This window comes from Triticum aestivum, chromosome 2A, assembly GCF_018294505.1.
Source record: "Triticum aestivum cultivar Chinese Spring chromosome 2A, IWGSC CS RefSeq v2.1, whole genome shotgun sequence".
Lineage (NCBI taxonomy): Eukaryota > Viridiplantae > Streptophyta > Magnoliopsida > Poales > Poaceae > Triticum > Triticum aestivum.
This window is the reverse complement of record NC_057797.1, coordinates 658,473,444-658,536,143: the sequence shown is the minus strand read 5'-3', so window position 1 is coordinate 658,536,143 and position 62,700 is coordinate 658,473,444. Positions and strand designations below refer to the sequence as shown.

The 62,700-nt window shown below is 46.1% G+C and overlaps 2 protein-coding genes across 2 annotated transcripts; one reads left to right on the top strand and one right to left on the bottom strand.

Annotated features, from left to right (window-relative positions):
- The first annotated feature begins 30,787 nt into the window (after nt 1-30,787).
- On the top strand, nt 30,788-32,614 carry LOC123190034 (RHOMBOID-like protein 2). The gene is made up of 5 exons (XM_044602579.1): nt 30,788-31,268; nt 31,376-31,539; nt 31,670-31,833; nt 31,930-32,171; nt 32,273-32,614. Exons 1-5 carry the CDS (start codon nt 30,925-30,927, stop codon nt 32,382-32,384), a joined length of 1,026 nt encoding a protein of 341 aa, XP_044458514.1. The 5' UTR covers nt 30,788-30,924; the 3' UTR covers nt 32,385-32,614.
- Nucleotides 32,615-32,838: 224 nt separating this feature from the next.
- LOC123190033 (probable pectin methyltransferase QUA3) lies at nt 32,839-37,092 on the bottom strand. The gene is made up of 7 exons (XM_044602578.1): nt 36,559-37,092; nt 35,700-35,903; nt 35,407-35,617; nt 35,073-35,334; nt 34,582-34,953; nt 33,780-33,875; nt 32,839-33,340 (listed from the first exon to the last, which is right to left on the bottom strand). The coding sequence occupies exons 1-7, from the start codon at nt 36,919-36,921 to the stop codon at nt 33,118-33,120; spliced, it is 1,731 nt and encodes a 576-aa protein (XP_044458513.1). The 5' UTR covers nt 36,922-37,092; the 3' UTR covers nt 32,839-33,117.
- Nucleotides 37,093-62,700: the final 25,608 nt, after the last annotated feature.

Sequence of the window (62,700 nt, the reverse complement as noted above, 5' to 3'; positions counted from 1 at the left end):
CGCCCGCCGATCTGCTGCTGGGCTGGCTCCTCCTTTTCCCGCACGGAGAGGCGTGGACCCTGCCGGCTGCCGCGGTGAGGTCAAAAGGCGAGCTCTGCCGGTGCCGTGTCGGTGCCTGCCTGCCTGCCACCGTAACCGCCTGTCCGTGGCGTCACAGCGACCGCGAGAGTATGCATGATCCGGCGGACGCATGCCAGTCGTTTCGGAGAACGGGAAGGCGTGACGATGTGCGTGGCCCCTGCCACGGCGGCGACGCTTCCCCGCACGATGCTACTGCCCGTAGGTGGTGCGCGTACCCAAGCGCAACGAAAGCCCGGATCTCGTGGATGCCGGGGTGGGCAGGAACCGAGGCGCTGCAGGCCTGCGGGGTGAGGACAGCCTTGCGACTTGCGAGACGGGCGACGACGGGGCTGACCCGTCGGATCAGCCGGCGAGGCGCGCGCGACGTGCTCCTGTCTGTCACGCCTGATGGCTTGATGGGATGGGGTGCTGCTGGCCTGCCCATCCACATGCGCCCCACCACAAGAGAGCTCGAGTTTTCCTTTTCTTCCAAACTGTTTCGAAGGTAGATCCATCCACACAAATCAGTACGAGTAGTATGCTACTCCAGCACATTCTACTGATTTTGATTATTTCGGTTGCCATCTTGTAGCGAAAACCATAATTGCCATTCTAACCATTGGCGTGCCTCGTATCCCTATCTTTCGCGCGACATTTTGGTGATCCGCGTTGGAATTGCCCTCTACTTGTGTGAACGTGTTCACAAACATTTGATGACGTCCGTTTTGGCGATCCACGTTGGAGTCGTCTTCACACCGATGTAATCAAACAATCGCTGTCGCTCTCTCCTGCTAGTCCTGATTTGATGACTTCCTGCTGATGTTGAAGGTGTTTTGAAATGTCACTGTTATAATTTTCGGTATCAATTTAAGGAAATTCTTGTGAGGAATCCTCCAAAGTCATGCTATTGCCTCCTTAACAAAAAGATGGTGCCGAAGAGGGGGAGGGCTCCTATCTTTTTTCTTTTGACAATCATGTGTAGCTTTTATTAAACAGTCACACTGTTTACAAGGACGAAAATAAGATCACTGGGGTGGCCTAACCAAATATGGCGACCTATCCCCAGTCCCAAAGCATGCTTCGCTAGATTGTGAGTTTCGAAATTCAAGCTCCTAAACTCGTGAACAAAAGTACATAAATCAAAGCTACTAGAGTACTCTATGATCTCATGTATGATAGCCCCATAGCTCGGGCTACTCTTCTACTTAATATCGTTCACCACGTCCATGCAATCAGTCGCCACGTGAATCGCTTGCAAATGAAGATCTTCTGCTAGTGCCGTCGATTCCCTGGGTGCCATGGCTTCTAGTGTCGTAGGGTCGGAGATACCCTTGACCACGACGGTGGATGCACCAAGAAAGAGCCATTCCCTGCTCTTGCACATCGCCGCTACCGCACCAACGTTTGAACTTCCCATGCAAGCTGTATCAACATTTTTTTTGGATGTACCCAATGGCAGCTACAACCACTGAGTTGGTCACGCCATTCTGGCCTGCACCACTTTGTCGCTCGGGTTCTTGATCACATGAAGATCATCAGGAATGAATTAATGAAAGAGTGTGTTGTGGAAGGACTCTAGAATATATCCTCATATATAGTTTTCCTCCTGGCTGCCCAACTGCCCACAAGGTAATCGTCATACGTACAAAACGTTCATGCGAGAGGGCATCCTTCAAAGCAAAAATTCATTCCCTCGCATTTTCACCATCATGCTGACTCATATGCTCGACAAGAGCATCGTCAGATAGAGCCCACACACTGCTTGCCATCGGACACTCAGGCAAAGCATGCCTCCATGAATCCCTGGCACCACAAAACACACATGTAGATGTAGTCGACATGTTTCTATGGTGGAGTAGTTCCGCTGTTGGAATGGAGCAGCGTGCAAACCGCCATAGGAACAACCTCACCTTCGATGGCACGCCCGTCCTCCATAACTTAGTCCATTCATTACCCGTGTTGCCAGATGCTGATGTGTTATCTTCACTTCCCTGCTCTCTCGCCAACCTTGCTTGCACAATCAGTCTATAGGCCGATTTTACAGAAAAATTACCCTTCTTTTCTCCACTCCATGCCCAGAAATCTTCCATGTCGCGAGTACATAGAGGGATAGACAATATTGCTTCTGCATAGATAGGTAAAAAGACAGACCGGACAAGTTGCTCATTCCAAGTGGCCTCATAGACAATGATAAACTCCGATACCAAGCGCGGCGGATTTTGTGTTAACGGTGACACCGGTCTCATCATTCCCGGTCTCGGAATCCATTTTTGTGTCCAAACTTCAGTCGTTTGCCCGTTGCTAATTCGCCGGACTATACCCAACTTTAGCATATCCCTTCCGTCCAGAATTGCTCGCCAGATTTGCGAGGGTCTGCCCCCAAGCTCCGCCTCCAGAATGGAAGTCTGGGGGAAATACGAGGCCTTCAAAATTCGCGCACTCAGCGATGTTGCTTCTGTCAAAACTCTCCAGGCCTGTCTTGCGAGTAAGGCTAGGTTTAAAATCTCCATATCCCTGAAACCGAGCCCCCCTAGGTGCTTCGGCCGTGTCATAGTATCCCATGCCACCCATGCTGGTTTTCGTTTGCCGGCCTTACTCCCCCACCAAAACTGGCGAATGATGGAGGTTATGTTCTCACAGAGTCCCCTCGGAATCCTGAAACATGCCATGGAATAAACTAGCAGTGCTTGAGCCACTGCCTTGATAAGCACCTCCTTTCCCCTGCCAACAAAAGCTTCTCCATCCATCCTTTCACCTTCTCCCACACCCGATCTCTCAGGTATCTGAATGTGTCCATCTTTGACTGGCCAACATCAGTGGGCATGCCCAAGTAACGCTCATTTAGAGATTCGTTCTGAACATTCAGAGTTGCCTTGATGCTATCTCTCAGTTGTTGTGGACATCTCTTACTAAAAAATATTGATGATTCATCATGGCTGATTTTCTGCCCCGATGCCTTACAATAAACATCCAATAGGTTTGAAACCGCTACTGCCCCCTCAATACTCGGCTTGAACAACAACAGGCTATTCCGCAAATAGGAGGTGATTTAGAACCGGAGTTGTAGTTGCCACCTTGATCCCACCCAACACAGATGACCGAGAACTGGTTTTAAGTAGGCACGTAAGGCCCTCTACTGCGATCAAGAAGAGGTAGGGGGATATCGGATCTCCCTGTCGAATACCTCGTGATGGTGTAAAAGACTCAAGTTTCTCTCCATTAAATGACACTGAGAAAGAGACTGAATTAATCATACTCATGATGATGTCTACCCACTGATGTGCAAAGCCAAACTTGATCATCATTGCCTTGAGATACGACCATTCCACTTTGTCATATGTTTTCATCATGTCCAACTTCAGTGCGCAATGGCTGTTTGACCTGGACCTGCTCCTCTTCATAAAATGTAAGCACTCGTAAGCACAAATAATATTATCAGTTATAAGCTGGCCTGGAATAAAAGCGGACTGCTCCTTTGATAAGATGTCGGGCAAGATAGTTTTTAACCTGTTTGCAACAACCTTGGAAGCAATCTTGTATATGACATTGCATAAACTGATGGGCCGGAATTGGGTAAGGAGAGTGGGGTTCATCACCTTGGGGATAAGCACCAATAATGTATCATTAACACACGTCGCACTCTCCTCCCCACTACTTATACGAAAACTGCTTCCGTCACTTCATCACCACATATATCCCAGTGCCTCTGGTAAAAGTGAACTGGGAAGCCATCCGGCCCCGGTGACTTTGTAGGGCCCATCTGGAAAAGCGCCTTCTTCACCTCCTCTGTTGTATATGGAGCCGTTAGCATCTCATTCATCTGAGGCGTTACTTTCTTGGGGACATGTTGAAGCATATGGTCCATATCTGACACCCCCTCTGTCGTATACAAATCTCTATAAAAAGCAGTAACCATCTGAAAGATCGTGGATGTCGCCTAAAGGGGGGGGGTGAATAGGCGCTTTTAAAATAAGTACGGTTTAGGCTTGAACAAATGCGGAATAAACCTAGAGGTTAATTTGTCAAACACAAAACCTACAACAACTAGGCTCACCTATGAGCACCAACAACTTATGCTAAGCAAGATAAACTACTAGGTGATAGCAAGATATATGACAAGAACCAATATGGCTATCACAAGGTAAAGTGCATAAGTAAAGAGCTCGGGTAAGAGATAACCGAGGCACGCGCAGACGACGATGTATCCCGAAGTTCACACCCTTGCGGATGCTAATCTCCGTTTGGAGCGGTGTGGAGGCACAATGCTCCCCAAGAAGCCACTAGGGCCACCGTAATCTCCTCACGCCCTCGCACAATGCAAGATGCCGTGATTCCACTAAGGGACCCTTGAGGGCGGTCACCGAACCCGTACAAATGGCAACCCTTGGGGGCGGTCACCGAACCCGCACACTTTGGTAACCCTTGGGGGCGGTCACCGATACCCATCAAATTGCTCGGGGCGATCTCCATAACCTAATTGGAGACCCTGACGCTGGCCCGGAGCTTTACACCACAATGATTGAGCTCCGAACACCACCAACCGTCTAGGGCGCCAAGGCACCCAAGAGGAACAAGCTCTAGGGTGACCAAACACTCAAGAGTAATAAGCTTCTCAAACTTCACTTCCACGTATCACCGTGGAGAACTCAAACCGATGCACCAAATGCAATGGAAAGGGCACACGGAGTGCCCAAGTCCTTCTCTCCCAAATCCCACCAAAGCAACTAATGCTAGGGGGGAAATGAGAGGAAAAACGAAAGAAGAACACGAAGAACTCCAAGATCTAGATCCAAGGGGTTCCCCTCACTTAGAGGAGAAAGTGATTGGTGGAAACGTGGATCTAGATCTCCTCTCTCTTTTCCCTCAAGAACTAGCAAGAATCATTGGAGGGATTGAGAGTTAGCAAGCTCGAAGAAGGTCAACAATGGGGGAAGAACACGAGCTAAAAAGGATAAGGTTCATTGGGGAAGAAGACCCCCTTTTATAGGTGGGGAAAAATCCAACCGTTATGCTCACAGCCCGCACAGAGCGGTACTACCGCTCCAAGGAGCGGCACTACCGCTAGGGCGGAAGTACCCCTTTGAAAAACAACAGCGAGGAGGCAAAAGGCCAGTAGAACCGCCGGAGCGGTACTACCGCTTTTCCTCACGGTACTACCGCTCGACCTCATGGTAGTACCGCAAATGGTAGCGGTACTACTGCTTGCGAGCGGTACAAAAAAATACTTCCGTGCCTACTTCCGCTGAGCAAAACACGAGATTTTGGTCCGGAGCGGTACTACTGCTTAGGAGCCGCGGTAGTACTGCTCTGGAGCGGTACTACCGCTAGGAGCCGCGGTAGTACTGCTCTGGAGCGGTAGTAAAAAATTACATCCGCTCTAGCCACGGCAGTACCGCTGCAGCCTTTACAAAAACATCCATAACTTCTGTAAATGGACTCCGAATTCAACGAAACCAAGTTTGTTGGAAAGCTAGCGACAAGGTCTAACACGATCTTGATAGAAATGCCAATAAGAAGCAAATGAGAAAATGCCCAAAAGAAAATGGTGAGAACCCTTCCTCGGATAAGACCGGTAAAACCTCCAACACCGAAAACATCATAGAAGACGCATGCAAACTCCATTTTCGATGAACTCAAGCTTGTCATCAAGATGACCATAAGCTGTAAGACTCACAAAGAGAACCAAACAAGAACCAAGAAACATGATGCAAGGATGCAATGGTTTGAGTTCTCGACGAACGATACGATCAAGCTACTCACTTGAGAGCCCCCCTTGATAGTACGGCTATCGATCCTATAACCCGGTCTCCCAACTACCAGCATGAGACCGGTAAAATAGAAAACCTATCAAGGGCAAACCTTTGCCTTGCACATGATCCACTTGAGCTAGATGATGACGATCTTGTCCTCCTCAAGATGGACCACCTTTCTTGATTGCGTTGGGTCAATGGAGACTAGATGATTGCTCCCCCATACTCCACTATGGGTGAGCCACTCTTCGGCACATCTTCACAAGTCCATTGACACCACAATGGACGGCAAGCTTCAAGCACTTGATCTCTTCGTGATTATCCACTTGAACTTGCACACGGCAATCTTGATGACGATCACCACTTGATGTCATCCTTCCCATGGGTTGTATGATATCATCCTCTTGACGCAAGCCCATGGACACGTACCTAACCCCACATAGACTCTCACATAGACCATGGGTTAGTACACAAAGTGCAATGGACAATGCTTACCATACCATGGGATCACTTGATCCCTCTCGGTACATCTTCTACTCTTTGTGAGTTGATCAACTTGATTCACTCTTGACTTAGTCTTGATCAACCTTGAATCTTTCCAACTCTCTTCGTTTGGATGATGTCTTGAAGGTAAACATGAATGATCACACAATCTTCTTCTTCAAGACATGCTTGCAATAAGCTCAACACTCACATGACCAATCTTTGGATAATTCCTTAATAGCACCTTGGTCAACCCATAAACTCCTTGAAACCAACACATGGACTTCAAGAAATGCTTATGGAAAAATCCTTCAAATATAACTCAATGCAACCATTAGTCCATAGAGAATGTCATCAATTACCAAAACCACACATGGGGGCACCGCATGTCCTTTCAATCTCCCCCATTTTGGTAATTGATGACAATCACTTTCAAGAGAGTTTATATAAGGAATTATGCATCACCATGCAATGCAACAACCAATAATGCATGCGTAGGAGATGTGTATGCTTAGGAACAAAGCAAAGCCAGAAGAGACAACTCTCTAAACTTCTCCACAAAACTCTCTGAAACTTCTCCCCCATTGGCATCGATTGCCAAAATGGGCTAAAAGCTTAGAAGGCCTGTGTTCCTCCATAAATTGTGTATTTCTCAACAAGAGAGCGGAATGCAATACACACATCCAACGGTAAATACTTGGAGGAAGACAAACTATATTGAGGCCCAAAGATTGCAAAAGGAAGATATGCCACAAAGACATAACAAAGAGAGAAACAAGCAATCAAGCAATCAAAAGATATCTATTGAAGCAAGCTATCAAAAGATACCAATTGAACCAACTAGGACAATGATCCTACGAGCTACATGAATAAAAGATATTATGATATGAGCAAAGGAGTGTTCTAAAGAAACTAGAGAGGCTCCCCATGATTTGTGCACACATAAGAATATTTGAATTTGGAAAAAAAGTGCACAAAATAGGATATCAGCTCCCCCAAAATCAATAGAAACTTACAACAAGTGCAAGTGAGCATATAGGAAACTAAGCCTAGTACATGTAACAAACACATGGTTGAGCAATAAGTGAAAGAGGCAACTTAAGAATGGGCTCAACCAAGATAATGTGTGTGAGTCAAGGCAATGCACTTGAGAAGACTAATGTACGGATGAGCATTAAGCATCAATAAAGTCTTGAAAGAATGAGGCAACACAGTGCAAGGCCTATCATTCCCACACACAACAAGCAAATGGGTTCACAATCTTACTAATAAGCATATAGAGAACCTATGCTTGTGACAACCCGCGGTGAAGATAGAAGATGAAAGGCGCATCAAGATGAGGGATGCCAATTAAGATGGCAAAAACCTCGTAAAGATAAGCATGAGGAAAATAATGTTCACCACACAAGAGCGCATCAAGATGCAACGATAGAAGACACGCACTCAAGGCAAAAGCTTTCACGGAGCCACCAAAGAAATAACATAAGAAAGACAAGGTGGACGTGAAAGAAAGGATATCATCTAGATATGCAACTTCTCTCAAGTGTATAAGATTCTAGGTAGACGAAATCATGATATATATATATATATATATATATATGTGTGTATGTATATACAAAGAAGGATGTACACCCGAAATAGTTACAACATGAAGGAACAAGATATCCAAAAGGAAGTCATACATATACCAATAAGATATTTGCTTGAGAGCATAGCACATGTCTAGATATGGTCTTATTGTATATAAATGAATTCCAACCACACGAACATCAAAGACATCACAACTAGCAACAAGACATCATTGTTGGGATGCTTTGAGAAAGGAAACAAGTATCACAAGAAAGAATGGATAACATGCCATGATACAACCTACACAAGGTTGATGCAAGAAATGTGTGCATGAAGTATATGAAGATACTTGTTACCGAGATAATATTGGAAGGATGTAGTAGATACCAATTGAAGGTACAAAGTAGTTCATTGATCATCCTAGCTTGACTCCAATAAGCACATGGTGACAACACCTTCCTTGTGAGTGAGCCGAGCATCCAATGCATCTCCACTTGTTCCTAGAACAAAAACACAAACAAAATGGTACCCAAACTCATTGGGACCAAAGAGTTAGAGAACCAACAACACATAGGACAAACTCCACATAAATATGTGCATATAGATATGAAAATGAATTTCATGCACATCTCATCCAATTTGAGACTTGGTGGAGTTCCCCCTATATATTGGGTCAAAGAAAGAAAACATGCCAAAGAAACTACAAGAAGTAAATATGCATGCTCAAGAATTTCAAGAACCGAGACCAAAAGACAAAGAAATACCAAGCGAAGAAAATATACCAAATGAATAAATCATCACTTGGAGGATATCCATAAAAGATACATCAAGGAATGAGATATCCATTGATACACTCAAAAAGAAAGATGTCAAACTCCCAAAAGAGAGAATGGTTCCAAACAGACCAAGCCCTCTACAAAGTTTCTTGATGGCACAAAGCACCAAAAAGAAACGGCTTGCCTTCCACAAACACACACTTGATAAGGATCACAAGATGAGTGTTTTATAGAGAATAGGATAGCTCCCCCAAGACTAGTGCATTATAGAGAATCTGCATTTGAATACAAAATGCACGAGGTGGGATCACCACTTTCACTATATCTAGAAAACACTGGACAAGGTCAAGAAATTAACAAGATCCACAAGTGGTATGGAATACAATGGGAGTTGACACAATCCTAGGCAAGAGATAAAGCAAATAAAAGTAAAGGCCAATGTAAAGATGATCAATAATTTCTACCACACATAAGTGAGTACCAATTGTCAAAAAACAAAAAGTAATTGGAAATAATTCCCGATGGTAGATAACAAGGATATCCGACATCATCTTCACACCAAACAAAAAGCAAATTGCAACTTGTAGAGCTAACATGCCACCTAGGAACAAGATAATTTACAATATCAATTCTAGGTGACAATATCTCAAATGTACACATTTTCTAGGCTAGTAATATACACATAGCATATTACTCCCCCATAATGTGATACCAATTAAAGATAAACAAGAGGCAAAATAACGATCCAACACGAGATAATTAATGGACAATATAGAATTTGAATTTCTCATGAGAAGACATACCACATAGCGACTAGATAATCTTGAAATATCAATACTAGATGGTATTACTCATGTACACATATATATAGGATTGTGAGGTGCACAAAGCACATCACTCCCCCATAATGGGATATTCCATTAATCTCTCACAAGAGCCAACTAAGAAAAGAACAAGATGCAAAAGGCTCAATGCATGACACACACGTACATGATGTGCAAACCAACACACACATACTTGATTGCACAAGATAATCAAGTTGGAAGCACAACATATACAAACACATGCAAGGAACAAAACCGAACATGCAAAGGGGTAAGTAACTATCAATGTAAACACTTTAAGCACGAGTTACCGCATGGAGAAACATCGGATATAAGATAGAAACTTGATAATTCAAATAACTTGGATTGAGACAATTAGAATGATGAAGTTGTTGGGGAACGTAGTAATTTCAAAAAAAATCCTACGCACACGCAAGATCATGGTGATGCATAGAAACGAGAGGGGAGAGTGTTGTCTACGTACCCTCATAGACCGTTCGCGGAAGCGTTATATCAACGCGGTTGATGTAGTCGTACATCTTCACGTCCGACCGATCCAAGTACCGAAAGCACAGCACCTCCGAATTCTGCACACGTTCGGCTCGGTGACGTCCTCGCCTTCTCGATCCAGCAAGAGGGGCGAAGTAGTAGATGAGTTCCGACAGCACGACGGCGTGGTGACGGTGTTGGTGAAGAACAATCTCCGCAGGGCTTCGCCTAAGCACTACGAAAACTATGACGGAGGATAAACTAGAGGGGACGGGGTTGCCGGCACATGGCTTGGTGTTTCTTGATGTGTCTTTGGTGCTAGCCCTACCTCTCTATTTATATGTTGAGCCCTGGGGTCGAAACTTGGAGTAAAAGCCTCCTCAAAGTCGGTTTCACCCGAAAGGCAAGAGTCCTTCTCGGACTCCAGGGCTAGACGCCAGGGTTCCCGGCGTCTACCCCTTAGACGCCAGGGTTCCTGGCGTCTAGCCTCTGGTCTCCGCAAAACTTCCTTTTGCACTTTCCAAAAGCCTCGTGGGCTTTCCCCTTTGGCCCAGATAAAGTGTTCTCGTGCCCAAACATTTCAGGAAACATCCGGAACCCCTTCCGATGAATTCTGGAACCCTTCCGGAGATCAAACACTACTATCCACATATCAATCTTTACTTCCGGACCATTCTGGAGTTCCTCGTCATATCTGTGATCTCATCCAAAACTCCGAACAACATTCGGTCATCAACATACATAACTCATAGTACTATATCGCCAACGAACGCTAAGCGTGCGGACCCTACGGGTTCGAGAACTATGTAGACATGACCGAGACACCTATCTTGTCAATAACCAATAGCGGGACCTAAATGCCCATATTGGCTCCTACATATTCTACGAAGATCTTTATCGGTCAGACCGCATAACAACATACGTTGTTCCCTTTGTCATCGGTATGTTACTTGCCCGAGATTCGATCATCGGTATCTCAATACCTAGTTCAATCTCGTTACCGGCAAGTCTCTTTACTCGTTCCGTAATACATCATCCCGCAACTAACTCATTAGTTGCAATGCTTGCAAGGCTTATAGTGATGTGCATTACCGAGAGGGCCCAGAGATACCTCTCCGATAATCAGAGTAGGATTCCCCCTTTCCTAGTAGAACTATGATCCCTTCCAAGTAGTAGGAGTAGGAGAGAAGGAAAGGGAAGGGAAAAGGTGAAGGAAGGAAGGGGGCGCCCCCCCTCCCTAGTCCAATTCGGACCAGCCCATGGGGAGGGGTGCGGCCACCCTTTGAGGCATTTCTCTCCTTTCCCATATGGCCCATTAAGGCCCAATACGAATTCCCGTAACTCCCCGGTACTCCCGAAAATACCCGAATCACTCAGAACCTTTCCGATGTCCGAATATAGTCATCCAATATATCGATCTTTACGTCTCGACCATTTCGAGACTCCTCGTCATGTCCCCGATCTCATCCGGGACTCCGAACTCCTTCGGTACATCAAAACACATAAACTCATAATATAACCGTCATCGAACTTTAAGCGTGCGGACCCTATGGGTTCGAGAACTATGTAGACATGACCGAGACACGTCTCCGGTCAATAACCAATAACGGAACCTGGATGCTCATATTGGCTCCCACATATTCTACGAAGATCTTTATCGGTCAGACCGCATAACTACATACGTTGTTCCCTTTGTCATCGGTTTGTTACTTGCCCGAGATTCGATCGTCGGTATCTCAATACCTAGTTCAATCTCGTTACCGGCAAGTCTCTTTACTCGTTCCGTAATACATCATCCCACAACTAACTCATTAGTTGCAATGCTTGCAAGGCTTAAGTGATGTGCATTACCGAGAGGGCCCAGAGATACCTCTCCGACAATCGGAGTGACAAATCCTAATCTCGAAATACGCCAACCCAACAAGTACCTTTGGAGACACCTGTAGAGCACCTTTATAATCACCTAGTTACGTTTTGACGTTTGGTGGCACACAAAGTGTTCCTTCGGTAAACGGAAGTTGCATAATCTCATAGTCATAGGAACATGTATAAGTCATGAAGAAAGCAATAGCAACAAACTAAACGATCAAGTGCTATGCTAACGGAATAGGTCAAGTCAATCACATCATTCTCCTAATGATGTGATCCCGTTAATCAAATGTCAACTCTTTGTCTATGGCTAGGAAACATAACCATCTTTGATCAACGAGCTAGTCAAGTAGAGGCATACTAGTGACACTCTATTTGTCTATGTATTCACACATGTATTATGTTTCCGGTTAATACAATTCTAGCATGAATAATAAACATTTATCATGATATAAGGAAATAAATAATAACTTTATTATTGCCTCTAGGGAATATTTCCTTCAGAAGTCCCCTTAATTCTTCATAAAGCAGCCAAGTCTCCAGTGCCCTCCAACAATACCTATTGATCAAGTTTGAGCTTGTTGGTCCCCAACCAAGTTGGGTCCTAAGAGGTTAGTCACAATAGGCTTGGATACCCAAATGGCTCTCTTCTTGACACCACTTTGAATACCAACAACTTTGGCAAACACATTGCCAACCTTATCCTTCCCAAGAGAATAGATATCATCAATAATAATTGGGTTGGATAAGTTACCACTAGTGCATGAAGAGGCGAGGTGACCTTTCTCACGACATAAGTAGCAACGTCTACTCTTCACTTTCTTCTCACTTAATTTCTCAACTTGAGAAGCATTAGCTTGAGGATTCTTGGGAAGAGGACTTTCTTCAACTTGTGGTTGAGCATGAGATCGAACTTGTGGCCGCTTCCCTTGTTGCTTGTCACTAATGGCCTTCTTCTTCAATGGGCAAGATCTAACATGATGCCCTTATACTGTGCACTTGAAGCAAACAATCTTGGCCGAATTCTTGACTTGTTCTTGGCCCTTCTTTTTGTTCACTTTGGACTTCTTCTTCTTGTTGGAGTTGAATCCAAGTCCACCTTTGTCATTGGGGGATTTTTGCACACTCAAGATATTGTTGAGTGTGAATTTTCCTTCATGACTCTTTTCCAAGTCTTTCTTCAAAGAAGTGACTTGGGCCTTGAGCTCTTTGATTTTCTCTGCATGGTTAGTATCAACACAAGTACTAGAGGAAGTATAAGCTTCATCGTTAGAGCAACAAGGCAAGGAAAGCAATTCATCACAAGATGTACCAATGTTATGCATGGATGAATCGCGAGGACTAGCACAAGGCAATATAGCATTTTGACCAAAAGTAGTGCTAGTATCCACATGAGGCTCACTAGATGTTACCTTAGCAAGCATGGCCTCGTGAGCTATCTTTAGCACATTATGGGATACTAGAAGATCGTCATGAGAGCTTGTGAGGTTTACATGATTTTCTTCCAACATCCCATAATTGCTAGATAGCAACTCAAGTTGAGCCCTTAGCTCAACATTCTCCTTTAATATGGATGCTTCACAAGAGATAGAGTTAGTAGCACAAGCAGCATCATTAGCAACAAGAGGAGAAGACAACTTGGCAAGATCTTTTGAATATGAAGCTTTAAGTTGAGCATGAGACTCGGTGAGTTTGATGAGCTCACCCTTGATGACCCTTGAGCCATTTTCGAGGTGCTCAAAATCCTCAAGGAGTCCAGCATGAGCAACTTCAAGCTTAGAATTTTTAGTATTGAAATCATTGGCCACCTCGAGTGCTCTATCATGAGATTCCTTTATTCTAGATAATTCTAGAGCAAAGGTCTCCTCAAGAGATTCAGATGTGGTTTGTTCATGTTCAAGAGCTTGAGATAGCTCCCCGATCTCATTTGCGTAATCACGCTCATGAGCTTCCATTTTCTCAATGGTGACCTCATGCTACTCTAGATGAGATTCCAACTCCTCAATGTATTTCTTGCCTTCAATGGCAAGAGACATGATTTCCATGAAGTTGGAACGAGCAAGTTTATTTTTGTGAAGAGCTTTAAAAATCATTTCCCCCTTAGTTTTTAAGGAGGCAACATTATCATTCTCTTCATCATAATCAACATCATCATCACTCTTGCCATCATCACAAGATATATTGGGATTCAAAGTGGGAGATACCTTTGAAGCCTTGGCCATAAGGCAAAATGCAATAGATGATGATGTAGGATCCGTTGAAGCACAATTCAAGACCACATCTTGTTCCACGGGGTGTTGGGTTTCCTCTATATTGTTAGCACAACAATTCGAGGGCATATATGCATTTTTATCATGGCAACAAGACATAGTAAACATATCATTATGAGATTTAGTCAAGAAATTTCTACATGATATGCAAGGACTATCAACACAAGCATGTGAAACATTTGGAGTGCTCGAAGTGTTAAAGCCCAAAGAAGGAGCATTGCAATAAGATAGTGATGAAGGATCATCCACAATAAACATACTATCATCATTGCAATGACCAACACTACTCACCATATCATTACCTTGTGGCAAGCCACATGTAGTTGAAGTAGAAGAAGTTGAGAAGACTATACGGCCAGATGTGGAGGGAGAACAATCATCCCCACAAAACTTGGACACGCCATATTTATCTTGAAGCTTTATCCACAACTCATGAGCATTCTGGAACGACATGAGTTGAAATATAACTACATTCCTCAAAGCATCGAAAAGCACATTAGAAGGTTGAGCATTGAGATAAGAGTTGTTCTCATCCTCTAAAGATAATCTTTGGGGATCCTTTGGAGGAGAAAAACCCATATCTACAATTCACTCTAAATTTGGGTCCATGACCCTAAAGAGATTAAGCATGCGAATTACCCAAACATCAAAAATTGTGCCATCGAAACTAAGAGTGTGAGAGAATCCTAATCCCCTAGTCGACATCTTTACTCTCTAGGCGGTTAAGCCTAACAAAGAGAGACGAGGCTTTGATACCAATTGAAAGATCGTGGATGTCGCCTAGAGGGGGGGGTGAATAGGCGCTTTTAAAATAATTACGGTTTAGGCTTGAACAAATGCGGAATAAACCTAGCGGTTAATTTGTCAAACACAAAACCTACAACAACTAGGCTCACCTATGAGCACCAACAACTTATGCTAAGCAAGATAAACTACTAGGTGATAGCAAGATATATGACAAGAACCAATATGGCTATCACAAGGTAAAGTGCATAAGTAAAGAGCTCGGGTAAGAGATAACCGAGGCAAATTGGGGGCGGTCACCGGTACCCGTCAAATTGCTCGGGGCGATCTCCACAACCTAATTGGAGACCCTGACGCTGGCCCGGAGCTTTACACCACAATGATTAAGCTCCGAACACCACCAACCGTCTAGGGCGCCAAGGCACCCAAGAGGAACAAGCTCTAGGGTGACCAAACACTCAAGAGTGATAAGCTTCTCAAACTTCACTTCCACGTATCAGCCATAGAGAACTCAAACCGATGCACCAAATGCAATGGCAAGGGCACACGGAGTGCCCAAGTCCTTCTCTCCCAAATCCCACCAAAGCAACTAATTCTAGGGAGGAAAATGAGAGGAAGAACGAAAGAAGAACACGAAGAACTCCAAGATCTAGATCCAAGGGGTTCCCCTTACTTAGAGGAGAAAGTGATTGGTGGAAACGTGGATCTAGATCTCCTCTCTCTTCTACCTCAAGAACTAGCAAAAATCATTGGAGGGATTGAGAGTTAGCAAGCTCGAAGAAGGTCAACAATGGTGGAAGAACACGAGCTAAAAAGGATAAGGTTCATTGGGGAAGAAGACCCCCTTTTATAGGTGGGGAAAAATCCAACCGTTATGCTCACAGCCCGCACAGAGCGGTACTACCGCTAGGGCGGAAGTACCCCTTTGAAAAACAACAGCGAGGAGGCAAAAGGCCAGTAGAACCGCCGGAGCGGTACTACCGCTCGTCCTCACGGTACTACCACTCGACCTCACGGTACTACCGCAAATGGTAGCGGTACTACTGCTTGCGAGCGGTACTAAAAAAAATACTTCCGTGCCTACTTCCACTGAGCAAAACACGAGATTTTGGTCCGGAGCGGTACTACCGCTTAGGAGCTGCGGTAGTACTGCTCTGGAGCGGTACTACCGCTCAGGAGCCGCGGTAGTACTGCTCTGGAGCGGTAGTAAAAAATTACATCCGCTCTAGCCACGGTAGTACCGCTGGAGCCTTTACAAAAACAGCCATAACTTCTGCAAACGGACTCCGAATTCAACGAATCCAAGTTTGTTAGAAAGCTAGCAACAAGGGCTAACACAATCTTGATAGAAATACCAATAAGAAGGAAATGAGAAAAGGCCCAAAAGAAAATGGTGAGAACCCTTCCTCGGATAAGACCGGTAAAACCTCCAACACCGAAAACATCATAGAAGACGCATGCAAACTCCGTTTTTGATGAACTCAAGCTTGTCATCAAGATGACCATAAGCTCTAAGACTCACAAATAGAACCAAACAAGAACCAAGAAACATGATGCAAGGATTCAATGGTTTGAGCTCTCAACAAACGATATGATCAAGCTACTCACTTGAGAGCCCCCCTTGATAGTACGACTATCGATCCTATAACCCGGTCTCCCAAATACCAGCATAAGACCGGTAAAATAGAAAACTTATCAAGGGCAAACCTTTGCCTTGCACATGATCCACTTGAGCTAGATGATGACGATCTTGTCCTCCTCAAGATGGACCACCTTTCTTGATTGCGTTGGGTCAATGGAGACTAGATGATTGCTCCCCATACTCCACTATGGGTGAGCCACTCTTCAGCACATCTTCAGAAGTCCATTGGCACCACAATGGATGGCAAGCTTCAAGCACTTGATCTCTTCGTGATTATCCACTTGAACTTGCACACGGTAATCTTGATGACGATCACCACTTGATGTCATCCTTCCCATGGGTTGTATGATATCATCCTCTTGACGCAAGCCCATGGACACGTACCTAACCCCACATAGACTCTCACATAGACCATGGGTTAGTACACAAAGTGCAATGGACAATGCTTACCATACCATGGGATCACTTGATCCCTCTCGGTACATCTTCTACTCTTTGTGAGTTGATCAACTTGATTCACTCTTGACTTAGTCTTGATCAACCTTGAATCTTTCCAACTCTCTTCGTTTGGATGATGTCTTGAAGGTAAACATGAATGATCACACAATCTTCTTCTTCAAGACATGCTTGCAATAAGCTCAACACTCACATGACCAATCTTTGGATAATTCCTTAATAGCACCTTGGTCAACCCATAAACTCCTTGAAACCAACACATGGACTTCAAGAAATGCTTATGGAAAAATCCTTCAAATATAACTCAATGCAACCATTAGTCCATAGAGAATGTCATCAATTACCCAAACCACACATGGGGGCACCGCATGTCCTTTCACCATCTCCCTCAATTCCGTCGGATCCTGAACGTGAACTCCCATCGAGTTTGATAAGGCTTTTATCATATTCTTTTTTCTTCTCATACTTGCACGCAAATGAAAAAATCTGGTGTTTTTGTCTCCTGATGCCAGCCACTCAATCCTCGATCTTTGGTGCCACATTAACTCTTCTCGGTGATAAAGCTCCACCAGTTTTATCATTAATCTTGATCTCCAGGTGTGACGGACTTGCTCTACCTGGTTTGCTTCGCAATCGTTCAAGTTCGGCCGTGAAAGTCTTTATCTCCCTCCTAACACTGTCAAACGTGTCTCCGTTCCACCTACCGAGATTGGATGCCACCTTCTTGAGTTTTTTTGTAGTTCTACAAGACTCAGAGCCGGTGTAACTCCTCCCCAACATTGTTGCATTGTTTCCTTCCACGAGTCATGAGTTTCCCACATCACCTCGTATCTGAACGAAGGTTTTGGTGCCGGACGCACCTGCTCCTCCATCATACTGATTAGTATTGGAGCATGGTCTGATGTAGGAGTTGTTAGGTGCTTAACATACACAGAGGGAAACCTCGTGATCCAATCAACATATGCCAATGCCCGGTCCAGCCGGACCCGAGTGAAGTCCCTCCTGTGACCTTTTTCTCAAACGTCCAAAAGTTGCCTTGATAGCCCAAATCCTCCAGCATGCAGACATCAACCACCTCGCGAAAACCCTGGATTTGCGAATTACTCCATTCTCCAATACCTTCTTGTTCTTCCGGACGTAGCACTTCATTGAAATCCCCAAAGCATACTCAAGGGAGCTCGCTCAAACTAGCAATGCCCTTCATTGTGTCCCATGTCTGATGGCGTAGGTGTGTTTGTGCTTCTCCGTAAAAACAGGTGGCTCTCCAAGAATCAGTCCCTGACTCATCAATCTTACAATCTATATGATACATAGAGTACCCCAAAATCTCAATTTTTATTGGATTATTCCAAAATATTCCAAGGCCCCCACTACGGCCCTGACTGCTTAGAGTAAAAGCTTTATCATAACCAAATGAACTTGATAGGTTTTCCACCCTAACTCTATCAATTTGAGTTACAACAATACAAAGAAGGGTGGGGGCAAATTTCCGCACTAGCTCGCGGATTTCCCAAACTGTCGCAGCTTTGCCCGCGCCGTGTCAGTTCCATCTAAGGATACTTATTGTGCCCGGCGGTACTCCACTCGGGAGTCCACCGATGTTGCATCTGATGTGTTGCCGTTCCTCATGTTGTTGCCCTTTTCCTGATTGAACTTCTCCACTGTCTGATCAAACTTAGTCCGCGTCGGGTCCTGTTTTGGCGGCAGACTAAACGGTACCCGCGGGGGAGGCAAGGCCAGCACCCCAACCCCACCTCCAGTACCAGTGTTGGTCACCTGAGAGCTGGCCATTGTGATTGGGTCCGCTTGGGTTCGCTTCCTGTTTCCATCCGCCTCCTCCATGTCAGCATCATTACTATCGGTGCCTCCAGAAAACTACACGGTCTTTGTTGGAGCCTTACGCCCAGTTGGCTTGGTTTTGCTCTTCGCCTCTCCCGGACCCGGACCTGCGCCTCTGAACCACATGGCCTTCAAGTTTTTGAAAACCAGCGCTGAAGGAGGGTGAATGACATCCCCATGTTCCTTGAATTGATGACCCAGTCTTCCACAAACTACACACCAGTTGGGCAGTCTTTCATATTTGACCATAAAAATCAGTCGCTTCTCATCGATCTTAAGCGAAATGATGTTTTTAGCGGCTTGGTGACATCCACCTTTACCCGGACCCTGAAGAAGTTTCCCTCAAAATCATGGGATGCAGTCTCGGCATAGACTAGCTCTCCCAACTTCGCCGCCAAAGGAGGAATCTGCAAAACATAGCCGTCTGGAAAATCATGTATCTGTGCCCAGATCTCCAACAAGTCCAGTTTGATGGATGACGGCTTAGTGAAGCCATCGTACGCTGCCAGGATCACAACATCTCCCTGAAAGTTCCATGGACCTTCTAGCATCACTCTTTCCCAATCTCCAAGGCACGAGAATTGCAGAGTGTAGAGGTTGTCCTCGAGTGGGCGTATATTAACCCTCTGCGCCACATCCCACGCTGATCTCATGTTCTTATAGAACCAAAATTGACTATAGGTTTTCTCCATGTGAACCCTAGCAATTGCCATCCATCTCGTAGCTTTTGGCGGTAGAGTTTTTTTCTACAACCACGTCATCTAGGTCCTCCTTCGAGAGACCCAATTCCTTCATCATCGCCTCCAGATCCTCTTGATCTCCTGACCCAGAAGGTTTTGTCACCATCGTTAACCCCTTTCCCGAAGGAACTTTCTCGTCGGGCCTTGACCTAACCCTAGTACTCCCGCAGACTGCCTTCCCCCGCCAAGATCGGGTAGCGATGCAGAGATCGCCCCGTGATTGATCCGAGCAGGGAGAGACTAGACGAGACGGGATCAGGGAAGAGAAAATCTCAACAGCGGCAAGAGCGCCGCCGAGAGGACGAGAACCCTAGCGAGAAGGAAAAAACCGCCGGGAGGGCTCCTATCCGCCGCTCGTTGCGGCAGATTGGTGAAGGTTCGCGCACGCGGGTAGCGCAAGTGGGCCAGCCAATTAGGTGGTACTGTAAAGCGCACAGTACCAGTGATCGGATTCAAAACCCCTTGTTATATAACGCATGTAGCTAGCCGCCGCACATGATGCCTTTTAGTGACTAACGGGCACCACAAACTTTTAAGAAACAATTACAATGATATATCCAAATATTTTTCCAAAATAATTAAACACTTTTTTAAAAATTCTGATTTTTTTGACAAACACGAACAATTTTAGAAAATGTGAACAATTTTCTAAAACGTGAAAAAATATTTGAAATTCCATTCTTTTTTAATTTTTGAACACTTTTTTAAACATGTGAACAAAATTGTGAATTTATATACAAAAACATGAACAAATTCAGAAATTCTGGACAGTTTTTGAAAAAGTGAACAATTTTTCAAAAACACGAACAAAATATAAAAATACCGAACAATTTCTTAAAAGTGAAGAAACTGTGAAAAACATGAACAAAATTCTAGAATTCTATAGCAGAAGCGTGCACATTTTTTTAAAGTGTGAAAAAATTTCAATATTCCCATATTTTAAAAAGTGAACATTTTTCTTAAAATGTCAACAAGTTATTCAAATTATGAACAATTTTTAGAAACACCAGTTTTTTTGAAAAACTTGAACAATTTTTGAAAATGTGATTTTTTTTCTAACTTCTATGAAAAAACGTGAACAGTTTTTGAAAGACATGGACAAATTTCAAATTTCTAAACATTTTTTAAAATGTGAATAATTTTTCGAAAAACATGAATACAATTTTAAAAATATAAGCAAAATATTAAATTCCAAACATTTTTTAGAAAACATGAACATTTTTTTAAAAAAGTGAACAAAATTTGAAATTTTGAATAAAATATGAATGTCCGAACTTTTTTATGAAATATTTGAAAATACAAAAAAGGAAAAAATTAAACAAATGACGAAAAAATGGAAAAACTGAAAAAACCAAGAAGTATAAACCAACAAAAAAAACTCGGTTCACGAACCTTGAAGAAGGTTCCCAAAATCGAGAAAAATATTGTACAGAAAAAAATGCTTCACTAGCAATTGGGCTGGCCCACTGCATCGTTCCCTCGTGCAAACCTGTGTGAAGCGTCGACATTACGATGGAGTAAATAAAAGCTTCTTCATAAGTTTGTTTAAAACTAAAAGTTTTGATCACCTCATCAAAGTGTATATTCCAACTCCAAGATGCTTGCACAAGTCCATAAATGGATCATTGAAGCCAACATACATTATTAGCACCCTTAGGATCGATAAACCTTCTGGTTGCATCATATACAACTCTTGTTAAGGAAATCGTTAAGGAACGTTGTTTTAATGTCCATTACCTAGATCTCATAATCAAAATATGTGGCAATTACTAACATAATTCTAACAGACTTCAGCATCACAGCAGGTGAGAAAGTCTCAACGTAGTCAACCCCTTGAACTTGTCAGAAATCCGTTGCGACAAGTCGAGCTTTATAGATGGTGATATTACCATTAGCGTATGTCTTCTTCTTAAAAATACATTTGTTCTCAATGGCCTGCCGGTCATGGGTAAGTCCACCAAACTTCATACTTTATTTTCATACATGGATCCTATCTCAGATTTTATGGCCTCAAGCCATTTGTTGGAATCCAGGCCCTATGACATATTTTCTTGGAGCTGATCACCATTTATTGGGAAAGGTGATGGCATCCTGTGTGGTATTAAACAGGAAAGTCTGGAATTTTTATCCCGTTCTCTGGAAAAACATGTGGTGCAGATTAATTTGTGGGATGTTAGAAAAAGGGCGCCCGCTTGTGGTTTATGGCTCAGGTCATGAGGAATGTAAAGAATAGTTTTTGCATGGACTGACTTCCTTTTATAGCAACATGAATGTCCCCTATATTTCATGGGAGATTTTAATTTTTTGAGACATTGTGGGGAGAAAAATAAGAAAATGCATTAGAATCATTCCTTTGACTTATTCAATGATATTATAAATTCTTATTAGTGGGGGCAAGTATACTTGGCCTAATAAGCTTTCTCACCCACCCTGGAAAAGCTCCCATGTCTAGTTGTTGGGAAGATAATTTCCCTATGGTTATTGTTAGGAAATTGGTCAGTAAATCTCACAAGACAACCACCTTTAACTGTCTTTTTGGTGATGATGATAGACAACCACAAGTGCCACTATCTTGACCCCTGGGTGATCTTATAAGCTCCATGCTGACTTGCTAGGGCGAAAGAGTGAGCATGGCGCCTCAAATGACACACTCAATAAGGTAGCGACGTCCGTGAGCATCGCCATTGAAGCCCATAAAACATGTACAGTTGATTTCTTTTTTGTTAATAATATCATATAAAATATTTATAAAATTTTGTTAATGTTGAAAATAAATAAATGTCACATATAACAATTAATGTGTATTTTGAATAAATTGTTCATGCATTTTTAAAATATAGTTGTACATGAAAAGGTTATGATCATGTATTGCGAAAAAATGCTCATGTATTTTTTCCAAAAAATTAGATGTGAATAAATTGTTCATGTGTTGCAAGAAAAATGTTCGTGCATATAAAAATGATTTTTTTGTATGTAATAAAAACAACCTATTTTATAAAAAGTTCTTTTCTATAAAAACAAGTGTTCATATAACTCAGAAAAGATGTTCAATACCTAAGAAAAGAATGTTCACATGACTAAAATGCGCACATATGTATCTCATAAAAAATGTTGGATTTTTACCCGAGAATACAGAAAAATGAGAGAGCAACTAGTTAACGAGCGCTCCTTCAGGAGCCTCGCAACGATCAGCGCCACTTGATGCGCACTCAGCCATTCGCACTCAGCCACTCTGGGCGCTTTCTTCGGATTTTTTTTTTATTTTTCCGCACGCGTTTTTGGCTTTTTAAACGGGTTTTTTCGGGGGGTTTTGACGTTTTGCTTTTTCATCGGTCTTCCTTAGCTTTTCGATCAAAAAAACGAGAGAGTCACGGTTTTGCTTCCACGAGAGGCACGGTTGTGATTTCATGAGAGGCACGGGCGTGCCTCTTTCAGAAAGGAAAAAAACCGTGCTTCCGATTCGGTTTTTTTATCTTGTTTTTTTATGAAAAAAAGTTCATCAAAACCTATCAGCATGGGATCTAGTTTTGAAGATCTCGACGCGAGAAATTCAACGATGAAAGCGGTTTGAGATTTGAACGCACGGTTTAAGAGATAAAACATTTTGAATAAACGGATCTACAAAAAAAAAGAAAACTTCCAAGTTGCGCACGCCACTTGTCGTAACCTAAGAAGGTTGGAGTGATCTTTGAAAAAATGAAACGAATAACAAAGAGTAGAAAGGGAAAGAAACTGCACTACCGGGCCTGGCCCATGTGGGCGAGTTTTAATCTCGCAACGATGTATGGGCTTGATGGGTTTCATCCTTGATGAGTTCGCGCTTGACTTTAAACTGAAGTTTCTCTTTCTTGCCTAACATTTTTCGTCAGACAGTTGCAGGCTGCGTACTTTGCAAATCTCAGCGCAGAGATCACGGCTCAGGGTGGCGATTTAGATGCTGGGGATATGTTTATCAGTGGTTGTAGCAGCCTAAGAAAGAAAGCGAGTGAAAGACACCACTCTTTCCTTCTCCATAAGAAAAGTTTTTCTTCTTCCGTCGGCGCTACCGCCAGTTCGCCCCAGCCTCTACGCCGTGGAGGTGCACAGGATCTCGCTCCTCCTTCCCCCACCCTCCCTGGCGGCGGGAGGGACCCCATTCTCGTTCTCGTTATGTTCATCGTCTTCGTTAGGGTTGTGTGACGGCGACGATGTGCCTTAATAGGAATGCTCCCACGTTCTATCATTGTCCGGATAATGCGTCTAGTATCGTCGGCATGTGAAGGTGTGTCTCCGTTGGATCCCATGGGATTCGGTCGGTACTGGTCTTCGGTGGATCTATTTGAATCCAGTCTTCAATCGTCTTCTTTTGGATGTTTACAGATTTGATCTTTCTAATCTACGACTTTCTTTATTCATCGGCGATGATTACTACTCTGGTGCATTGGTTCTGTGAGATCTTAGCACGATGACTTACCGGCTGTCTGCTACAATAAGATTTCGATTTACGAAAGGATTGCTTGGATTTATTAAAAGTTTGCTTGGATTTACTTGCCCGACTGCGGTAAAGGAGGGGAGATGACGGTGGGGCGCCTTCGACTTGCTCCAGTGATTGTAGTCGTCGCTAGGTGGTCCACGAACAAGATTATGATTTTTATTACTTTTTTTTGAAAAACAACTTGAAACTTTATTAATTAAAAATAATTGTTACATCGTCTATCAAGAGAGTTACAAGATTTTCCATGGGCTCCTCTATCCAATCATTAGACATGAAACCTTTTGCTAATCTAGCAAGCTCATGAGCTACTTTATTCGCTTCCCTGTTACAATGTTCAAAACTGGTTTGAGAAAAATCACAAGCCATAAAAAAACAATCCTCAAAAATTGCAGCAGCCGCTCCCGCAGACAGTCCTCCGTTCTTCACTGTGTCAATGACCTTCATATTGTCAGAATTGATGATTAGACGATTGCAGCTCGTCTTTTGTACCAACATTAAACCAAATCTGAGTGCTACCGCCTCTGCTGTCAGGGCATCCGCATGGTACTGAATCCTCTAGTTACCACCTATTATGAAGTTTCCTTTGTCATCTCTGATAACAGCACCTACTGTGCCTCTTAGCTGATCAAGATCAAAAGAAGCATCCACATTCAATTTAACGAAACCCCTAGGAGGTCTGCACCATCCTTTATTCTTTCTCTTTGCTTTAGGAGAGTGGGCATTTACATAGTTCGATGTTATAGCCCGAATCCCCATCGAGGTTTGGGACGCCTCTTGAGACTTACTCTCATGGACTAGTTTCCGGCTATTCCACCATAAATACCAAGCATCTATAGCAATAAGTTCCCCTGCATTCCGGGAGCCCAAGATGGGTAGTTCATGATCAGACATAAGGAGTAGGAATTCAAGGACTGCCTCTCTTGCACGATCAACGATGCAGGCATTTTTACCACTTCATACAACCCTAACTATTCCCACACTTTTTTTGCCTTCTGGCACAGAAATAATATATGTTTCGTGTCCTCTGGCCCATCCAAACATGCTGGGCATATTAGCTGAGTTTTTATATGTCCGTTGGCCAATGTAACACGACATGGTAGAGTCTCGTGAAGCGTCTGCCAAACAAGAAATTTAACCTTCGTTGGACAAGCTAATTTCCAGATTTTACCTAAATAGGATTGACCTTACCCATGCCATTCAAGTATTCCAACTTCCTCCCATGTTGCTTATTCCATTCCTCCACATAAGCTGATCGTACAGTGAATAAACCGTTTGTTGTATAGCTCCACGCAATAAAGTCCGACATATTATGCATAGGGATCTGGATCTCTAGGACTCTACGGGCATCAATTGGCCACAGAGTTTGTCTCACCAAATCTTCATCCCAGCAATTAGTGACTGGGTTAATAAGATCATAAACTTTCGTCAATAGGTTCCCCCTTCTTGGTGTAATAATTTTCCTGTCCGCACAATTTGGGATCCATGCATCTCTCCATATGTCAATATTTTCTCTTGTTCCCACTCTCCATATATAGCCATTCTCGAGAGAGTCCACTCCCGCCATAATGCTTTGCCAAGTGAAGGAAGAGCTCTTCTTTAATACCGCGTTCATCAAATCACCTTCGGGGAAATACTTGGCTCTTAGGATTGTTGCACATAATGATTCAGGATTATCCATGAGACGCCATGCTTGCTTCGCTAATAAAGCCAGGTTAAAGCAATGTATATCACGAAAACCCATTCCTCCTTGTTCTTTTGGAACACACATTTTCCACCATGCCATCCAGTGCATCCTTTTCTGATTGTCCTCATCACTCCACCAAAATTGCGACATCGCGTCTATAATTCCTTTGCAAATCTTTTTAAGAATTTTAATTACGAACATTGCATATGTTGGGATAGCCTGAACAACAGACTTAAGCAAAATTTCCTTTCCACCAGCCGATAACAACTTTTCTTTCCATCCACTAATCTTCATAATAATACGACCAATCAAGAACTGAAAACAATCACTTTTGTCCATGCCCACATTGGCAGGTAATTCCAAATATTTATCATTAAGTGCCTCAGTCATAATATTTAGAATTGTACATATTTGCGCTTTGTCCTTCACTTTTATATTGGGACTAAAAAATATGCTGGATTTTTCGACACTCACCATCTGCCCGGAGGTGGCACGGTAAGAGTCCAGAACCGCTCTAAGGACCTCTGCATTCATTGCATTTGCTCGCATGAGGATCAATGAATCATCCGCAAATAATAGATTGGAAACTGAGGGAGCTTCCCTACTAACCTTTATGCCGGAGATATTTCCTCTCTCCTCCGCATTTGCTAAAAGGGCAGTCAGGCCCTCCGTACATAACAAGAATAAGTAGGATGAGAGGGGATCCCCCTGCCTTAGCCCTCTAGTGGGTTTGAAGTTATCAGTCTCCTCTGCATGAACCCGAATCTTGTACTTCACCGAGGACACATATTGCATAATCAAATTCACCAAGTTTTCCTTGAAGCCCAGCTTCACCAAAATTGCTTTTAAAAAAGACCATTCCACTCGGTCATAAGCTTTGTGCATGTCCAACTTAATTGCACACAGCCCCTCCCTCCCTGTTCTTTTCTATTTTATTGTGTGGAAACACTCATATGCTATCAAAATATTGTCTATGATTTTTATTACCTTTGTTGTTCTTTGTACTATCATGATTGAAAATGAATAGATTGTGAGTTTCTCGAATAAAAAAAGAAGTCAGGAAAAAAAGTAGGAAGTCATGAACGAATACCAAGTTTGGTTTCCTCGGAAAAAAAATTGGTTCCCCGGAAGAACAGACCTGGATCGGCAAGATCAGACCCCAGATTCTGTCAGCTGGAGAAGAAAGAGGAGGCGAATCGCGCGCAGCCGTGCTGGCGCGTCTCCCGCGGGGGCGGGACAGGGATGTCTCTGAGGGCATATATAATGGTTGATAAGATAGTCTTATCTTAAGTTTTACATGTAATTTAGAGGTGACAAAGACAAATGTCTACAATGGTCATCTCTTAGCCTTATCTTCAATAACTAGCAATTTCTAAAAATGTGGTGAGACATATTGTGCTAAGAGGCCATTTCTTGTCTTATCTTAAATAAGAGAAGACAAGCCATTTTTTATGAGTTCTCTCTCTTCCACCTCATCATTTATCCTAGGTGGCACTTCTAAGATAGTACCATTGTACATGCCCGCGGGAAAGGTCCCGGTACACATCTCCGGCTGTACCTGTACCTGTACCCCCGACGTGCCCGCAGATCGCTCTAGTACCAGCGTTTCTCTCTGCCCCGCGCGCCCCGTGTCGTGGTGGTCGTGCCAACCACGTACGGCGTCTCCGGCCCGACTGACCCGCAACGCCGAGTGCGGGGTACGGCGCGGCGCTTCCCGAGCACGCACGCACCCCGGCCGGCCCCGACGCCCCGCTCCCTCGCATACGTCAGTACGCACCGCACGGGACATTTCGCCTGCAGGTTCGTTGGCCGACGGAGACAATTCAGCGGGGATGGATGCTCATCATCAGCGTGCAAGCAAAACAATGAGACATTCCTACAGGACTACTCGTACTACTACTAGTATAGTATTCTCTCTTCCGTTAGCATGATTGATCCGTTTGAGCGGGCGGGTAGCGTATCAAACTGCAAGCGTGCCTGCCACCTGCCCCTGCTGACCTCTGCATGATTTTATCCGCCACGGCAACTGTGGCTGGGCATAGAAGATCGCACGGAGGGACCGGCGGTGAATGCGGTGTGGGCGTGCTGTTTTTTCTAAAAGACGCAGCAGCAGCAGCAAAGCACCGGAGCAAGAACACACGGGCCGTGTGCGCCTGGCTCGACCGCCGCGAAGTGCGGGCTCTGTCTGCAATACCGTTGGTATTTCAGTAGTACTCCATGTGTAAAGTAATATAAGAATGTTTAGATCACTATTTTAGTATTCTAAACGCTCTTATGTTAACTTACGAAGGGAGTATTTGTTTACAGGCAAATTGTGCTTCACCAAGTTCAAAAGCAAAACAAGAATTCGCGCTTTGGCACCCAGGTACTGTATCTCGAATCTGGCTGAACCATGCGGCCGTCAACATCGTCGCAGGCTGCAAACTAGCGGCTGTTTGGGTACATCTGTCGACCGGTTCAAAATTTCCATGCGAATTGATAACAAAATCAGCCTCCGGCCGTTGATCGTTGGACTGGTCACAGTCTTACTGTTTGTACCGTTTGGAGTCCTCTTTCTATGCACTGACTTCATTTTTCAAAAAAAGGCCAAAGACCATATATTAAGGATCGCATGTCCTTATTAAAACAACATTACATAAATCATCTTCCTGCATCCATCAGTGATGTGCCATGAGCAAATCGTCTCCAGGCCTCCATCTCAACAGAGCAAACTAGTTGAAACTGAAAAATTGTAGAAGTCGCAACCAGGAAGTCATCAATGCAGACCAAAAGACTCCTATGGCCACGATCTGTGTAGCAAATCATCATCGCGGAGAAAAAACCCGCCGTAGACGGCTTGTAGAACACCCGAGGTCCGACCAAACGATGTCGGGGAACACAAATCTCACACACTCCCTGACAAAGCCAAGGCTGGTCAACCTTCGTCGGTCGAAACTGAAGTCGGAGGACCAAGACGCACAAGCACATTGTTCGTAGGACAACGGCATCGAGATAAAACCGCAGATGAATAAAGGCATATCCGGATAACTAAATTTGTGGACACAACATCCTCCACGTGCCTCTCGACGATGCGAGAAGCACCATCGTAACAAGGACGACGCGAAAAGACATTATTCCACACTCACAGGGACGTCATCATCTCGCCACCGTCAATCGAAGCCATAACCTAAATTTATTGCCAACCCTATCACCATCCGACCAAAGCCTTGGGGTCCCCGCCCCTCCCGTCACGGGAGAAACAGACGAAGGGCGAGGGGACCCTCGGTCCGCTCTGTCTCCTAGGTTACGAGTAGATTGGGGAAGAAAATGGCAAGTCCATTTTATACACTGACTTCAATACACTAACTGTTGGATTATAATGTGGAGAAATATTTGTTTTATTGTTGTAAAAATCAAGCGTTTGTAGTTCACAAGATTCATCAGTAGGACAAATAGTCTTACAACATGTGTCATGTGGGAAAACTGCCCGAGATAAATAGATTTGTTTTGTCTTATTTGTACAAAAGATAAAGTTATTTTTTTTGCTCTTTTAGAAGATATAATTTCATTTTGCTAGTTTCCAATCAGTAACCATTTTTTAGAACTACACGATTTGAACCACCGTAAGTAATCATGTCAAAGCTAGGGAGTGGAAAATAAAACAAGAAACATCTCATGATCATCTATGTTTCATAAAAAACAAATAAATGGATAAATTGCCTTTTTTGTGCGGCAAAAGATAGTCATGTTTGTATGTTTTTTCTTCATATTTTATGGAAGACATAAAATAAATAACCATTTTTAATACCAGTGCAAGGACCATTTTAAGCGATTTTGGAGAGCTCCGGACTTTACTTAGGCGATTTCATAGTTTATGATTCTTTTTTTTCTGTGATTCAAGTCAGAATCACACAATGATTAATTGATTAATACTCTTTTTTCTATAATGTAAAACGGGCTAGAGTGTGGGAAGACGCTCTTGCAGTTGTCTTGTAGTATTAGTTTAGAAGGCGGCGAGTGGGGTCCCATTATGCAACAATTTCTATCGAGTCTACTGGAACCAAACAATCAACATCTGGCAGCGGTGCCAGCGCGGAAAAAAAAATCGATTTTTGTGAATAAACGAAATGAATTGTTTGGACAAAGTGTTTTTGCTCATTGCTGAAGTAACAAAAAGGCCTCTCCGCAGATCGAAACAAATACGAAAAGTAAAAAAGGGACCCAGTTTTGGGCGTGCATCAACATCGCATTCGATCCCTCCAAAAAAGAAAAGAAAACCGACAATCTATTGAACCTTAACCGCGCAACTGAAGCAGACGAGAACGGTTCACATGGAACGAGCCGGAAAATGGCAGAAACGCGTGGAATGCTTCCTTCCTTGTAATAGCAGTGTTGAACTAACTTACGCGGCCCTCGTATCGCACTCGCCATCGGAAATACTACTTTCTCCGATTCGTAAATTGATACTGATTTAGTACAACTTTCTGGAGTAGTAGCTTTCAAACGTAACGACGTAAACAACAGCGTAATCCTAGCAAGAAAGACTAAAATGAAGCATGGCCAGAAACTTTTCGAAATGATTTCCATAATAAGCTGAGACCAACAAGCGCAAAAAAATGGTATATCTACAAAAAACATGAAACATCATATGCCAAATACACACGATACTCCATTTCCTTATTTATAGAAAAAACTCCTACAAAAATGACAATCCTACCATGCATCTGGAATTCTGGACAATAATTGTCAGTAGCAAACATCAGTGTCGCCAGCGAGCTTCCAGTTGGTTGGTTGATTCTAAAGAAAGGATCTGCCGATCCATGCGTGTAAAAGTATTTCACCTTTATTAAGCTGATTATAAGCCACTAATAATTTAGCCGGAGAGAGCCCGAATACAGCTCGAGCGTAGCATCAAGTGAGCCAAGGGGTCAACTTCTAATCGCGCCATCATCATCTCGACTCCTTGAACCCACAGACCCTCCATTCTTTCTTGCATATAAAACTTCCCGCCAACTCCTAATCCTCCCCTCCAACAACCAGATTGCAATAATAGGCGGCCAATATTTGTCCATATTGATTTAAACGAAATAATAAAACAAGAAACACGCATAGATTAAAAACCCTCGGGATAAAACCACCACAGAGGCTCCAAACAAACACCGGGTCTCCAGTCGTCGTCTCCTCGGGAAGCCAACCAGCAAACGATTGTGTTTGCACCGAGCAGGCCAGCAGCCAAGAAGCGGGGCGGTGCGGGCGTGGGTTCATCGACCGAGGCCATGTCGAACCCCGACGTGGAGGCCGCCGGCCCGGCCAGGGCGGCGACGACGACGGGGATCAAGCCGCCGCCGGGGAGGTACTACGCGGGCGGCGACGGGCAGCAGCACGCCCCGCCGGTGGCGCCCTTCTACTACGGCCAGGAGGCGGAGCGCGAGCGGCAGCACCACACGTGGCTGGTGCCGCTGGTGGTGCTGGCCAACGTGGCCATGTTCGTCGTGGTCATGTACTACAATGACTGCCCCCGCAACGGCAGGGGCGCCGACTGCCTCGGCGGCGGCTTCCTCCGCCGCTTCTCCTTCCAGCCGCTCAAGGAGAACCCCCTCTTCGGGCCCTCCTCCGCCACGTAAGCGCACAGATATCTTCTCTCTTCCCCACCGGCTCGAATCTTTCGATTCTCTTGCTTGCTTGTACTCATCGTGGATCGGATCATGGGCATGGCGCTGCATGCAGGCTGGGGAAGTACGGCGGGCTGGACCGGTACAAGGTGGTGCACGGGGGGCAGGGGTGGCGGCTGGAGACGAGCACCTGGCTGCACGCCGGCCTCATCCACCTCGGCGCCAACATGATCAGCCTCATCTTCGTCGGCGTCCGCCTGGAGCAGCAGTTCGGATTCTGTAAGCGCCCGGCCCGACCGACGACTCCGTCTAGAACGGCGACGAGGTCTTGCTTACAGCGTGCGCACGCTGTGTTGCTTTGTTTTGTCTTGTTTTGACCGGGCTTCGCCGCGCTCGTCGCGTCGTGCAGGGAAGGTCGGCCTGGTCTACCTCTTCTCGGGGCTGGGCGGGAGCGTGCTCTCGGTGCTCTTCATCAGGAACGGCGTCTCCGTCGGCGCCTCCGGCGCGCTCTTCGGCCTCCTCGGGGCCATGCTGTCGGAGCTCATCACCAACTGGACCATCTACACCAACAGGGTACGCGCGCGTCCCCCCTCGTCTCTGCCACTACTGTATTTTGCTTCGGTCCATGTCGAACACCTTCTGACATCCGAATGTAAACACCGTCTGCAGCTGGCGGCCATGGCGAACCTGATCATCATCGCCGCCATCAACCTGGCGCTGGGGATACTGCCCCACGTCGACAACTTCGCGCACATCGGCGGGTTCCTCACCGGCTTCCTCCTCGGCTTCGTGCTGCTGATCCAGCCCCGGTTCGGGTGGCTGGAGCAGCCCTTCGGCGGCAAGACAAAGTCCAAGTACACGGCCTGCCAGATCGTCCTCCTGGTCGTCGCCCTCCTCCTAGCCATTGCAGGGTAAGCGCCGGTGCAAGATACAAAGTCTTCATTCAGATTCTACAAAATGAATATGCGTCATGTGTGGTAGTTAATCTGGAGCCATGCTTGTTTGTACGCAGGCTTGCTGTAGGGTTGCTGATGGTGTTCCGCGGGGTGAACGGCAACGACCATTGCAGCTGGTGCCACTACCTTACCTGCGTCCCGACGTCGCACTGGAAGTGTGACAACTAATAAAAATAAGAGGAGAACAGCTGTAGAGACAAACGTGCTGCCCATACAGATAATTGCTTCAGTTTGGCATTTTTTTTATACTTTTGCGCTGTATAGAACTTGCACCTTTTGCATTCCTTTGTTGTCCAAGAGGCGTTGACTAGCAATTCTGCTTGAATGTGTTATTAAAGCTCTGTAATTCACTCTGGTTTGTTTGTGGCTAAGGCGTTTGTTCATTCTTTGGTTTTACATAGCCAGTCGCACTTGCAATGTTCAGAGTAGAATAGGTTATACTTGAAGAACCGAATCGTCTTTGCCATCGCTGAATGAATTGGTGCGATCAATATGCGCTAGGCTGCTTGCACAAACATGAAATGGTATCGTTGGAATGCGATTGTGTTAAGACTTCAGTCATCTTCCACGCAACTAGAATGGTTTATATTGCAAGATCGAACATGGATGCAGTAACCACAAGTGGAACAAACCATACACACTTTTCACAAAGGGGCAATCATCCTATAACAAATATCAATCCGGAATTTGATTCCAAATGGAAGAGGTGTAAGGGCCACAAAACACATAGAAAGAATCACAGACTCGCAGCAAGCAGTACCTAACTCGTTACTAAAGATCCAACGATGTTGTAGAAAATAAAGCTATTTCCGCCTCAATCTGATATCAGTGCTAATCCCTCCAACCCATCCCCAAAAGACTCAAAATCAGGGGAAGGGTTATAAACAGGGATACAACTAACCTATCCCGATGTTAATGGTAGCTTCCAAAATGTTTTCGTCGCTACAAGTATTTTCTCAGCACTGCTTGATTCAGGCTCACTGTCGTGTACCTGAGTAGTCCACCGAATCGACCGAGCTACCTGTACAGCCTTGTTGATCACATCTGGGGAGTCCCGTATGACAGCAGTTCCTTCTGGGCGCAATATGCGGTCCATCTCCAACATGACATCAAACAGGTCACATCTGCCACAAGTAGAAATGCGGTCAGTTATCAGGTAGCTCTTTTAGTTCGTATCGTCCATTTAGTAGATGGTGCTTATCCCATCAAATAAATGTAAAGCTTGCTTTAAAAACTTGCATAGGGTATTTGCTTGGACTCTACCATGGCGGTTATCATCTGGGTTAAACATATACAATTACCAAGTAACACCAGTTTTGAGCAATTTTTGTGGTTTCATCCCTATAGATTCAACAAGCAAAGCCTGTCTAATCATGCATTTATATTATGCTTGTATATTTATATTGCTGTTTCAAAGTGGCTGTAGATGAACTGATAATTTCTGGGTGCTACTTGGTTTGCACTGAAATTATACATAGTATTTCAAGAATAAATTAGATAACTCTAAAATTGCAGAAAAACCAGAACAGATTAGTGATACTATCTCAAGTTCAGTCGGTCTACCTGCTCCTTCCAGACTTTGGGTCGCTTATCAAAGAATTGATTCCATCAGCATGAATCAGGTCATAGGTACGAGGATATGTTGAGAAAGGCTCACACCTGGAACCAAAGTTACACAACCAATTTCAGAACTACAACAAGCAAGAACATTGATTATTAGTCTATTCATGTAAATGGCTTGATCCATTAACTTACTAGGTGAAATGGTCATCATATAAAACTTGATATTGAAATAAGACTAGGGCGGTAACTGGTAAGCGAACAAATCTTGCACAAGGCACAAACATAGAGGTCATATAATGTTATTTTTCAGCGGCCATATATTTTGGGATCTAGTAGAAGAGATCAAGTTTTAAATGTAAAATTATATATCAAAAATACCCAATAATCAATCAGAATGAATGCTAGAGCAGGCAGCAGGCCCGAGCAATTCCCCAGCATCAGATGAGAACTTGCTGACAAATATATGGATAGCTTGGAAAAGGTGGATGGAACAACCTATAAATTTGAATTTTCTAGTGTGCGCAAAACTACCACAAGCAAGCAACTGGAAAGTAAGATGGACATGGAATCTTATGTTGGACATGGTATCCAGTTTGTACTTCAGAAGCTAGCAATGTAGTCCGTAATCAACCAAGGGAAAAAGAAGCACATGAGCATGCAAGGCACTGAAATTGTCCATAATTTATACTCCCTCCGTCTAAAATAAGTGTCTCAACTTTAGTACGAAGTTATACTAAAGTTGAGACACTTATTTTGGGACGGAGGGAGTATGAGATAAACAAATTAAGTATTGCATACTTACCAATCATGATAAACTCCAATCAGGCCCCTGTCATATATTACGCCAAGTGTCAATGGTTTTTTAGCAGGAACAACATTCATAACCCACACAGGATCAGACGCTACAGCAGCCGCCAATCCTCCAAAGAATGCATTCATGTCCATGACATTACGTATGAGTGCAGTACCTAGCTTCACACCAAGTGATCTCTTGTAATATGATACTCTTTTGAACCACTTCTGTGTATCTGCTTCAAACAAGTTTACACCATCATCCATAAAGGAGGCCCTAGCAGAAGGTTTAGACAGCCTATTTGGCCACTTATCAATGGAACCAACGGCTATTTCTTCTGACAGAGAAACTTTACTTATGCATTTCTTCAACTTGAAGTACCTGCAAACAGTAAAACCCTATAATCGATCAAACAGAAATATGCAAAACGCATTTCTGGCATACTGAAAAGCTAGAAACACAATTTGCAAGGATACACAAAAAACACAGAAAATTGTTACCATGCTTCATCTGGATCATCATCAGTACTACACAAATCAAGGCCAAATTGATTTTGGTTAGGAAGACATGCCGCCTGACTAGGTTTCTTCCAAATGGCCGTGTTGCCATCTACAGTAACCAAATTGTAACACAAAGACCGTGCCATTGCTTGAAGTTCACCCCATTCCTTCTCCTGCTTCTTCCACTGCACAGGGGGTCCGGATATAATCAGATAACCTCCCGGTCTAAGTAGACGGTCAACTTCAATCAAATAACTGCCATCTGCCATTTTTTACATGTCAGAGAGAGGGGGGGCAGACGTGCATGTTGAATGCAGAAGAAAACATTACTTACTGTAGGCAGTAAAAGGTATCAAACATCGAGAGCAATGGACGAAATCAAAGGACTGTGCTGGAAATGGAAGACGGCGTGTGCCCAACATCAAAAGAAATGCAGGAATTCCTCTCTCGAGCGCAAATTGTATTTGCGACTTATGTGAATCTCTTGGGGCGAAGGAAAGTGCCGTGATATTCTCTTTGAGCAGAAACCCACCAAAGCTAGCAACCTACAAAGGATGGAAAAAAGTTGTAGCCATTTTACTTGGAAAACAAAACATAGAAGCTCCATATTAAAGAAAAAATTATTACCCCACAACCCATATCAAGACCTGTCCTCAGGAGACCACTTCTTAGTGGAACATACTTGGTAAGCTTTTCAATATATTGTTCGGCACCATCAGGAAACATAGTTCCGCCACCAGGAAAAAGGAAGTATGAGCCTTCCTGCTTCATCCACCCTTGATGACCTTTTCTTTCAGCAATCTTGCCATAAGGCATGTTATCATGCCATATCTGCATAGAGAACAATAAACAAGCGGTAAATCTCGGTGTAAGAGGAATAGAAGTAATCTACATCCTGTCAACACACGAAGTAAACCAATATACTATCTCTGTTTTGTTATTTCCAGTCCCAATGTACATTCCTCAGGTAAGGTCAACGTAACAAACCCATATCTGAAGGTGCAAGAGCTAGACTTGAATTTTTTAAGTCCTTGGTCATGCTAGCTCAGACGCCATCAAAACTTGTGCCTAGTAGCTTGCTTAGTCTTATCTTATCCACCAGACCTGTTAGCTAAAAATGTGAGCGCATATTTCACCTCCTAATCCGAAAATCATATCCGTGAAAAATCATCCTAATCACTGGTATTTCCCAAACTCAGAACCAGTCTGGCATTCAGGACCTCTAGACATCATCCAGTAACTTTCACTCTAATAACTCCATCATTTCCAAGATGCTTAGATTCAGATTTCAGAAAGTCATGCAAATATTAACCACTCAGAGCATGAGATGCAAAAGCTGGTCGTACACTAGCAAGCTAGTACATAACAAATCAAAGCAACAGTCCTCAGAAGCATTACTCTGCCAAGACACTAGCTGACGCCTGCAATTGCAACGGTTAATCAGGGGTTAATTTTGAGCGGAACGGCCAGTGGCAACAGCACGAACCTTGTGGAGGCTCTCGGGCCAGGGCACGGGCACGCGGTAGCCGGGCGGCGGCGGGACGAGGCACGCGGGCGCCTCCCCCCGCGCGGGGCAGTGGCGCTCGCGGTAGTAGTTCATCTCGCGGCTGAGGCGGGAGCTTCGGCGGGGGTCCTCGCAGGGGAGGAGGTCCACCTCCGAGGCGGCACAGGGCGGCACCACCGCGGCAGCGAGGGTGTCCCCGCGGCGCGGCGTGAAGACGAGCGCGAGGAAGACGACCACGGCCACGAGGAACACCGCCCAGACGGCGTCGAGGAACGACCACTGCCACTGCGCGCCGCCGCCGCCGCTCCCGCGGCGGTGCGGCCGCAGGGAGCTGAGGAGGCCCATCGGGCGGTGGCCGCGGCGGGGGCCGCGAGGGCGTGTGGCGTGCTAGTTCGATCGGTCGATGGGATCAGGCCATGGGCGAGGGGGGTTTGGATTCCGAGCTTTAGTTGTTGGGCTTGTGCTTTGCGTATCGGCGTGCTCGTCTCGGTTCCGTCGCGGGACAAAGAGCAAAAGTGGGCGTGAGATGAGATCTGTGTGCGAGGAGAGATGAGTGGTGAGATTAGGCTTAATTGGAGCTCTGTTTTATTCGAAAACACCATACTTAGAGCATCTGATGCAAGAATAACTAATTTATACATCTTCGAGGCCCAAACACCATCTCCAACAGATGATAATTTACATCACCTCCCCCGCGTGAGTAACTATAACTCTTTTTGAGATTCCATACTAATGTACGAATGTATGTAGACATATTTTAAAATATAGATCTATTCATTTACTCTGTACGTAGTCCATAATGAAATCTTTAAAAAAACTTATATTTAAAAACAGGGGAGTAAAATACAACACCTTAGCACCTCCATCTTTAGGTGATGTAAAACAACCGATCACGCGCGCACCACCCAAGTGCCTTCATTTTTATTCCACCCCCCCCCCCCCTCCTGCGCACCACCCTTCGCCTGGGCCATGGTTGACTCCGATGACCCTCCGCCTCCTCCGCCGCAACCGCGTCGGTCTAACCCACGTTACTGGCGCGACCGCCTTCCCCGATCCCTCCTCTGCCGCCATGCCACCGTCCTCAACCCGCCGCCCCGGCTTTGCCCCACCCAGGCCGGTTGTCGTGCCAGCTATGCCGCCATCGAAGAAACAGCTGACCGCCAAAAACCCGCGGAGGAGGCATAAGCGGTCGGCGGCGCGCAACCCAACAACAAACCCATGTCGGGTGGCCAAGAAGGCAAAGCTGGTCGCGACTGCGTCGACTGATTCGCCGATGCCGGTGGCCGTGGTGACCGCATCCGGTCAAGGAACCCTTCCTCCACCTCCGCCGCCGGCCATGGAGGAAGACGCGGTCACGCCCACGGCCACTGTCTCCAACGTGCTCGACGAAATGTCCCAGAGGTAAATAAAATATTTTTCCTTTGGTTGTAGAAATATTGCCCTTTCGTGTTGAAATGCAATTGTCCAGTGGCTGTACAAATGTTGTATAGTGGTTGTGCCGGTTGTACACAATTTTTACATCTTCAATACGCATCATCTATTGGAGTTAGACTTTTACATCACCAATATACATCATCTGTTGGAGTTGCCTTTTTTTTAGAGATGTAAAATGCATTTCTTGGTAATGTAAACTATACAACACCTTGTTTTACATTTCCAAATTTGCATCATCTATTGGAGGGAATCGGATTCGAGGACTTAGCCACAGCAAGTCCCCGCTGACTTTGCCGCGGGATCAAGAATTGAAGGCTGAGATTCGCCAAATCTCTGTTCCGGAACACTGTTCACGCAAATAACTGTTGACCATATTGTAGCATACGATCTGCGCCGACGCTTTTTAATCCGACAGACAAGATTGGGCAAATGTAGTGGTATTGTAGCTTAGCTACCTTTGCCACGGCAAGTCAGCGAATCTGAATCGCTATTGGAGATGCTCTTAGCAACTCCAATAGCTTCTGTAAAAATCTTCGCGTGAAACGACTTTTATGGGATGACAATATAATTTAGAGGAAGTTTTACACCTATTTTTCTCGGTTCCCGTAAAAGATCTTCATGTATTTTTCACTATTTTCTGTTAAACGAAGATGAGGTCCGCAAGTTAATGACACGGTGTTGAGAAGCATGTCGAGGGCAGCCGGAGAGGTCAGGCGGAACGGGGAAGGCACGTCAGCGCACAGGCGGTGTGGCGACGTGGCCTTTGCAGCAATGTGATGTGAAGATGATAGGCACAAATGATTCTCACAACTCCCCTCCACCTCCCATGTCTATTGGGGGTTACTCACGGACGAAAGAGGAATATTCAACAAATAGAGAGATTAAATAAAGAAAAGTCGTATGAGAGTTGCAAACTCTAGGCTCACGAGTTGGAATTGCTCTTTTCAAGGTGACGATGAAGATGAATGAAGGGCGGTGTCATGCGGAGATTATTTGAATAGATCTAAGTGAACTCCTTCTCTTCAAAATCTCTCGCCTAAGTTCTGATGGAGATGTGCGGTGTTCTCCTCTGTCCTTCTCCTTCAGTCGCCTATACAAAGTGGCTTCATATAGATGAGATGGAGGCAACAACAGGTACTAGCGCTTGTGCTCGTACCAGACGTCTTCTCCTCTCGTGCGCCTGTTGCAAATGTTCAAATGAGAGAAGTTTTCCCTCGCTACCCCAATTGATTGTATTTTGTCCCATTTGCTTTTAAAAATAATTAGACATGTCCAACAAGTAATGGCATAAGGTTTCTTTAATTTTGCAAGGTTATCATTAGTTAAAAGGCAAACCACTGTACTCGCGGAGCAGCGACCGTTTAAGAAGTTGCTCATCTCCCTCTCCTAATAGCATCTTCAACAGGCGCCGAACGCGCCGCGCGCAAAAAACTAATTTATCGTGCGCTCATTGCTTGGTTTGGCGCGGCGCACAACGCTTGCTCCAGCAGCCGCACTAAAATGCAGCGTGCGCGCCGCTTCAGCAGCACGCAAAAATGCAGCACGCGCGACTCGCCGGTGCATTGCATATGCCATTTTAAACACAAAATGAAGTTGATGAAACATTCAAAATGCAATGAACATGACATATAAAATTTCACACAAACAAGTTAATGAAAAAAAGTTCATGCCCACACGTTCAAAATCATACCCACAAGTTCATCCAACCAAGTTCAAAAGGCAAATCAAGTTCAATACACAAATGAAAGACACATCATTCCTCGTTCTCGTCCTCGTCTTCGTCTTGATCTTCGGAAGATGATTCTTCCGCCTCCGAAGATGAATCTTCCTCCCTCTCCTCATCGCGCACTGCATCACGTGAAGCTTCGAAGGTGTTGGCAAGATATTCAACGACATCTTCATGGAAATGTGTGCGAGGAGGCACATCGAAAGACATTCCGCCCATGACGGCCGGAGGTGCACCCATGCCTCCCATGAGAGAAGGAAAACTCATGCCTCCCATGGTGGCCATAGCGTCGGGGGGTGCTCCAAAGCCAGTCATGCCTCCCATTGCACCGCCCACGGTACCTCCGAAGCCACTCATGCCACCCATGGCGCCGATGCCACCGCCACCCATGGCGCCGAGGCCACCGCCATCCATTGGGTCGAGGCCACCGCCACCCATTGCGCGAATCATGGCTCTTTTTTGGATCAAAACTTCTTCGTGGGGCGTTGGAGGCGGAGAAGACAGCATGCAGCGCGAGCGCTCGAGTGTGCTGCGCGCGGAAGCGGGCGCCGCAAATACACCGCGCGAGATAGCGATTCCTGCCGCGCACCCAACTCCTTATATCGCGCCCGCGGTTATTGCGCGCCCGCTGGAGCCACCCGCCGGGTTGCGCGCGCGCTAAACTGAGTATATTTGCGGCGTGACGCCTGTTTAGCGCGCCTGTTGGAGATGCTCTAAGGGCCATCATTGTACCCGCGGAGCAACGATTGTTCAAGAAGTTGCTCCATCTCCCTCACACAAATTTAATTGGATGGCTAGAAATAATTAAGGTGATGTGGAAGTACGCATGAAATTTAGTAGCAGGGTCTAGCTATTTTTTTGAACATCAGTACAGACACAATCGCTCATATAGACGTGCATACACTTACCCCTATGAACGCACACATGCGCACCCTACCCCTATGAGAATGTGCATCGCTGAAAATTCTGAAATAAATTCAGGAATAAATGCGAGCATCAGGATTTGAACCCTGATGGGCTGGGGATACCACAATCCCTCTAACCATCCAACCACAGGTTGGTTCACGTGTCTAGCTATTTAGATATTGTAACATGGATACATAAGTTCAGCTTTTTTAAAGAATACTACGTAAGTTCAAAAGGAAAAACCTTTTTTTTTGTTATTCAAAAGGAAAAACCTAACAGAAATACGTCTAGTCTGTTAACATGTATTTGTACAGTGTATGTAGTGCGCATAACGCATCCTAGATTATAGGATCTGAACCAACTTCTTCGGACCTGCGTGCCCACTTTATGGGGTATATATTTGTATCGCTGATGTATGTGGAATCAATCAATCAAGAGAGCAAGTTTACTCTCTAATTTGGTATCCGTAGTCTCCAGTGCGCCGCCATGTCGGAGCAGCACTCTTCTTTCTCCTCCGCGGCGATCCTCTCTTCCACCTCATCGCCCTTTCTCTCCTCCGCGGCTCCCTCCTCGGCCACCTCTGGTACATGCACCTCTCCCCCGCTCATCTTCGGCACCTTCTCGGCAAACCCTAACGCCACTGCTCCTGCCTCCTCCTAGTTCGCCCCCCTCTTTAACTCCACTGTGCCGCCACCGCCGCCACCGGCCCCTTCGGCCAAACATCCTATCCTCAACGTAGACATCACCAACCACATCAAATTCCTTCTCAACCCCGCCGAGCACAATTACCACAAGTGGAAATCATTCTTCCTTATGGTCCTTATCCGTTATGGCGTCCAGTACCTGATCGAGCACCCGCCTCCACCCAATGCCGACCGCCATTATCTTGAGCTCGACACCCATGTCGCCCTCGCCACGTATGCCACTCTCACCGATCAGCTCGTTGACCACGTGATCGGCGCCACCACCACTTTCGATCTCTAGACTCGGATCCGGGATTACTTCCTCGCCAATCGTGCGGCTCAGTACATGATGCTTAATCGCCAATATCGCAACCTCAAACAGGGCGATCTCTCTGTCGATGAATATGCGCGCCGCATGAAGTTGCTCACCGCGGGTCTCGCCGACATCGACCATGTGGTCTCCAAGGTGGATCTCACCATGCAGTTCCTCCACGGCATCGACGGCCGTCTCGACACCATCCGGGTCGTGCTGGGGGACACGGTTCCCTTGCCCCGTTCGAAACCGTCTTCTCGCGCCTGAAGCTCGCAGAGGAGAACCTCGCTCAGCGCACCGCCGAGGCCCCGGCCACTGTCCTCGCCGTTCACAGGCTCGGTGGCCCGTCTGGCGCCTCCGGATCCAACAACAGCGGGGGCTCCACTCCCCGCTCGGGCGATCGGGCGGATCTCTCTCAGGACCGCGGCAACGATCGTGCTCCTGGGCACGACTACAACCCCCGCGGTGACGGTGGTGTTCGCGGTGGTGACCGCGGACGCGGACGCGACGGACATCAAGGTCATGGCGGCTCGTCCTCCACGTTGTTCAACTATTACATGGGGTTCTTCGCTCCGTACGACATGGCCATCCCTCCACCGTGCCCTGGCTGACGAACGCATCCGGTGTCCTCGGTCCTCGTCTGGGGTCTCATACTCAGGCGTACCCGATGCAGTACTCGCCATACGCACCGCCCTCTCCGTACCAGCAGCCATCCTGGGATCACATGGCTCTCCTTCATGCCGCCTACAATAACTAGGGCTTCAACAACACTGCCCCCTCCAACGAGTGGTACCTCGACAGTGGCGCCTCCAACCACGTCACCGGCAACCCTGGTAACCTCAACCATTCGCATTCTTCTTTACAACGTAAATTCTCTAGCATTGTAGTAGGCAATGGCCATCATCTCCCTATTCATGACACCGGTTCCACCTCGCTCCCTCCCCACAATTTCCAACTACGCAACGTTCTTTTCTCTCCCTCCGTCACAACTAGCCTCATCTCCGTTCGCCAGTTTATCAAAGATAATTTTGTTCCATCGAATTTTACCCATTTGGCTTTCTTGTGAAGGATCTTCGCACACGGAGGGTAATCCTGATCTCCGCTAGCTCCGGCGACCTCTACCCATTCTTCGGCAACCACACGACGCGGTGCACTGCTCTCTCCGCTACAACCTCTGACGGTGATGTGTGGCACTGTCGCCTCGGCCACCCAAGCAATCAATCTTTCCACTCCATTTCTAGTACTTTTCCCTTCCCATGTAATAAGCCATACAATGGCCCTTGTACTGCATGTGAACTAGGGCACCAACCTAGACTACCCTTCTCCTCCTCTACTAGCCGCACTTATGCGCCATTTGAGCTTATTCACTGTGATTTATGGACCTCGCCGGTTGTGAGTTTTTCTGGCTATGAATATTATTTGGTTGTCCTCGACGATTACTCTCACTTCTCTTGGTCTTTTCCCTTACGACGCAAATCGGACACGTCCACCACTTTACAACGTTTCTTTGCTCATGCGTGCACCCAATACAACGTGGTCATCAAATCCATCTAATGTGACAATGGTGGTGAGTTCATAAACTCAACCCTACGCTCCTTCTTGTCCACCCACGGCGTCTCCTACCGTTTTTCGTGTCCTCACACCTCCCCTCAAAATGGCAAGGCCGAACGCCTCATCCGCACCACAAATGACGCTGTGCGTACACTCCTTTTTTAAGCCAAACTTACTCCACCGTTTTGGGTTGAGACTCTCCACACAGCTACATACCTTCTCAATCGTCGACCCTCATGTGCCGTTCATGGCCATACGCCTTACTTTCGTCTACACGGCGTTCATCCCTCTTACGATCACTTTGGGTATTTGGGTGTCTCTGCTTCCCAAATTTATACGCCACCTCTCCTCACAAACTAGCCCCTCGATCTACCAGGTGCGTTTTCCTAGGGTACCCACTTGAGCACAAAGGCTACCGCTGCTATGACTTAGATTCACGTCGCATCATAGTCTCTCGCCACATCGTTTTTGATGAATCAAATTTTCCGTATGTGTCTCCCACACCGTCGCCCACCCAACCTCTTGCCACAAACAATCCCACCAACCATCCAGCTGCAGCTGCACCGTCCCGATCCTGACGCACCACCTGGGTCCACCCGCTCGTGCGCATCTGCACCCACTTGCGCTCCGCCAATCCCGTCACCCCGCCCATCGGCCCACCAGTCGTCCCGCTCCACGCGTTCCACTCCCACATGCTCCGCCAGCCCGCCCGAATCATCCTCGTCTTTCGGGCCGTCCCCACCCGCGGGATCACCACACACTCCCTCCGATTTGTTTCCCCGCGGGCCCAGTCAATCTGCCTCGGATCACGCATCCACCTCGTCCGCTGCCCCTTGACCGAATCTACTCTGGATCCCGTGCCCCCACCCGGTCCCAGCGACTCTGCCTCCACCTACCAGACTCTGCCACGTCGCCCTCCCCATGCAATATCGATTCAGCCTCCTGTTAACGCGCATAAAATGCGCACCCGTGCCAAATCGGGTTTTTGCTAGCCCAAGCGACCTTTTCTCACTACCAACACGGAGTCCACTATCTCACCCATCCCAGCTACCTATCACTCGACGCTCAAAGACCTAAATTGGCTACATGCAATGCAAGATGAATTTACTGCTTTAATCAAGAATTCGACTTGGTGTTTGGTTCCCAAACCTGTAGGTGTTAATGTGGTCACTCGCAAGTGGATATATCGTCACAAATTCAACCCTGATGGCTCCTTGGCACGGTACAAAACTCGGTGGGTCGTTCGCGGATTCACTCAAAAGGAAGGCGTGGACTATGATGAGACATTCAGTCCGATGGTGAAAGCGGCCACGATCCGTGTAGTCCTCAGCATTGCCACCTCATGCTCTTGGCTGATCCATCAACTCGATGTCAAGAACGCATTTATTTATGGAGAGCTCAAGGAGACTGTCTACTGTGCCCAACCATCCGGCTTCCTCGACCACTCTCACCCGGATCATGTTTGTCTCCTTGGTAAGTCTCTTTATGGCTTGAAACAAGCCCCCCGTACGTGTGATACGTCTCCAACGTATCTATAATTTTTTGCTCCATGCTATATTATCTACTGTTTTGGACTATATTGGGCTTTATTATCCACTTTTATATTATTTTTGGGACTAACCTATTAACCGGAGGCCCAGCCCAGAATTGCTGTTTTTTTGCCTGTTTTAGGGTTTCGAAGAGAAGGAATATCAAACGGAGTCCAAACGGAATGAAACCTTCGGGAACGTGATTTTCTCACCGAATACAACTCAGGAGACTTGGACCCTACGTCAAGCCAATTAACAGGAGGCCACGAGGTAGGGGGGCGCGCCTGCCCCCCCCCCCCAGGCGCGCCCTCCACCCTCGTGGGCCCCTTCTTGCTCCATCGACGTACTTCTTCCTCCTATATATATCCATGTACCCCTAAACGATCAGATACGGAGCCAAAAACCTAATTCCACCGCCGCAACTTTCTGTATCCACGAGATCCCATCTTGGGGCCTGTTTCGGAGCTCCGCCGGAGGGGGCATCGATCACGGAGGGCTTCTACATCATCATCCAAGCCCCTCCGATGAAGTGTGAGTAGTTTACTTCATACCTACGGGTCCATAGTTAGTATCTAGATGGCTTATTCTCTCTTTTTGGATCTCAATACAATGTTCTCCCCCTCTCTCGTGGAGATCTACTCGATGTAATCTTCTTTTTGCGGTGTGTTTGTTGAGATCGATGAATTGTGGGTTTATGATCAAGTCTATCTATGAATAATATTTGAATCTTCTCTGAATTCTTTTATGTATGATTGGTTATCTTTGCAAGTCTCTTCGAATTATTAGTTTGGTTTGGCCTACTAGATTGGTTGTTCTTGCCATGGGAGAAGTGCTTAGCTTTGGGTTCGATCTTGCGGTGTCCTTTCCTAGTGACAGAAGGGGCAGCAAGGCGCGTATTGTATCATTGCCATCGAGGATAACAAGATGGGGTTTTATCATATTGCATGAAACTATCCCTCTACATCATGTCATCTTGCTTAAGGCATTACTCTATTTTTAACTTAATACTCTAGATGCATGCTGGATAGCGGTCGATGAGTGGAGTAATAGTAGTAGATGCAGGCAGGAGTCGATCTACTTATCTCAGACGTGATGCCTATATACATGATCATACCTAGATATTCTCATAACTATGCTCAGTTCTGTCAATTGCTCAACATTAATTTGTTCACCCACCATAGAATACTTATGCTCTTGAGAGAAGCCACCAGTGAAACCTATGGCCCCCGGGTCTCTTTCTCATCATATTAATCTCCATCATTTTATTATTGCTTTGCTTTGCCTTTTACTTTTCACTTTGCATCTCTATACCAAAAATACCAAAAATATTATTTATCATCTCTATCAGATCTCACTTTCGTAAGTGACCGTGAAGGGATTGACAACCCCAAAGCGCGTTGGTTGCTGTCGGTGTCAAAACCGGCGGATCTCGGGTAGGGGGTCCCGAACTGTGCGTCTAAGGCGGATGGTAACAGGAGGCAGGGGACACGATGTTTTACCCAGGTTCGGGCCCTCTTGATGGAGGTAAAACCCTACGTCCTGCTTGATTGTTCTTGATAATATGAGTAGTACAAGAGTAGATCTACCACGAGATTAGAGAGGCTAAACCCTAGAAGTCAGCCTATGGTATGATTGTATGATTTCCTACGGACTAAACCCTCCGGTTTATATAGACACCGGAGGGGGCTAGGGTTACACAGAGTCGGTTACAAGGAAGGAGATCTACATATCCGTATTGCCAAGCTTGCCTTCCACGCCAAGGAGAGTTCCATCCGGACACGGGACGAAGTCTTCAATCTTGTATCTTCATAGTCCAACAGTCTGGCCAAAGGATATAATCTGGCTGTCCGAATACCCCCTAATCCAGGACTCCCTCAGTAGCCCCTGAACCAGGCTTCAATGACGATGAGTCAGGCACATAGATTGTCTTCGGCATTGCAAGGCGGGTTCCTCCCCCGAATACTTCATAGAAGATTTTGAACACGAGGATCGTGTCCAGTTCTGTAAAACAAGTTCCACATACCACCGTAGAGAGAATAATATTTCCACAAATCTAATCTGCTGACGTACCCCGTAGCGTGACATCACACCACAGCCAGGTCTTTGTTCGAATCATTTTTCATAACCTATCTCAGCGTGTTTCGTGAGGCGGCTTCCTTGGCATGTCTTGTCGAAGCAGAGATCGTGTCCCCTTATTACAGGATTCCCATCAATATAGACGTGGGTAACCCAACCGCGCCATCAATTACGACGCTTGGGGGATAAGTGAGTTTTACCAGGCTGGTGGGAGCGCATAGTTTCGTCCGCCCTTATAAAGGGATAAGGTTTCACCTTTTTCTACCCACGCCTTCTTCCTCCTTGCTCATCCATTCTCGCACACTCGAGCTCCAGCGCCCAAGTCCACATCCTTCTCCTCAACTCTCTCCAAACATGTCCGGAGAGGGAGGCAAGTGGATGGTCTCCTTCGTCACGGAGGGACACATCAAAAAACTACGTGGGGCTGGATACTTAGCCGCGGATATCGCGCACCGGCTGCCAGCCGCGGGGCAGATCGTCCCTACCCCGGAACCTCACGAAAGGGTGGTTTTCCTCCCCCACTTCGTCCGGGGACTGGGGTTTCCCCTCCATCCATTCGTCTGGGGCCTTATGTTCTATTATGGGCTGGACTTTCATGATCTGTCCCCGAATTTCATCCTCAACATCTCAGCGTTCATCGTCGTGTGTGAGGCTTTCCTCCGCATCCGGCCCCACTTCGGCCTGTGGCTGAAGACCTTCAATATCAAGCCGAAGGTAGTAGGCGGCTAACAAGCGGAATGCGGCGGAGCCATGGTGGGCAAAATGTCCAACGTTATGTGGCTCGAGGGCTCCTTCATGGAGACCATAAAGGGGTGGCAATCGGGGTGGTTCTACACCACCGAGCCGCGCGACACCAACTGGGTGGCAGCCCCCGAGTTTCGATCCGGAATCCCCACGTGGCTCACTTCCTGGAAGGAGAAGGGCCTGTCCTGGGGTTCATCGGTGGAGTTGGACGGACTCCAGAAGTGTTCCCAAACATGATAAGCAAGAAACTTAAGCTTGTCAACATAGTCCAGGTCATGCTCTTCCGCCGGATCCTCTCGTGTCAACAACGGGCTTTCAACTTATGGGAGTTCGACCTGGCCCAGCACCAGACTCTACGCGAGCTCTTCGACACGACGCATAAGGACGTCTGGAAGGTGCTGTTCAAGGGCGCCGAGGTCCCTCCTCCTCTTACCGAGGACCGCGGGCTAAGAGCGAAGAGCCCTGTGAATCCGGTAAGTTCTGTACATCTGGTAGGGTATTTATTTCCCATAGCTTAATCATGTGCAGGGTCTGAGCTCCCATGCCTTTGACAGGACTGGGTGGAGACACCGAAGCAGATTAGCTGCCTGGCCCCTCTGCCCGAAGACCCTGCAGACGCTCTCCTGACAGAGATGCGGACTCCGGCTCCTTATGAGGTGCTGAAGAAGACCAAGAAGAAGGCCAAGGGAACCCGAAAGAGTTCCCGGTGCCAGGTGGTATCGGACTCATCGTTCGATAACTCCGAGACGCACTCCTTCCGTGAAAACGAGGAGGAGGAAGATGAAGACTCCCCCCTCCATCCGGGGGAGACAAGAAAAGGAAGGCCGACCCAACCGGGTAAGTCGAAGGATCCAAGAAGGGAAGGACTCTCCTTCCAGACTGTTCCACCACCGCCACCGACGGCAAAACAAGTGGTTACTCAGGGCCAAGCCCCTGGCGAAGTCGTAAGTATTCGGATACCAGAGTAACTGATGACCCACAAGTATAGGGGATCTATCATAGTCCTTTAGATAAGTAAGAGTGTCGAACCCAACGAGGAGCAGAAGGAAATGATAAGCGGTTTTCAGCAAGGTATTCTCTGCAAGTACCGAAATAAGTGGTAACAAATAGTTTTGAGATAGATAAATTGTAACGAGCAACAAGTAACAAAAGTAAATAAAGTGCAGCAAGGTGGCCCAATCCTTTTTGTAGCAAAGGACAAGCCGGAACAAAATCTTATAATAGGAAAAGCGCTCCCAAGGACACATGGGAATATCGTCAAGCTAGTTTTCATCACGTTCATATGATTCGCGTTTGATACTTTGATAATTTGATATGTGGGTGGACCGGTGCTTGGGTGTTGTTCTTACTTGAAAAAGCATCCCACTTATGATTAACCACTATTGCAAGCATCCACAACTACAACAAAAGTATTAAGGTAAACCTAACCATAGCATGAAACATGTGAATCCAAATCAGCCCCTTACGAAGCAACGCATAAACTAGGGTTTAAGCTTCTGTCACTCTAGCAACCCATCATCTACTTATTACTTCCCAATGCCTTCCTCTAGGCCCAAATAATGGTGAAGTGTTATCTAGTCGACGTTCACATAACACCACTAGAGGCTAGACAACATACATCTTATCAAAATATCAAACGAATACCAAATTCACATGACTACTAATAGCAAGACTTCTCCCTTGTCCTCAGGAACAAACGTAATTACTCACAAAGCATATTCATGTTCATAATCAGAGGGGTAATAATATGCATATAGGATCTGAACATATGATCTTCCACCAAATAAACCACTAGCATCAACTACAAGGAGTAATCAACACTACTAGCAACCTACTAGCACCAATCCCGGACTCCGAGACAAGAATTGGATACAAGAGATGAACTAGGGTTTGGAGATGAGATGGTGCTGGTGAAGATGTTGATGGAGATTGCCCTCTCCCGATGAGAGGAGCGTTGGTGATGACGATGGTGATGATTTCCCCCTCCCGGAGGGAAGTATCCCCGGCAGAACAGCTCTGTCGGAGCTCTAGATTGGTTCCGCCAAGGTTCCGCCTCGTGGCGGCGGAGTCTCGTCCCGAAAAGTTCCTTGTGATTTTTTTCTCATAGAAAGACTTCATATAGGAGAAGATGGACGTTGGAGAGCCACCAGGGGGCCCATGAGGTAGGGGGGCACGCCTTAGGAGGGGCGCCCCCCCCACCCTCGTGAGCAGGGTGTGGGCCCCCTGGCCTTCATCTTTGGCGAGGATTTTTCTTTATTTATTTTAAGATGTTCCGTGGAGTTTCAGGACTTTTAGAGTTGCACAGAATAGGTCTCTAATATTTGCTCCTTTTCCAGCCCAGAATTCTAGCTGCCGGCATTCTCCCTCCTTATGTAAACCTTGTAAAATAAGAGAGAATAGCCATAAGTATTGTGACATAAAGTGAAATAACATCCCATAATGCAATAAATATCGATATAAAAGCATGATGCAAAATGGACGTATCAACTCCCCCAAGCTTAGACCTCGCTTGTCCTCAAGCGAAAAGGCGATAACAATAAATATGTCCTTATGTTTAGAGGTAGAGGCGTCGATAAAAAATAAAATACGGACATGAAGGCATCATGATTATTCTTATATCAGCAACATATATAGATTTTGTCATATGATTACTTATGTTCAAGTGATGATCTATTCACAATGCAAAAGTATAAATCATAAACCTTATTGGGCTCCTACAAACTATAATCTCAGTCATTGAAGCAATTGCAATTTATCATAACATCGGAAAGAGTCTATGTCAGAGCTAAAAAGCAAGTCCACATACTCAACTATCATTTAGTCCTCCATAATTGCTAACACTCACGCAATACTTGTGGTTACGGAGTTTTAATCGGACACAGAGAAAGATAGGGGCTTATAGTTTTGCCCCACAACCTTTTACCTCAAGGGTAATGTCAACAATAATGGTTCATGCTCCCCTACATCCAATAAGATATATATATATCATGTTCTTTCCAACATGCTGAGCTTGCCAAAGGATAAAATGAAAAAGAAAAGGTGAAGATCACCATGACTCTTGCATAAGGTAGAAGATAATAATAAAGGATAGGCCCTTCGCAGAGGGAATCAGAGGTTGCCATGCGCTTTTATGGTTGGATGCACAAAATCTCAATGCGAAAGAACGTCACTTTATATTGCCCCTTGTGATATGAACCTTTATTATGCAGTCCGTCGCTTTTATTACTTCCACATCACAAGATCGTATAAAGCTTATTTCTCCCACACCAATCAATCATACATATTTAGAGCAATTTTTATTGCTTTGCACCGATGACAACTTACTTGAAGGATCTTACTCAATCCATAGGTAGATATGGTGGACTCTCATGGCAAAACTGGTTTAAGGGTATTTGGAAGCACAAGTAGTATTTCTACTTGGTGCTGAGAATTTGGCTAGCATGAGGGGGAAAGGCAAGCTCAACAAGTTAGAGGATCCATGACAACATACTTTATCTCAGATATAAGAAAGACATAACTCATTACGTTGTCTTCCTTGTCCAACATCAACCCTTTAGCATGTCATATTTTAATGAGTGCTCCCAATCATAAAAGATGTCAATGATAATATATCTATATGTGAAAAACTCTCTTTCCTTATTACTTCCTATTAATTGCAACAATGACCAAAGATATGTCTGCCAACTCCCAACAACTTTTAATCATCATACTCTTTCTATGTGAAGTCATTACTCTCAATAAGATCAATATGAACTTTTTGTTTCTTTTTATTCTTTTTCTCTTTTCTTTTATTCACCCAAGATCATGGCAAAATAATCAAGCCCTTGACTCAACACTAATCTTTATTATATATAGCTCACGGACTCGATTACAAAGAGAGATCATAAAGCAAAACTCAAAACTAGATCATGCCATAAACTTTATTCTACTAGATCAAGATACTACTAATAGGACCGAACTAAGAAAATCAGTAAAGATAGGAGTTGTGATGTGATACGATACCTGGGCACCTCCCCCAAGCTTGGCAGTTGCCAAGGGGAGTGCCCATACCCATGTGATTATATCTCCTTTGTCGGTGAAGAAGGTGGAGGTGACGGATAATCGCACATCGAGCGTAAGAGGTCCTCCAGCTTGCGAATAATGCCCTTGAGTGCGTCAATATGCTCCTTCAACAAAATATTTTCTTGTGTGAGATACTTGTTTTGTATACGAGCCAACTCAATCATCTTGAAAGCTTCGATCTTAGTTGGGGTAAGAAGGTTATGATCAAGTTGAAGGATGTCTTTTTCTGCCGGAGCTTGATCCTCTGTGGCCTTCTTGATCCTTTCATCCTTGTTGACCCTCGTGGGTTCTTCCCTCTTCAGATATATCTTCATTAGCCAAGCATCGTTGTCACCATTGTTGGAGGAGGGAGACGACATGATGCCTAGCCTGGAAAACCCTGACAGAAAACAGCTCGAAACAAGAACAGAGGAGGTTTGCGTGATATGGGAGTCAAAACCTTCGGGAGGTTATATAATGAATTTTTACCGACCTAAATATGTAACATGCAAGAAAACGGAGTTCGGAAGGCACACGAGGTGCTCATGAGGTAGGGGGGCGCGCCCAGGGGGTAGGGCGCGCCCACCACCCTCGTGGGGCCCTCGTGTCCTTCCCGGACTGCTACTTATTTTTTTATTTTTCTAAATATTCCAAAACGGAGAAATATTGCCTTAAAAATTGTTTTTGAGTCGGTTTGCTTACCGTACCACATACCTATTCCTTTTCGGAGTCTGAAACGTTCCGGAAAGTGTCCCTTATGTATTCCTCCGGGGTTACGGTTTCAATAATATTGGCGAGGGAGTCTTGGATTAGGGGTTCTCCGGACAGCCGGACTATCTCCATTGGCCGGACTGTTAGACTATAAAGATACAAGATTGAAGACTTCGTCTCGTGTCCGGATGGGACTCTACTTGGCGTGGAAGGCAAGCTAGGCAATACGGATATGGATATCTCCTCCTTTGTAACCGACCTTGTGTAACCCTAACCCTCTCCGGTGTCTATATAAACCGAAGGGTTTTAGTCCGTAGGACAACAATCACAACATACAATCATACCATAGGCTAGCTTCTAGGGTTTAACCTCTCTGATCTCGTGGTAGATCTACTCTTGTACTACCCATATCATCAATATTAATCAAGCAGGACGTAGGGTTTTACCTCCATCAAGAGGGCCCGAACCTGGGTAAAACATCGTGTCCCCTGCCTCATGTTACCATCCGGCCTAGACGCATAGCTCGGGACTCCCTACCCGAGATCCGCCGGTTTTGACACCGACATTGGTGCTTTCATTGAGAGTTCCTCTGTGTCGTCGCCGTTAGGCTTGATGGCTCCTACTATCATCGATAGCGATGCGGTCCAGGGTGAGACTTTTCTCCCCGGACAGATCTTCGTATTCGGCGGCTTTGCACTGCGGGCTAATTTGCTTGGCCATCTGGAGCGGATTGAAAGCTACGCCCCTGGCCGTCAGGTCAGATTTGGAAGTTTGAACTACATGGCCGACATCCGCGGAGACTTGATCTTCGACGGATTCAAGCCACAGCCGGGCGCGCCGCACTGTCACGATGGGTATGACCTAGCTCTGCCGCCGAACAGTACCCCAGAGGCCGCGCCCGCATCAGCTCCGACCCTTAGCTCGGAGCCAACTGCGCTAATCGAGGACGGGTGGTTAGACACCGCCTCAGGGGCTGCAGTCTCAACGGAGATCGAGCCGAACACCAGCATAATCCTCTACGCAGCCCGTGACTCCAAGGTGCCGGACTCTTTTTCTGACTCCGAACCGCCCGCACCCCTGCCAATCGAATCCGATTGGGCGCCGATCATGGAATTCACCACCGCGGATATCTTTCAGCAATCGCCCTTCGGCGACATTCTGAATTCACTAAGGTCTCTCTCTTTGTTAGGAGAGCCCTGGCCGGATTATGGCCAACAGGATTGGGATGCGGACGACGAAGAAATTCGACGCCCACCCACCACCCACTTAATAGCCACTGTCGATGACTCAACCGACATGCTCGACCTCGACTCCGAAGACATCGACGGTATGGACGACGACGCGGGAGGCAAAGAGGAACCACCGCCCACAGAGCACTGGACTTCCACCTCATCATATGACATATACATGGTGGACACACCAAAAGAAGACGACGACGAGGAACGGAAGGACGCACCGAAGGCTTGTTCCCTCGAGAAGCAGTCAAAGCAGCAGCGCAAGCGCCACCCCAAATCCCACCTCGGCAGAAATAACGATCATACAGACCCAGGGTTGGAGCAGGGCGAACCACTACCGGACCACGACAATATGGAGAATCAAACCGAACAAACCAATTCTGTCAAAGATAATAGTACGGACGACATAACGCCGGACATGCACCCGGAGCAGGAAAATGCCCGTCAAAGGCTTCTTGCCACTACGAGGAGTCTGAAAAAGCAGAAGCAAAGGCTCAAGGCTGCGCAGGACACACTCCAAATCAGATGGAGTAAAGTACTCAACACAGCAGCGAAGTACGGCGGCAATCGCCCCACCAAGAGCTACCCAAAGCGGAAGTTACTACCTGAATTCGATGAGGAGGCCTCAGACCCCCCACAACCAAAAATCAAAACGGCCACCTGGCCGGATAGACGACCTCATGACCAACATAGAGTGGCAAACAACGCCTCTCACAAGCCAATACACGATCCACGCGAGGGCTCGCACCAAAAGGACGGCGCAACCAGATCCATCTATGGACCACGCAAGTCCGCCCCAGCATACGATGTAACACAACAAACATCCGAACTACACGGTACACCCAGATACAGGGGTGCCGCACACCCCCTATGTTTCACCGATGAGGTGCTGGACCATGAATTTCCAGAGGGATTCAAACCCGTAAACATAGAGGCATACGACGGAACAACAGACCCTGGGGTCTGGATTGAGGACTATATCCTCCATATCCATATGGCTCGAGGAGATGATCTCCACGCCATCAAGTACTTAACCCTCAAGCTCAAAGGGCCAGCTCATCACTGGCTTAAAAGCCTCCCCAAAAACTCCATTGGAAGCCGGAAAGAGCTCGAAGACGCTTTTCGGGCAAATTTTCAAGGGACTTATGTCCGACCTCCGGACGCGGATGATTTGACTCATATAACTCAACAGCCCAGAGAGTCATCCTGAAAGCTTTGGAACAGGTTTCTTACTAAAAAGAACCAAATTGTCGACTGTCCGGACACCGAAGCCTTGGTAGCTTTTAAGCATAGCGTCCGTGATGAATGGCTTGCCAGACACCTCGGCCAAGAAAAGTCGAGAACAATGGCAGCATTAACAAGCCTCATGACCCGCTTTTGCGCGGGTGAGGACAGCTGGCTAGCCAGATGCAGCACCAGCGACCCCAGTACATCTGAAGTTAGAGATGGAAACAGGAAATCACGGCGCAATAGCAATAACAAATGCCGGAATAAAGAAGACATCACGAAGAGCATGACAGTAAACGCCGGATTCAAAAGCTCTCGTCCAGGTCAGCAAAAGCCGCCCTCTAATGGCACCAGAGACGAACTGTCCAGCCTAAACAAAATTCTGGACCAAATATGTCAGATCCATAGCACCCCTGGTAAACTCACTAATTATACCCACAGAGAATGTTGGGTCTTCAAGCAGTCCGGCAAGCTCAATGCCGTACACAAGGGGGAGGATACACCAAGCGAAGACGAGGATGAGCCTCTCAAGCAAGACACTGGGGAACAAAAGAAATTTCCACCAGAAGTCAAAACAGTAAACGTGTTACACGTGATCAAGGGGAGAAACAAAACGACACTCCCAGAAAAATATGCCCAAAGGCATATCACCGCGGAGTCCTGTCACTGGTCGTCTCAACCGATCACTTTCGACCATCGTGATTACTCAGCAAGTATCCGGCGTGCAGGATGGGCTGCCCTGGTATTAGACCCAATAATTGACGGATACCACTTCACACGAGTCCTGATGGACGGCGGCAACAGTCTCAACCTGATATACCAGGATACAATCCGCGAAATGGGGATAGACCCAACTAAAATTTGCCATAGCAATACTACCTTTAAAGGAGTAACGCCAGTCCCAGGGGCTCATTGCATGGGCTCCCTGCTACTAAAGGTTATATTCGGCTTCCCCGATAACTTCCATAGTGAACATTTAACCTTCCACATCACTCCGTTCCAAAGTGGCTATCAAGCACTACTTGGACGCGACGCTTTTGCTCGCTTTAATGCAATACCACATTACCCTTCCCTGACGCTCAAGATGCCCGGTCCACGCGGCGTCATTACAGTGAACGGAAGTATTAAGCGATCTTTGTGCGCTGAAGAGAATGCGACTGCCTTGGCAGCCGCACACTAAAAACGGCCTCACCAACTAAAGCATTTGATAGGTCGTCAAGACCACGGACGCGGTTAGACGATTCCGACGCTGCTATATGTAATTTGTACCGGATTGATGGCCACACCCCTATTACAAATACAAGGGGCTCAACACGCACAGACAAGTGGCAATTTCTACTCATTTTTAGTTATACATGGTTTCTTTAAAAACTATCTTTTTGCATGATAACCTTTTCACCTAAGTTCCTCTCTTTTACAGATGATCATCGTGCTACACCCGTCCAGGATACGACACAACGGAGACACAGGCGCAGACGTGCAATAGGGACCCGCTCCAAGGATTCTTTCTAGATTAAGACCCTGCGTAAACCTTTTTTTACTGTCTCTTGTTGATACACATCCCTCGAATTCTCAGTACAATTGAGAAGGATGCTGACGTCTTGGCATGTGGCCACGTCAGAATAATGCACGTACCTGGACACAAGGGGCTTCTTACAGAGGGCACTATTTAGGCCCGATTTATACCATAAAGACCGAATACCTTAGGGAGTGTTCGGCGTCGCGAGTTTGGCCTTATATGCATCAGCTCCGAATCATTGTCTTTGGTCAAATGTTGGGTTTGCCCGACTCCTGTGTTTTGGTGCCTTACGTTCTGCTTTATCGGCTAAGGCAGCACCAGGAGAACTACTGCGATTGTGCGCTGGTTCATCCGGACGAGCACCTCAGTAGAGAAAGCCAAAAACTGATTGTCATGATATAGTGTGAGACTGGTCAACCACTTGATGACCTATCGGAATGTTAGAATTCCTCCGCCTTAACGAAGGGCCGTTTTCTGGCCAGGCATGTACGCACCTCGAGACCGGGAGAGTGCGGAGCCACCAGGGGCTATCTAGTAGCCCCACTGTCAAACTCCTATGGCTAAGTGAAAGTGCTAAAGCATTATAGTCCGGTTGCCTCGTTCGCTGCGCTATCACCTCCTTAATAGGACCAAGACGTTGGGTTAAGTGTGAACACTCGTTTTTTGCGAGCACCTCCGCATTATATGCGTGGGGGTTGAAGCCGACGACTGCAATCTTTCAGGTTATATACATATATACACAAACGACCGCATAGGAGGCATCACATTACTTTCCGGCAAAAGTATAAATACAGCCTTACTATATTTCATAAAAACATTGTGTTTACAATGGGAATACATGTCATTCAAACATAATATTCTTCGAGCATTGGGACTCTATCAAACGATCACCCTCAAGAACCTCTTCAAAATAGTGCTCGGCAGCTACTCGGCCTATGGCTGAACCTTGCGCCGCAACAGTGGTAGCATCCATCTCCGCCCAGTATGCCTTGACACGGGCAAAGGCCATCGAGCCTTCTATGCACGCCGACCTCTTCATCGCGTTGATGCGCGGCACCGCACCAAGGAACTGCTGCACTAAGCTGAAATAGTTGTTCGGCTTCGGCTTCTCCGGCCACAAATAATCTACAACAGACCTCATGGCGAGTCCGGACAACCTATTAAGTTCGGCCCGTTCGGCTAGCTGAGTCAAGGGAAGCGGACACTCTGGAACGTTGAATTGCGACCAGAATAGCTTGTCCACTTCACGATCTGATTGATCTTGGAAGTATTCGACCGCATTGACAGCACTCGCCGCCAAGTCCATATATGCGTCCGCCGAACTCCACAGCCGATCCAGAGGGGCATACCGCTGATCTCCAAACTTCCTCCGCAGCAGAAAGGGCTTCCTAGCCGCAATATCCCCAGCTTCGCGCAGCTCCTCCTTCTTCGCCCTCATAGCAGAGCGACTGTCTTTGGTCGCCATAGTGGCCTTCTCAAGGTCCGCTGCCTTCACTCGGTTCTCTTCTTCAAGGAACTGGCAACGGTCGGCAGTGCCTTTTAATTCTACGGCCATCTTGGCCATCTTTTCTTTGCTTTCGCAATGAGCGGCCTTCTCGGCTCTTAACTCTTCGTCCGCCTTCAAAGCAGCCGCATTACTAACCCTCGCTTGTTCCTTGGCTCAAGCGAGTTCCGCCCGAAGGGTCTCCATGGTGGCACCTCCGTCTACAGTCACAACATATTAATGATACTGGCATCATGCTGCTCTTATTGTGTGACATTCACCAGAAAACATTACTTACCCTGTGATTCATCAAGCCGCTTGTTAACAAGCTCGATGTCGGTGTCTGCCGCATCTAGTTGCGGTTTTAATTCAGCAAACTCACTAGTCCGGCTAGCCACCAGAGCTTCCACCACCTGCAAATAAAGGCAGTCTGGTTATTGCCTGGGACAATAATCCTCTGTTCGCCGCCGTTCTCGACGACAACCAGAGTCTCAAGGGCTACTATCTACACAGGGCACACCTAACATGTGCGGTACTATCACATATTATTTCACGTACCTCAAAGCCTGTTAGTAGACTCATAAAGTCTTCATGTAATCCGCTTTCGGCGGACGAAATTCTTTCCATCACCGTACCCATCAGCGTACGGTGTTCTTCTGAGATGGCCGCTCGCCCCAACAGCTCCCTCAGAACGTCCGACCGCATACCAGACGGTGCCGGACTCTTTTGTTTGCTCTCTTCGGGAGCCGGACGCTGGGACTTTGGGGGTCTATGGGATTATCTTCTGGCCTCACCGGATCCGGAGAGGCCCTCCGTGATGACACTTCGGGGTCGCCCGCTTATTGAGCGGAGGAGTCCGGGGGAGGCGTTTCGCTCTCCATCATCTTCGGAAGAAGATCCCCCGAAGACGAGCTCAGCTGAGAAGGGCTAAGACCCGAACTGCAAGATATATGCGGTGGTTATTTTCTCAGAAGAAAGATAATATACCTTCACTATTAAAGTATTTTTTGGATCACTTACGACTCGTTGGAGGGCTGATCCCCCCGCGGACTTTGTGCGGCAAGAGCACCCCCCGAGGTAGGACCCTCTGTTGGAGACTTCTTCTCTCGTTTGGAGGCCTCGGCTTCCGGATCCTTGGAAGTAGTCCTCTTCCTCCCCCGGTTATCCTCCTTTAAGGAGGCGCTCATTCCCTCGGTTGTAACTGGCAGCGATGGGGGCCCACTTCCGTCCATATTATTCCCCCCTGTATCTTCCTTCGAGGGCTCCGGGCAAGGTGCGAGCTCGAGCATCTTTTCCAATACCGGATTTTCCAAACCCTCAGGGAGGGGGGCCGAACACCGAACCATCTTCGCCTTTGTTAGCCAGTCCTGGTCAAAGAGCGATCTCTCAGAAATAACTTCATGATGAATAAAAGGCGGTGTGTTTGGCTAGAGGATTTCTTACTTGTTCGGCGGCGCGGTTACTGCTCAGGCCCACGTCCTCGGTAGTATCCGAACACTTTATTTGAGGTCCGAAGAGTGACTTGTACATCTCCTCGTGCGTCAGGCCGAGGAAACTTTGAATGGCACGCGGTCCTTCTGGTTTGTACTCCCACAAGCGAAGGGGCCGGCGTTTGCAAGGCTGGACTCGACGAACCAGCATAACTTGCATTACCACAACCAAATTAAAATCTCCCTCGAAGAGATCTCGAATGCGGCTTTGTAGTATAGGCACGTCCTTGGCTGGACCCTAGCTCAGACCTCTGCTAATCCATGACATTAGTCATGGTGGGGGGCCCGAGCGGAAAGCGGGGGCAGCCGCCCACTTGGCACTTCTCGGAGCTGTGACGTAAAACCACTCCCGTTGCCATAATTCGGATACCTCTGGAAAGGAACCTTTCGGCCATGGAGCTCCTGCCATCTTGCCTATTGATGCACCTCCGCACGCTGCATGTTGCCCCTCGATCATCTTCGGCTTCACTTCAAAGGTCTTGAGCCACAGGCCGAAGTGAGGGGTAATGCGGAGGAAGGCCTCACACACAACAATAAATGTCGAGATGTGGAGAAAGGAGTCTGGAGCTAGATCGTGGAAATCTAGCCCGTAATAGAACATCAAACCCCTGACGAAGGGATCCAGAGTGAGGCCTAGGCCTCGGAGGCAGTGGGAGATGAACATGACGTTCTCGTTGTGTTCGGGAGTAGGAACGACCTGCCCTCAAGCAGGAAGCCGATGCGAAACCTCGCCGGTCAGGTATCTGGCCTCCCTCAACTTCTTGATGTCCTCTTCCGTCACGGAGGAGGGCATCCATCAGCCTTGAAGGCTGGATCCGGACATGATTGAAGATCTGGAGCACCTAACCTGGGCTTTGGGTGTTGGAACTCGAGGCGAGGGAAGGGTTCGATTGAGCACGAGAGGGAAAAAGCGAAAACCTTGTCCCTTTATAAAGAGGGTGAATATCAAGCGTCCTCTCCGTAGCCGTTTAGGACTTGCCTATAATCTAGGAGTCCTAGACACGGTTGGGTTACCCACGACCGCATTAATGAGAATCCCGTAATTTGGGAACACGATCTCTGCTTTGAGAAGACGTGTCAAGAAACCGCCTCGCGTTATGTGTGGAGCTGGTTGAAAAATGGTTCGAATAATCACCGGGCCATGACATAACGTCATGCTACCAAAACAAGTCAGCAAATTGGATTTGCGAAAATATTATTCTCTCTACGGCGGTATGTGGAACTTATTTTGCAGGGTCGGACACTATCCTCGTATTCAAATTCTTCTGTGATGTATTCGGAGAAGGAACCCGCCTTGCAATGCCGAAGACAACACTGCGCGCCGGACTCATCGTAATTGAAGCCTGGTTCAGGGGCTACTGAGGGAGTCCTGGATTAGGGGGTCTCCGGACAGCGGGACTATCTCCATTGGCCGGACTATTAGACTATAAAGATACAAGATTGAAGACTTCGTCTCGTGTTCGGATGGGACTCTACTTGGCGTGGGTGGCAAGCTAGGCAATACGGATATGGATATCTCCTCCTTTGTAACCGACCTTGTGTAACCCTAACCCTCTCCGGTGTCTATATAAACCGAAGGGTTTTAGTCCGTAGGACAACAATCACAACATACAATCATACCATAGGCTAGCTTCTAGGGTTTAGCCTCTCTGATCTCGTGGTAGATCTACTCTTGTACTACCCATATCATCAATATTAATCAAGCAGGACGTAGGGTTTTACCTCCATCAAGAGGGCCCGAACCTGGGTAAAACATCATGTCCCCTGCCTCCTGTTACCATCTGGCCTAGATGCATAGTTCGGGACCCCCTACCCGAGATCCGCCAGTTTTGACACCGACAATTGGTTTCAACATTTATGGGATTACTTGAGATATAATGTTTAATTCTTTGACCGTTTACCACCTTCGGATTTGTGCCCTCGAAGTTATTGATTTTTATGGCACCGGAACGATAGACCTCTTCGATAACATAGGGGCCTTCCCATTTAGAGAGAAGTTTTCCTGCAAAAAATCTTAAACGAGAGTTGTATAGCAATACATAATCACCTACATTAAACTCACGCTTTTGTATCCTTTTGTCATGCCATATTTTAACTTTTTCTTTAAACAACTTGGCATTTTCATAAGCTTGGGTTCTCCATTCATCAAGTGAGCTAATATCAAATAACCTCTTCTCAGCGGCCAGTTTGAAATCATAGTTGAGCTCTTTAATAGCCCAATATGCCTTATGTTCTAGTTCGAGAGGTAAGTGACATGCTTTTACATAAACCATTTTATACGGAGACATACCCATAAGATTTTTATATGCAGTTCTATAGGCCCATAATGCATCATCAAGTTTCTTGGACCAATTCTGTCTAGACCTATTAACAGTCTTTTGCAAAATTAATTTGAGCTCCCTATTGCTCAACTCTACTTGACCACTAGACTGTGGGTGATAAGGAGATGCAATTCTATGATTAACATCATATTTAGCAAGCATTTTACGGAAAGCACCATGAATAAAGTGTGAACCACCATCAGTCATTAAATATCTAGGGACTCCAAACCTCAGGAAAATAACTTCTTTAAGCATTTTAATAGAAGTGTTGTGATCAACACTACTAGTTGGAATAGCTTCTACCCACTTAGTAACGTAATCAACAGCAACTAAAATATGTGTGTATCCATTAGAGGCAGGAAAAGGTCCCATATAATCAAAGCCCCAAACATCAAATGGTTCAATAACAAGTGAATAATTCATGGGCATTTCTTGATGTCTACTAATATTACCAATTCTTTGACATTCATCACAAGACAAGACAAACTTATGGGCATCCTTGAAGAGAGTAGGCCAATAAAAACCAGATTGCAATAACTTATGTGCAGTTCTATCTCCAGCGTGGTGTCCCCCATAAGCCTCGGAATGACACTTGCGTAGGATCTGTTCCTGTTCATGCTCAGGTACACAACGTCTAATAACACCATCTACTCCTTCTTTATAAAGATGTGGGTCATCCCAAAAGTAATGTCTTAAATCATAGAAAAACTTTTTCTTTTGCTGGTATGTGAAGCTAGGTGGTATAAACTTAGCAACAATATAATTAGCATAATCAGCATACAATGGAGTACTACGAGAAGTACTTATAACATTTAATTGTTCATCAAGAAAGCTATCATTAATAGGTAGTGGGTCATCAAGAACATTCTCTAACCTAGACAAGTTGTCTGCAATGGGGTTCTCAGCTCCCTTTCTATCAACAATATGCAAATAAAATTCTTGTAGCAAGAGAACCTATCTAATAAGTCTAGGTTTAGCATCTTTCTTTTCCATAAGGTATTTAATAGAAGCAGGATGAGTTTGAATAGTTACTTTAGAATCAACAATATAAGATTTGAACTTATCACAAGCAAATACAACTGCTAAGAGCTCTTTTTCAGTAGTAGCATAATTTCTTTGAGCATTGTCTAGAGTC

What these genes read in the sequence shown, in the direction of transcription:
- LOC123190034 (XM_044602579.1), top strand. Translation starts at nt 30,925, where the DNA reads ATGTCGAACCCCGACGTGGAGGCCGCCGGCCCGGCCAGGGCGGCGACG. An exon ending in TTCGGGCCCTCCTCCGCCAC is followed by an intron (nt 31,269 to 31,375) that starts GTAAGCGCACAG and finishes CGCTGCATGCAG; the next exon opens with GCTGGGGAAGTACGGCGGGC. An exon ending in GGACCATCTACACCAACAGG is followed by an intron (nt 31,834 to 31,929) that starts GTACGCGCGCGT and finishes CACCGTCTGCAG; the next exon opens with CTGGCGGCCATGGCGAACCT.
- LOC123190033 (XM_044602578.1), bottom strand. Translation starts at nt 36,921, where the DNA reads ATGGGCCTCCTCAGCTCCCTGCGGCCGCACCGCCGCGGGAGCGGCGGC. An exon ending in GTCTTGATATGGGTTGTGGG is followed by an intron (nt 35,618 to 35,699) that starts GTAATAATTTTT and finishes CATCCTTTGTAG; the next exon opens with GTTGCTAGCTTTGGTGGGTT. An exon ending in CCAAAGTCTGGAAGGAGCAG is followed by an intron (nt 33,341 to 33,779) that starts GTAGACCGACTG and finishes TACTTGTGGCAG; the next exon opens with ATGTGACCTGTTTGATGTCA.